This window comes from Leptodactylus fuscus, chromosome 1 (genome assembly GCF_031893055.1).
Source record: "Leptodactylus fuscus isolate aLepFus1 chromosome 1, aLepFus1.hap2, whole genome shotgun sequence".
Classification (NCBI taxonomy): Eukaryota; Metazoa; Chordata; class Amphibia; order Anura; family Leptodactylidae; genus Leptodactylus; species Leptodactylus fuscus.
This window is the reverse complement of record NC_134265.1, coordinates 181,604,405-181,676,493: the sequence shown is the minus strand read 5'-3', so window position 1 is coordinate 181,676,493 and position 72,089 is coordinate 181,604,405. Positions and strand designations below refer to the sequence as shown.

Here is a 72,089-nt window from a genome sequence, read left to right as displayed (position 1 = left end):
ATATAGCCTGTGGACTACAATGTGTCAGGGGCAAATAGGGTGGTGCAACCAGAAAGATGTAGTGACATCCTTATGCTGCCTGTACAAACCCACTACAATGAATATAAGCCAAGTGCTCTACTTGAAAATAGGGATAGATGAATATTATTATTTTTGGGTACACAAAGGAGTATTAGTACGTGTGTTCATTTTTTACTGAGTAGGGGTATGAAGGTGGATCTATCATGATGTGGGGAAACGTTATTACCATTGGGAAAAATGAGAGCAATTTTACAGTAGGGCAAAAAGGGAATGAATGGGTCTAGATAAAGAAGATAAAGGAACATTAATGACTACAATTAAAGTGTAACTAAACATTCAGACAACTTTTAATTTCTGGCAGTATTTGTGTCATTAATAAAGTTTGTAATATACTTTACTAACAAATTTTGTCTCCTTTCTAATAGAAATATCAAAATATATTGTATATATTATAAAGCTGAATATAAATATTTCATAGAAAGTTTCTATGAAATATTTATATTCAGCTTTATAATATATACAATATATTTTGATATTTATATGCAGCTACTTAATATACAGTCCTATGAAAAAGTTTGGGCACCCCTATTAATCTTAATCATTTTTTGTTCTAAATATTTTGGTGTTTGCAACAGCCATTTCAGTTTGATATATCTAATAACTGATGGACACAGTAATATTTCAGGATTGAAATGAGGTTTATTGTACTAACAGAAAATGTGCAATATGCATTAAACCAAAATTTGACCGGTGCAAAAGTATGGGCACCCTTATCATTTTATTGATTTGAATTCCCCTAACTACTTTTTACTGACTTACTGAAGCACAAAATTGGTTTTGTAACCTCAGTGAGCTTTGAACTTCATAGCCAGATGTATCCAATCATAAGAAAAGGTATTTAAGGTGGCCAATTGCAAGTTGATCTCCTATTTGAATCTCCTCTGAAGAGTGGCATCATGGGCTACTCAAAACAACTCTCAAATGATCTGAAAACAAAGATTGTTCAACATAGTTGTTCAGGGGAAGGATACAAAAAGTTGTCTCAGAGATTTAACCTGTCAGTTTCCACTGTGAGGAACATAGTAAGGAAATGGAAGACCACAGGGACAGTTCTTGTTAAGCCCAGAAGTGGCAGGCCAAGAAAAATATCAGAAAGGCAGAGAAGAAGAATGGTGAGAACAGTCAAGGACAATCCACAGACCACCTCCAAAGAGCTGCAGCATCATCTTGCTGCAGATGGTGTCACTGTGCATCGGTCAACTATACAGCGCACTTTGCACAAATAGAAGCTGTATGGGAGAGTGATGAGAAAGAAGCCGTTTCTGCACGTACGCCACAAATAGAGTTGCCTGAGGTATGAAAAAGCACATTTGGACAAGGCAGCTTCATTTTGGAAACAAAAATTGAGTTGTTTGGTTATAAAAAAAGGCGTTATGCATGGCGTCCAAAAAGAAACAGCATTCCAAGAAAAACACATGCTACCCACTGTAAAATTTGGTGGAGGTTCCATCATGCTTTGGGGCTGTGTGGCCAATGCCGGCATCGGGAATCTTGTTAAAGTTGAGGGTCGCATGGATTCCACTCAGTATCAGCAGATTCTTGAGAATAATGTTCAAGAATCAGTGACGAAGTTGAAGTTACGCCGGGGATGGATATTTCAGCAAGACAATGATCCAAAACACCGCTCCAAATCCTCAGGCATTCATGCAGAGGAACAATTACAATGTTCTGGAATGGCCATCCCAGTCCCCAGACCTGAATATCATTGAACATCTGTGGGATGATTTGAAGCGGGCTGTCCATGCTCGGCGACCATCTAACTTAACTGAACTTGAATTGTTTGTCCAAAATACCTTTATCCAGGATCCAGGAACTGATTAAAAGCTACAGGAAGCGACTAGAGGCTGTTATCTTTGCAAAAGGAGGATGTACTAAATATTAATGTCACTTTTCTGTTGAGGTGCCCATACTTTTGCACCGGTCAAATTTTGGTTTAATGCATATTGCGCATTTTCTGTTAGTACAATAAACCTCATTTCAATCCTGAAATATTACTGTGTCCATCAGTTATTAGATATATCAAACTGAAATGGCTGTTGCAAATACCAAAATATTTAGAACAAAAAATGATTAAGATTAATAGGGGTGCCCAAACTTTTTCATAGGACTGTATATGATATAAAAATCCCAATCCTGAATGTGTTTTCAATCAGTTATATCTCTGAAAATAATTTAGATAGCACAGCAGCCTTATTACACGAAAGAAGAGAATCTCCTCTTTCATATGACACATGACACAAAAAACAAGTTTGTACCAGTGGCGTAAGAACCAGGATAGCAGTCATAGTGGCTGCAACAGGGCCCAGGACCTTAAGGGGCCTGGCAGGCCCCTAATGATATATTTTTTTAAATAGGTCATTACTTCAGCAGGTAACGGGCCCTGTTTACTTGCCGATCCTCGCTCCTGCTCACAGCTGCCTTAGTTTCTCTTTCTGCATCCCATATCATGTCACAGGGGCTCCTTGGAGGGCAGAAGGGGAAGCGAATGCAGCTCTGAGCAGAAGTGGGGAATGATAAGTGAGGCTTCGGGCCCGCAACAGGAGTATTTGTTGGATGAACCCCAACAAATACTTCTATTATACTCTATGGTCTTTTCAGACTCTGGAGTATAATGATCAGAGGCCCAGAGGAGGTGAGAAAACATAAAAACTAGTGTTACTCACCTCTCCTGCACTACAGTGTGACTACCTGTGATCTTCGGGCCTCTTTAGTGGCATCCTAGATGTCAAATGGCCCAGGCTGGCGTTTTTATGCGTTGTGATGCCAGGCCTGGCCCATGTGACATCTGAAAAGACCCTAGAGTATAATAATAGTTCGTGGTTGGTCCTCTATGGAGCATAACACTGTGTGGAGGAACCACTATGGAATATTATTCTGTGTGCAGGGGCCACTGTGTATCATAATACTGTGAGCCACTGTGAGACTTAATACTGTGTGGAGGAACCACTATGGAATATTATTCTGTGTGCAGGGGCCACTGTGGATCATAATACTGTGAGCCACTGTGAGACTTAATACTGTGTGGAGGGAACACCATGGGATATTATACTGTCTGGAGGAGCCACTGTGGGACATAATACTGTGGGCCACTGTGAGACTTAATACTGTGTGGAGGGAACACTATGGGATATTATACTGTCTGGAGGAGCCACTGTGGGACATGATACTGTTTGGAAAGGACACTATGGGACATAATACTGTGTGGAGGGGCCACTATGAGACATTATACTATATAGAGGGGCTCATTGGATGTAACTCTATTTTCCATTGTTCAGAAATGGAAACTAACCTTTTTCTTGGGCTTAAATAATGATGACATAACCTTGGGGTGGGTCATTGATATCCGATTGGTGAGGGTCTTACATTCGGAAACTTCACCAATCAGCTATTCAAAGTTGCAGAACCACATGGGTGAACTCTTCCCTTTCCTAAAGTAAGCCAGTGATATGTTTATTTGTCACATGACCTATTCAACTGAATCAGGCTGAGCTGTAAGAACAAGCACAGTAGCTGTACAATGTTGTGCTTGGTAAGCAGTGAAGAGGGTCTTTAAGCGACTTGTCATGGTGCCAGGTGTGGGGCTCATCCTTATCCGATATTGATGATTTATCCTAAGAATAGGTCATCAACATTACAATCATCTGCCTTTTGGTCTTATGAATGTACCGTGTGCTATTTTATAAAGAGATGTTGATGTTTTTTCTGCAGTGCTCTGAGGATCTGGTTATACAGAACTGTATACACATTAAGCAGTATTTATCTGACAGCTGAATGTTATCTTGTGTTCTCTGTATGCAGCACAAGCACTGCGTTGGTAAAGCTGATTCTCTTCCCTTACTGGCTTATGCACATAAAGAGGAGGAGGGAAATGAATAAGATCCCCTCCCTCATATAACGTTTACTAGAATAACCAGCGAAATGAGACAAGCGATGTAAGGACTTATTGAAAGCATTCATCTGTCACTGAACTTTTGCATGGTGAGTATTCTTTTGTATTACTACAGGATATTTCTATTGCTATTACTCCAATTTCTGAAGACACAGGAACTCATAGCAAGCTAACAACACATTTCCAGAGCCGCAGGAAGCAACATTTCTCATTGGCCTTACAGTGATGTGCCATGCTATTATGTGCACAGACGGCAGTAATGTTTTATGGAGCAGTGAGTTATATAGCCGTCATTGTGTCAAGTCACCATTTTTATCACAGCTGCAGTCAGCACATCATGGATGGAACAAATATTATTTTGGAGTCACACAGGACAAAATAGATCGCCTTCCAAGAATACCACTGAAAAATGAATTGAATAACAAGCTTACATATATCCATATTGGTAGGATGGATTTAAAACAGTTCAACACAGGGCACAAGGAGGTCTCAGGTTAGACAGATTGTCTTAGTGAAACATCCACCTGTGTTTGGCTCTGCTCCCTGCACGGTGCAAGCAAATCTCTACTTGTTCCTATATACGTATATATAACTCCAATTCAAGATGGTCTTCAGAAAGGTATCTTAAGAAATATATTCTTTTCTTAGATTTTTACTGATACTGTATATTGCCCTAGATCATGCTAGAGAGAGCATCACGCATGAAAGCATATGACTATGTATTTCTACAAAGTCTGGGTGATGCAGTGACTATATATTAGTCCCCTCACTGCTACAATGGCTACTGTGCTAGCTAAGGAATAAGGAAGTTGAAATAAGGATCATAATAGACTGCATGCAAAGAAAACACAGAGCACATTCATAAAACAGAGCTCCCTGCATAGTTCAGATTCTTTGCAATGCAGATAAATCACCATTAGGTCTTTAAAACAGGATTTCTGTCTTTATGCTGTTCTTGCTGTCAAAATAACATAAACATAGAACTCCAACCGACTCAATTAGAATTCAGTAGGGTCCATCGCTTACAATGTAAACACAGCATTTGGAAATATGTGGTTTAAATTAGCTCTATCATTGGGAAATGTCATTTTTAGCTAATCACATCCTTGCATAGCCTTTAGAAAGGCTATTTCACACCTACCTTTTGTATGTAAATTGCCTCAGTAGTGTTTGAAGAAGTCCATTTTTATTCATATGCTAATTAGCCTTCCCCGTGCACCGGAAGTGTCTGCCTCTGCTATTCTCTCTGTATGCTAACAGGTAGATGAGTCATCAGCACAGCTGTGCATACACATAGAGAATAGCAGAGAGGAGTGCACAGTTCCAGTGCATGAAGAAGCCTAAGTAACATATGAATAAAGACTGACTTATTCAAAGACTACTGAGGCAGTTTACATACAAAAGGTATGTGTGAAATAGCCTTTCTAAAGGCTATGCAAGAATGTGCTTATCTAAAAAAGACTTTTCCCAATGACAGAGCCATTTTAAAAAAGATGTTATTAATGCTGTGATACTGTATCAATAAATGTATTGGGATCCCACTAATTACAGGTTCCACTATGAATCAGCAGTGGTACAGAGAGAGTTCATTGTAACCTCGCAGACATGTATGGGATTGTGCTTGAATACCAAACACTGTAGTGTAGTGTAGTGCAGTGAGAGGATTATATAAGCATTAGAGATGAGCGAACAGTGAAATGTTCGAAGTTCAATTCGAGTAGCCACTCAATACACAACTGTTCGATCGAACATCGAACCCCATTATAGTCTATGGGGAATAAATACTCGTTTAGGGGGAAACCACTATTCGACTCAGGAGGGTCACCAAGTCCACTATGACACCCCAGGAAATGATGCCAACACCCTGGAATGCAACTGGGACAGCAGGGGAAGCATGCCTGGGGGCATCTAACATGCCCAAGTCACTGTATTACGTCGGGATCCCTGTCAGCTTGCGATATGTGCAAGCTGACTTTTTCTCATTGGAATGCATTGACCAGCGTTGATTGGCCGAATGCCATACAGAGTACAGCATTCAGCCAATCAACGCTGGTTCTGCCAGAAGCTTGTCTGTGAGGAGGCGGAGTCTAAAATCGGACCAGAATGGGGACTGCTGTGGACCGATCTTAGATTCCGCCTCCTCCAGCAGAACCAGCATTGATTGGCCGAATGCTGTACTCTGTATGGCATTCAGCCAATCAACGCTGGTCAATGCATTCCTATGCTGAGATTTAGCAGTGCTGGCCATGCGCTCAGCTCGGCTACATCGGAGATGCAGTCGAGCTGAGCACATGGCCAGCACTGCTACACCGGAGATGTGAACCCTGCTGCACACTCAGCTCTGCTGCATCAGAGATGCACTGAACCCTGCTGCACACTCAGCTCTGCTGCATCAGAGATGTAGCAGAGCTGAGTGTGTGCTGAAACCTGCTGCACACTCAGCTCTGCTGCATCTCAGCAGAGCTGAGTGTGAAGCAGGGTTCCGCGCACACTCAGCTCTGCTTCATCTCCGGTGTAGCAGTGCTGAGCGCACGGCCAACACTCCTAAATCTCGGCATAGGAATACATTGACCTGCATTGATTGGCTGAATGCCATACAGAGTACAGCATTTGGCCAATCAAAGCTGGTTCTGCCGGAGGAGGCGGAGTCTAAGGTCCGTCCACAGCAGTCTCCATTCTGGTCTGATTTAGACTCCGCCTCCTCACATACGAGCCTCCGGCAGAACCAGAGTTGATTGGCCGAATGCTGTACTCTGTATGGCATTTGGTCAATCAACGCTGGACAATGCATTCCTATGGGAAAAAGGTCACCTCGCGCATATCGCAAGCTGACAGGGATCCCGACCAGATAGAGCCCCAAAGAACTGGGTGAGTGACATCCCCACCTAAATAAAGGTAGTCCCTAGCTAACCCTGCCTGTACATCTATCCCTGTCTCACAGTCACATAGTTCACAGTCTCATATGAACCGGATATTAAATCCACTATTCGTATAAATTGGAGGTCACCTGATTTATCCAGCCAATTACTTTTTCCGATTTTTTTTCAATGCCTCCATTGTTGTAGTTCCTGTCCCACCTCCCCTGCGCAGTTATTGGTGCAAAAAAAGCTCCAGGGAAGGTGGGAGGGGAATCTAAATTTTTAGTGAGTTTGCCACCTGGTGTTCGACTCGAATAGAACATCTCGAACAGCCTGATAGCCGATCGAACATGTACTCGATCGAACACTGTTCGCTCATCTCTAATGAGGATGTCTATATTCAGCTTTGACACTAAACTAAATTTTCAGCAAAATTTATGACTAATCTTTTTGATTATGACTAATCTACTAATCTTTTTGATTATGTAAGCTGTATTTAATAATGTATTTCTTTTCTAGTGAAGCCATGCTCCGTTTCCAGACCAGCTGTTACAGATCATATTTTCGTTATTTTGTATCTCATTATTCTGTAACAAAAGTAGAGAAGCCTTTGGAAAAAGTCTATTACACTAAACTGTTCATAAACAATGAATGGCATAATGCAGTCAGTGGGAAGACATTTCCAACCCTGGACCCATCTACTGGAACTATCATAACTGAGGTTGCAGAAGCAGACAAGGTTGATGTGGATCTTGCAGTTGGTGCTGCAAAGTGCGCCTTTAAGCTGGGGTCTCCCTGGCGCTGTATGGATGCGTCACAAAGAGGCCAGCTTTTAAATTGTCTTGCAGATCTTATAGAAAGAGATAAAGTATACCTGGCCTCCTTGGAAACACTGGATAATGGTAAGCCTTTTTCAATGGCTTATCATATGGATGTCGGAGAAACCATGAAGATTTATAGGTACTTTGCAGGATTTGCAGACAAATGGCATGGGAAGACTATTCCTATGGATGGAAACTACTTTTGCTATACCAGACATGAACCAGTTGGTGTTTGTGGCCAAATTATTCCATGGAATTTTCCATTGGTAATGCAAAGCTGGAAACTTGCACCAGCTCTAGCTACTGGAAACACAGTTGTTATGAAAGTTGCTGAGCAGACACCACTGTCTGCATTATACGTAGCCTCCTTAATAAAGGAAGCTGGATTTCCTCCTGGCGTGGTGAACATCTTAACTGGCTATGGCCCTACGGCAGGGGCAGCAATAGCAAGACACATGGACATTGACAAAGTTGCATTCACAGGATCGACCAAAGTTGGCCACTTAATTCAACAAGCAGCTGGTGAATCAAATCTCAAAAGAGTAACACTGGAGCTTGGTGGGAAAAGCCCATGTATAGTCCTGGCAGATGCAGACCTGGGCCAAGCAGTAAAGCAATGTCATGAGGCTCTGTTTTTTAATATGGGTCAGTGTTGCTCAGCAGGCTCCAGAACCTATGTTGAAGAATCTATTTATAATGAATTTTTAGAATGGACCATTGAGAAAGCCAAAACAAGGAGAGTTGGTGACCCCTTTGAATTAGACACAGAACATGGTCCACAAATAGATAAGGAACAATTTGACAAAATTTTGGACTATATTAAAATTGGCAAAAAGGAAGGAGCTAAATTAATGTGTGGTGGAGAGCGCCATGGAGATAAAGGCTTTTTTATCAAGCCAACTGTTTTTGCTGATGTCCAGGATAACATGAGGATTGCAAAAGAAGAAATATTTGGCCCTGTACAAACGGTATTAAAATTTCGAAAGTTAGAAGAAGTTATTGCAAGAGCAAATCACTCAAAATATGGATTGGCAGCAGGTATATTTACTAAAGATTTGGACAAGGCAATGCACTTGACTCAAGCACTACAAGCCGGTACAGTGTGGGTCAATACATATAACGCGATGAGTTGTCAGACACCATTTGGTGGCTATAAAGAATCAGGAAATGGAAAAGAACTTGGAGAGGATGGACTTTAAGCTTATATGGAAGTGAAATGTGTCACAATAAAAATCCCACAAAAGAATTCTTAACAATTAAGAAAGAATATGGAGAAATGCAAAATATGAAGAAACAATATCTTAAAAATGATATTTAAGAGACTAAATAGATGTAAAAATTGTAAAAGTAACTCTACTTCCACTTAAAATATATTATTTATATTTATTATCAGCATTATACATTCTACTTTGTAAGTACTGTAGTAAGGATCCCCAATATGACGAGACAAATTTGGTCTAGGTCCATACTGTATTTCTCATTTTATAGATGGGAAACAAGGGATTTTTCTCATTAATTTATATAGAATCAGTGAAAAAAAATTGTAGGGTGTTCTAATATATAATAATTATGGAACCAAATTAAATAATGCTAAGGGCTCGTTCACATCCGCGCCCAGGTGTCCGTACTTGAGGTTTCCGTTTCCTGCCTAAAACAGAGGCAGGAGACGGAAACCTGCAGGAGTCTCTCTCATCCATTCATTTGAATGGGTGAGAGAGATGTCCGGCCGTGCGCGGCGGTGAGCGTTTTGCGGGGTAAAACGGGGTTTTATAATCCAGACACAGAGTCGGACATGCAGTACTCTGTGTCCGGATAAAAAAATCCGGTATCGCGGCGGAGAGCCTAAAACGCTCACCGCCGCGCACGGCCGGACCCGATCTGTGGTTTCCGTCTTCTGGCATGCAGAAGACGGAAACCATAGAACGGAGACCGTGAACGCAGGTGTGAACCTAGCGTCAGACAGTCTTCTTAAAACTTGTATTATGTCAATACTATTTTATTCCTACTTATCAAACTGTAATACTGCCCAATAATGTATTGGGTTTTGTTTTCTTCTCTTTTCAGAAAATATTTTTATTCACCTTAGGCTTTTCCCCAGATGGCTAATATGGCCACCAGCACAGACAGTGTTATATCCATATGTTACTGCATGAGCTGCAGAGGATAATATCGTGCAGTGTTCAATGTGGCCGAGAGAATGGCAATGAAAGAAGTCCATAGCTCCTTGCACTACCACAGGTTTCAACTATGTTTAGCAATTGACTCAATTAAATGTAGGATTCCTAATGGAGACAAAATTTAGCTGTTTCAAGACCTCTCGTGGGTCACTCTACAAAAGCAATGCCATCTCTGCCCCCTACTCTACTGAGAGACCAGCAGCTTCCTTACAGATGGAGCTTACCTTTTGTCTTGACTGCCCGGAGTAGGCAGCTCAGCCATGCTGTATACTTTTTCTGACCTACAGTCCTTCTATGAGACAATGGTGATTCTCCACCCAGAGTTAACCGACTGGGAGCTGGGCTCCGCCACTGCCGCCAACCAAGGTGTGGCAACTGTAGAAACCGAAACAATGAGAATTGTTGTCTCCGATGCTGTCTACTTGGAACCCTTGCCTGGAAGGATCCCCCAAGTGAACTCTTGCCTTTCCCATGGCAAGCCCTTTGCATAGCAATAACTTTAAATGCTATAGTTTTGCTGCTTCATTAGCAAATTATGCAGGTCCCCATGTTTTTGCTTTCATATTAGATTATTACAGTGTGAGTTATATCCCACCTCTATTTCCCACATCCCTTCATAACAGTGCCAGGCCTTGCCTATACTCAGTCTCTACCTTAGACCATTATTCTACTATAAGGCTCCCTTCTAGTTTTGTTTCCCACTTGAGGATTCATTTGGTTTATTTGTTTTTGCTACCTATAGCTATTATTGATTAGCCCCTGGCAGGAGATTTAGTGCTGCCCACAATTTGTTACTAAATTGCTTGCATGTTATGTTCTCCCTGTTGGTGTCTTTTCCCTCCCCTAACTCCTCCCCTTCCACCCACCATTATTACAAGATGGGTTGTCACAGAGAGCCCCCCTCACTGACTGATGTGAGAAATTAATCTGCCTACTATGATGAGTGAGATCACCTCCTACATTTGCGGTTTCTCTTCCTCCTAGCTATCCATAGTTAGATGTGTCTCTTTGAACATGAAGGGCCTGGGCTCTAACACCAAGCGCCACATAATTTTGTGTGAGCTCTATTCCCTCCAGGCAGATGTAGCGTTTCTTCAGAATACACACTATGACCACACTGTTACATTTTACTTTTTTTTCCAGCCCTCCATCTTCTCTCCTGGTCAGATCATCTAAGAATGTTTTCTGTAACCTTGTCTTCTACTCCATTTCCAACTTGATGTTGTCACTGGCACCTTAATGAGGTCTTCCTTAAAATTCCCACATCCCAGGTACCCTGTGAAAGCACCTAGCAAATCATTTTCATGCTAATCTAGAATCGGTGTCTACAAGTATAGTCCTATGGAAAGCTCATAAGGTAGCTACTTGCAGGCACTGTATTGCGTTCACATACTAGCTTAAAAAGTACCGACAAGGTAGGGCGCAGGCACCGATAACCTGAATCTGTGCTCTCACTGACACTGGTCTTCCCTGACTGTCTAGCATGTTTAAGAGAATACCTGGCAGGTTGTCACTCACCCACATTCCTGCTGGAATCACTGTCCTCCTTCAAAGCTCCTATCAAAGATGAAGAGCCATCAGGAGTTCTGAAAGGTCTCGCTAATAGTAAAGCCCCTGGCCCAGATGGATTCAGGTATATTCATGTATATGACTTTCAATAGCTAGACAGTACTCTTTCTGGTACATGGAGATTTAGCTCACACCAACCTATAACACCAATCTATATTCTGCAACTATCCACAGCTATTTCGGGAACTTAGAGCACTCTTAAAGAGGACCTTTCACCTTCTGGGTCACATACGGTTTTATACACCGCTAGAAAGCCAACAGTTTCCTGTTCTGTGCCCCGTGTGAAGAGCTATCAGTGCCGGTACCATAGCTCTTCACTGTCAGAAGGGCTTCTGGACGGAGGTGCACTTTTTTTCATTTTATTTTACAGGGGGCATCATTAGACATCTTTTTTGAACTTTTCCTCCAAACACTTGAAGATGGCCAGGTTGTTCCTTTCTCTGTGTACAGCGGCCAAAATCCTTATTGCTATACTTGAATATGTTAGGTGCTGATCTCCTGGCCAGTACAAAATACCTTTGTAACCTGGAATACATACAGGGGTGAACCTACCCCTTTCGCCGCCCGAGGCGAACGACAGAAAGCCACTCTCCCCCCCCCCCCCCCGGAGGAGGGGGCGGAGCAGAGGGGGCGTGGCAGAGCGAGGGGGCGGAGAGAAGCAAAGGGGCGGGCTTAGCGGTGTTCGCAGGCAGGGAGAGGACCTGCTCTCTGCCTGAGCATGAGGGGAGGCAGCTGGAGCAGCGCTGCTTCAGCGGCCCCCCCAATCCACCGCTCAGTGCTAAGCCAGTCCAGGACAGCTTGTCCTGGACTGGCTTAGGTAAGCAAAAATGCTGCCTTCCCTGGGGCCCTGACATGGGAGGTGCGGCGCTGATTATACATAGAGATGTTTTAATCTATTTCGACCCCATGGGATGCCTACTACATAAATGAACGGCTTCTGACCATACCTCCCCCAGGGAATTAGACCTGTATAGGGCTTTCTCTCCTCCATTTATCCTCCCTTCTGTTTTGCTTCTCCCCCTTGTCTCTTGCCCATATGTGTCTTAAATACCTCTGCTTGTATTTGTTACCTTTTCAACAGAATTTGGAAATGTTTTGCGATTATGTTGTATTCCTCATGGAGAGTTCAATAAACTTACAATAAAAAAAAAAAAAGTGGGGTGCCAGGTCAGCACCTTGCATATCAAAACTATGCATGATGTAAATGGTTCTCAATCCTACTAATATTATATCCTTCCTACTAATATTATAAATGTGAACGTTTGGATGTTTGTTATTCATAGATAGATTGGAACCTCGATTAACACATAGGCTACTTTTTATCACAGTAAATATTTCCAACAAACACTGTATGGGCCACTGTTGGACATTATACCATGTGAAGGGGTCACTATGGGACATTATACCGTGTGGAGGGGCGACTGTGGGAAATTATGGGTTGTGTAAAAGGGGATTATACCATGTGGGGTCCAAAACAGGGGCTGCTCTGCCGTGTGGAGGTGGATGGGCCCTCCAAGTTAAAAGTTTGCTTTGGGGCCCAGTCTTGGCTAGATACGCCCCTTGCTGCAAGGTATAGCGTGTTCTCAGACACTGTCACTATATAAGTCTTTCCAAATGTGTGATATCGGTTCAAACGTCTGTCTTTACAAGGTGGCTAGGTAGGTCTATTTAAGTGGCCAGGTCACACCATTGCTGAATAACACTGTGAGTTCCATCTATTAGCACACTCTGTGCAGTTCTCTTATTCTGGCTTACACTTCCAGTCATAATTCCATATAGTTTTATTCTTTGTTGATTTTTTCTTTGTATATGCAGATGCCCACTGTATCTTCTCTTTTTCTATAGTACAAAAGAAGAATATTCAAATACATGTGGCAGAGATAGAGTATTAACACGAAGTTAAGATATGTGAGGTGTCTGGCATGGCCCCCAAGCTCGCCACCCTGCAAAATAGTAATTCTATAAATAATAACAATGATCTATAGTTTTATGCAATTCTAACTGACTTTGTAGGGCCATATTAGTTGCAGAGCATGGATCTCAAGAGTGCCCTTCATTTCCTGGAACATAGAATTATTTAGTTTTCGCGAAGCCACAATATTGTGCAACACTGAACCTTAGATTACAGTATAAGGAAAGTATTGGTAAAATGAAACATAAATCAGACAGTATAAAAGTTGTTTTTCGCAGGTTATGAAAAGAGTTGTCTCTTTCATCTCAGTGAGGCTCGTGGATATACCCTTAGGATATTCTTTGGTTAGGCCCAGTTTATCTTCAGTTCTTTCTTCGTGACACCAATGGTTTTAAGTATGAAATTTTATTAATCTCATTATTTTACTATTTTAAAAATAGTACAAAAACATCATAATAACTATATAAAACTATTTCTACATGTCTTATACATAATCCAGCAATCAATATGTAGCAAAACCCCAGATGCTCCTCAATCCTGCAGAGAAAGAAGAACATAAAATTAGTGAAAACTCAAAATAGGATCTGCTTCAATGATACATTTACTTTAATTTAACAGAAGCCCAGTGAGATGTGTGTTTCAAACAAAATGTAAGGCGCTCACCACTGCACGTCAATAAAAATAACTCCAGCAGCATCATACTAACACTAATATACAATACAAATAACACTAACATACAATGGCTAGTGGAGTAAGTTTAGACTAGGTTCACATCTGCACTGAGGACTTTTCTCTCCACCAGTTTCAATATAAAAATGGCAGAAACCCAACAGATACCGGGTGGAACCCATTATAGTCTATGGGGTACATGAATGTCCACTCTTTTAGCAAAGGTGGACCCGAACGATGGAAAGCCTAGCAGAAGTGAGAACTTAGTCTCATCCAGGGCTCACTATTCATTATTTGCATAAAGCTAAATATACTGTATACATATAGAAATGCAGTGGTGGGTGCCATATGTGATTCAATTTGGAATAAAGTGTACACTCATGTTCCTCTACATTGACATTCCATCATTTTATAGACCAGTCTTTCTCAAAGTGGGCGATAACGCCCCCTTGTGGGCGCTGGAGGCCTATAGGGGGGCAGTAAAGGGCACAGAGAAGATTGGGGGGCGTTGAAGAGGTTTAGGGGGGCGATGGCTAATTTAAAGGGGTGGTATCATAATAATGATTCTATCTATACAGCTTGTTAATGTGGATTTAAGACTTTTCCTAAATACATTGCTTCAGAAAAACTGCTTTGTTTGTCCACTATCTTACTTTATTCACTTCATTTTGGACACTATCACCTGGCCTCCTGCTCATTGCTGAGGGAGCCACATGACGTAGCTCCCTGCTGTGTGTGTGTGGGGGGGGGGCTGAGTGTACGAGCCAGCCTGTGTCTGCACCACACATGTCTGCACACATACACATCACCTAGCTCCCTGCTATGAGATAGAGGGGGGTGTGTGGAATAAGTGCTGCTTTCTTATATAAAGCAGTCTAAATCCTACTGGGCTAAGGGCCCTGGTCTCTCTGTTCACTAGGATAAAGCTTTATTATATAGAGCAGGCTGCTAGTGGGCAGAGGAGCCAGGTCCTTTAGGAAACTCCGTACAAGGTAAATCCAAGTCTACAGGACCTTTTGATGACATCACAGGCCCTGCAGTCATCCCATAGGATCACGCTATGTGGTGGGCAGAGCTACACGCTAATTTGGGGGTGGGGCTAATTGACGCGAGCAAACAGGAAGAAAGAAGATTTTTAGGCAGCTTAGAAGGCAGATCAAGCTTCATGAGGCTAACCCTTTAAAATTGTTTTTTTGCTTTTAACACAAACTTTACCGCTCCTTTACGCTTAACGCGCGTTTCCTCGTGTAACGCCATCTAGGGGACTAGACAGTAACTATTTCCTGTCCAAAAGTTGTCAAACTGTACCATAGATGGCGGTAAGCTCCAATGCGAAGCGAGAAGTTTCTAGTCCATTCTCGAAAGTACTAGGCCCGCCCGCTGCCTCATATAAAAGCGCATGCGCCATCATGTCACAGCCAGTCATGTCATTCGACGATATTACGAAAACAAGTGAATTTAGCCGCTAAAAAAATTGGGGGGGGGGATGCTAGAAAATAATTAATTCTTGAAGTGGGCGGTAGACAAAATAAGTTTGTGAACCTCTGTTATAGACAATCATCTTGGCTATTTCTTACATAAATTTGACTTGTAACTATTTAGCATATGATTAGTTATGTTGATTCTTGTCATTGTTACTGTTTTGCTCCTGGTGGTGTAAAAATATTTTGCTTCTTGTATACTATAAACTACATCCTGTTCTCACATTCCCTAATAGCTCAGTGTGTTATTGGGTTGATTCCCAATTGAAAAGTCTTGAAAGGATCAGCAATGAAGTTTTAAGTATTTTCTATCACAGCTCCACAAGATATGCTATCAAGCTTTTCCAAAACCCTGAAATGCAAATCAAACAAGCTTTGGCATGATTTGGGAGTAACAGGGGGGATTTATTGAGGTATATTTAGCATTCAGCCTTCCCTCCTACTGCATTTCTTGGTATATTACCCAGCTATTCCATAATCCTTAAAGGTTAATCCTGGAATTCTATGCTATGATTATAGTTCAGGAAGGTAGATTTATCCATTCACTTCAACAGGAGAGCTGGAGGTAGTCAAACTAAAGCACTTGGTTATCTGCAGCACTCCCGTTCACTTTTCTGCAACGTCTTTTTTCCCCACAACGTGTAGTTAGGATTAACCAGAATCTCATTCACTTTGCTAGTATTTAAAAATGCAGAGTAATGCAAATGTGTTTTTTTCTATAACCAGCAATCTCTCACCATTAATGTCAGAATATCTCAAAACAAGATCAATACTAAGAGAATCTAGCATCAATGTACATTGTGATATGGTACAATACAGGAGACAACCAGAAGATAAACATTACTTTGAATATGTTTGAGATGCGAGAGCAGGAGATTCACTTGTTGCACATGTTATAAATATGTTTAACTTATGTAATGGATTGATAGATATTCTGTTAAACTAAATGTTTATTGATATCTAACCCAAGATATAATAAAAAGACAATCACATTCTATAATGACTGAACACCAGCTTTATTCCAGCTTCCTAAACAGTGGCGGATCCAGGGTTTGCGGGGCCCTGGGCAATTGACTTTGGCGGGGCCCTACTTACTGGGGGTCTCGCACTTCTAACCTGTACTTCCCAACTGTTGAAGACTAGAAAGAGGGAACAAAACGTGCGGCGCGCGCCGCAGCAAATTAGGCCCCGCCCACTTTTATGTTGACTCCACCCATTCTCATTCAATTTTCATGTGATTCCACACAGTATAATCCTCCTACAGTCACCCGTAAATTATATCTCCCCCCCATTTTCATATACACCCTTCATCTACCCCTAGTTTCATGTCCCCCCCTCTATCTCTGTCCCCAGTTTCATGCCATTCTCCCCCTTTATCTGCCCAGTTTCATTTCCCCCCCTGTCTCTGCCCCAGTGTCATGCCGTTCTCCCCCCTTCATCTGCCCCAATGTCATGCTGTTCTCTCCCCCTCTATCTGCCCCAGTGTCATGCCATTCTCCCCCCTCCATCTGCCCCAGTGTCATGCCGTTCCCCCCCTTCATCTGCCCCAGTGCCATGCCATTCCCCCCCCCTTCATCTGCCCTAGTGTCATGCCGTTCTCCCCCTCCATCTGCCCCAGTGTCATGCTGTTCTTCCCCCCTTCATCTGCCCCAGTGCCATGCCATTCTCCCCCCTCCATCTGCCCCAGTGTCATGCCATTCTCCCCCCTCCATCTGCCCCAGTGTCATGCCATTCTCCCCCCTTCATCTGCCCTAGTGTCATGCTGTTCTTCCCCCTCCATCTGCCCCAGTGCCATGCCATTCTCCCCCCTTCATCTGCCCCAGTGTCATGCCGTTCTCCCTCCTCCATCTGCCCCATTGCCATGCCGTTCTCCCTCCTCCATCTGCCCCAGTGTCATGCCGTTCTCACTCACACACACTCACACACTCACCATTCCTCGTTCCCTCGCAGCTCTCTCCCTCAGACACATATTGTAGCCGCGATGTGATGACGTCATCACATCGCGGCTACAAATGCCGGAGGCCGGAGCTCAGCGTTAAAGCCGGAGCTGAGCTGTGACAGCTCCGGCTTTAAACACCTATGTATTTCATCTCATCGGCGTCCTACCGCCGATGAGATGAAATACATAGGCGTTTAAAGCAGGAGCTGTGAGCTCAGCTCCTGCTTTAACGCTGAGCTCTGTTGGAGTCGGGACAGGCCGACCGGGACCATTTTGTTAGGTCCCGGCCGCGCCGCGGGGCCCCGCTAAGCGCGGGGCCCCGGGCGGTTGCCCGGCTCGCCCGGCCCTGGATCCGCCCCTGTTCCTAAATGATCACTTCCTTCCATCTAAGTTTTACTTTGCTACACATATGATTTCATAACTTAGGTTCTGTTGCTATAGTCATGGTAGTATGTAGCACAGTATGGCAGAACATATCTTAACACTGCCATCAAGGTCCTATGCTTCTGACTCTTCTCCCCTTACCCTTCTCAGGAAGCTCCAAGTTCCCATAATAGTATCCTTCCCCAAAGCTGCTAAAAATAGTACTTCCGATCCTCTGCTAATCTGTGGTATGTCCATCCAGCTGACAGTGCCTATGGAGGATCTTATCACACCAGAGGAGGTGACAGCCATTGCACTTGCTCAGCATTTCCTCTGATGAACACACATCTTGGACACAGACTTGGACTTCCTGCACACTGGTGATGAGACTTGAGTGTAGAGAAGGCAAAGAAATGGAGCTTGTGTGTCCAAACAGATGAAATAAAAGTGATTTATCTAAATTAAAGGTGGCGCTATACCAAGCTGATTATTTCTACAACTTATGACACAGGATAAGACATAAACACCTGATTGATGATACTCAGTTCAGTTGATGTTCAACCACCACTCCATTCAAGCCTATGGGATTGCTGAAGCGTGGTGTCTCTGCTGATGTTCAGTAGAAGTAAATGAAGCAATAGACATACATGTAAACCACCACTCCATTCACATGGAGTATACAGGGGAACTTTTGGTCCCGTGTTCTTAAGATTGCTGGGAGTCCGAGCAATCAGACATTTATCCCATTAACTTTGCATAGGGGATAAATGCCATTAACCAGAAAACCCCATTTAACTAGCAATCTAAATTCATGAATTTATGGTAACCTTGAACGAAACCCAAGCAGCCTTTGATAAATTCTGTAAGGTGATAGTCAGGGGTGAACTTGCCCCTTTCGCCGCCCGAGGCGAACTACAGAAAGCCGCCCCCCTCCCCTGGGAGGAGGGGGCGTGGTGGAACGTGAGGGGTTGGGGCGAATCAAAGGGGCATGGCTTAGCGGCGTTCGCAGGCAGAGAGCGGGCACGGAGAAGACCTGCTCTCTGCCTGAGTGTGAGGGGAGGCTGCTGGAGCAGCGCTGCTTCATTGGCCTCCCCAATCCAGCGCTCAGTGCTAAGCCAGTCCAGGACAGCTTGTCCTGGACTGGCTTATGTAATCAAAAATGCCGCCCTCCCTGGGGCCCTGACATAGCGCCGCCTGAAGCAGTCGCTTCAGGTCGCCTCATGGGAGGTGCGGCTCTGGTGATAGTTAGTAGGAGTTGAAAAACTTCAGTTAACTTAACATATATACTTTAAAATGTTTGTATCATACTAGCAAGTGTTATAATTGGATATTCACATAACTACTATTTCATGTAAATATAATAGTATACAATTACCTGACTAAACAACGACCTCAGAGCTAGAATGATGATTCTTCTTCATCCTGCGCATGCTGTGTTCGGAAACTTTGATAGACCCTTCAGCAAATGCATCTCCAACCATATTAGTTGCATGACATTGGTATGTTCCTTCATCTTCTTTTGTCAATGGCTTTATCTAAAGAGAACACCAGATTAATGTTAATGTTAATATGATTATTACTGTGGTAATGAACAAGTCTTCATGTACATATCATTTCGCACTGAACTCACCATAACCCAACTAGAACTTTCATGACGGGAAGGCCCTCCACGAACTTGAACAGCAACATTGACCCTGTCTCCAGGAAGCTCTTCAAACAGTCGTATTCCCTTAGGGGACTCAGTAACCTCCATAAAAAGGAAATATGTATTAAACATCAAAACACAATGAACCAAAAAAGGGAAGACACTGTAAAAATAATAGATTCATAGATCTAGATCATAGATCTTTACACAATCTTGCATTCTATATGCAAGATTTAGGCTGGGTGTAAAGATAAACTATTGTTAGTGGGTTTGATTTCTCTTATTTCATAAAGATGCCCTAACCATCTCAAGGTTGTGCCTGGTAGCAGCTTATCACCTGGCCCTCTTTAAATAACCTTGTAAGTATAGCCAACTAAAACTTACAAGTGTATAGAAGAAAATGTCAGGATTGCCACATGCCAAACAATGAACAAACAGTATTAGCTACATTAAGGTTACAGTATGGTGTAGCTGTAAAGTCACGTGAAATTTCAGATTTTCTGTTTGAATTCTGAACAACTTTTATTAGTATATTTTATAGTATAGCTGAGAAACAATGAATACTTAACCTTTAATCAAACCTTACATAAGCCAATAGTACAGAGTATGTAGAAAGGCAATAACATTATTTATGACCGTTATATAAAGGGTTTTCTACAATTTTAGCAGTTTCACCTCTGCAGACTCTGTGTTGTTTGTAGTTATTCCTGAGATGGTAGATGGGGAATATCTGTCACATTAAAGGATCTGCTCTGCAACTGTCTCTTTTACTCAGAAACAGCTTCAGTAATGCCATAAATCCCGGGGTAGCAGCGGTAATGGCTGCCACAGTGCCCGGGACCTTAGGAGGCCCAGCGAGTCCCTGTTGTGTGTTTTTTTTTTTTAAGAGGCCTTACCTGCTAGAGTTTCCTCAGCAGGTAAGGGGCTCTATTTACTTACCGATCCTCGCTCCTGATCCACCTCTGCTGTGATCAGAAGTAGGGATCAGTAAGTGATACCGTAGGCCCGCAAACCCGAACAAACATTGCTATCAGTGGCGTAACTACCGCCATAGCAGCAGAGGCAGCTGCCACAGGGCCCGGGACATTAGGAGCCCGGTGACAGCCGCTACTGCTGCTATCATTATACTCGGGGGTCTTTTCAGACCCCCGAGTATAATGATTGGCGGACCGGGGAGAGCTAAGAAACATAAAAAACACTGTTACTTACCTCTCCACGATCCTGACAGGCCTCCTTCCTACTTGTTTGGCCTGCGTCCCGGGTCATGTGATGTCCAACGTCATAGAAGAAGGACGGCAGCAGAGAAGACAGCGTAGGAACCAGGTAAGAAACTGTGTTTTTTTTATGTTTTTATTCCCCCGGGTCTCCAATTATTATACTCTGGGGTCTGAAAAGACCCCAGAGTATAATAATTGTTTATGGGTGTCCACTATGGGCTATAATACTGTGTGCAGGGGCCACTATGGGGGATAATACTGTGTGCAGGGGCCATTATTGGGTATAATACTGTGTGAAGGGGCCACTATGGGGGATAATACTATGTGAAGGGGCCACTATGGGGTATAATACTGTGTGCAGGGGCCACTATGGGGGATAATACTGTGTGCAGGGGCCACTATGGGGGATAATACTGTGTGCAGGGGCCACTATGGGGGATAATACTGTGTGCAGGGGCCACTATCGGGGATAATACTGTGTGCAGGGGCCACTATGGGGGATAATACTGTGTGCAGGGGCCACTATGGGGGATAATACTGTGTGCAAGGGCCACTATGGGGGATAATACTGTGTGCAGGGGCCACTATGGGGGATAATACTATGTGCAGGGGCCACTATGGGGGATAATACTGTGTGAAGGGGCCATTATGGTGCATAATAGAATGCGCAGGAATGCGTAGGAGGGAGTGGGTCGAGGTCTTCGGCGTCAGTGGCGGTCGGGGGGGGGGAGCCCAAGTCAAAAGTTCGCCACGGGGCCCCGCCATTCCTAGTTACGCCACTGATTGCTATCATTATACTCCAGGGTCTTTTCAGACCCAGAGTATAATAATCGGAGGGCCAGGGGAGTTGAGGGAACATAAAAAACAGTGTTACTTATCTCTTCTGTGCTTCTGCATCCTCTAGGCCTATTTGGTGACGTCACAGATGTCACGTGGGCCTGGCCAGCGTCATTATGCATTATGTCATTATTAAAGTTTGTATCGAGGGCCTTGGGCCTCCGATCATTATGCTCTGGAAAGACCACAGAGTATAATAACTGTTAATGGGCGATACACTATGGGGCATAATACTGTGTGCAGGAGCCACTGTGGCACATAATATTGTGAGCAAGGGCCACGGTGGGACATTATACTGTTTGGAGGGCCCACTATGAGATATTACACTATTTGGAGGGACATTATACTGTCTGTAAGCCACTTTGGGACATTATAGTTTGTGTAAATGGCGCGTTATATTGTGTGGGGCAAAGAAAGTTTGCACTATGCCTGGGGGCCCAAGTCAAAAGTTTTCTGGGGGGCTCAGTTTTTGCTAGTTACGCCACTGAGCTCCCAGGATCATGCAAGGTATATACATAGAGAAGTACTGACATGTACGAATGTGAGTAAAGTGCTTTGGTTGTGATAAGCTCCTATTTAGCTTCACCATAGCAATAAACCTGTGTTTCTGCTACTATCTCTCTTTGTGTGCTCTCCTCACCATTGTTTCCCTATAAAGACATGTGTAGTCTGTGTGACCTGCAGTGTGTTGTAAGACAGTTATAGCAGAATTTTCAGAGTGTATAAAGTAAGTTTAGCAGAAGGTACAGAGAAACAGCCTGATAAGAACAAACATAATATATAATAAGACAGAATCCTCAAGAATAGAGATAAGCGAACACTGTTCTGATCAGCCGTTCCGAACAGCACGCTCCCATAGAAATGAATGGAAGCACCTGGCACGTACACTTTGCCGGCGGCCGATCGCCGTGCCAGGTGCTTCCATACACTCCGAACAGTGTTCGCTCATCTCTACTCAAGAATTATTAATGTTATGACTGATAATATAAACTGTAACTTAAAGGGGTTGTCCCATGACAAGGATCCTATCTATACTGCTAGCTTATGTGGATATAAGACTTTTCTAAATACATTGCTTCATCAAAACTGCTTTGTTTGGCCGCTATCTTAATTTATTCACTTCATTGTTTACATGCGTTTCTATGACCACGGGGCCCGGACCATGGGCTTATCTGCTCAGTCCCCAAGTGACATAGCTGCCTGCTCTCAGGGGGAGGAGGGAAGGGCTGAGTGCTAGGAGCAGCTCTGAGCTGTGTATGTCTCTGCCACAGACAAGCAACGGAGCTCCTCAGATAGGGGAGGGGGGAGGTGAGTGCTTGGGTATTTCTGAGTTCTTATCTCCTTGCTCTTCCACTTATCAGTTGGTTTAATTGAATTTGGCTGATAAGGGCTGAGATAGGGAGTCCAGTACCTCTGTATGTATTACAAACTATTCAAATCCAGCTCTGCTACATCAGCCTCTACATCAGATTCATACTGTGGTAATTCATTTACAACCAATCCCTCATTACTGACTGCAAACATAGCAGATAGCAGAGCAAGTGAAACCCCACCCAATAATGTGCAGTGAAAACCACACAGCAAGCAGGTTGGTGAACAAGCGTGATGGGAATACCTCTTTAAGATCAATATGAGCCAAGTGATGACATGTACATGTATCTCCAAAGTTATTCACTTATAAATTATGATTACGTGTATAATATGACTACATGCTTTCACCAAGCACTGTGGTCCATTTTACCTTTCTCCAGGAGATGCTGGGAGTTGGAACTGCCTTTACTTCACAAGACAAATAAACCTGAGTTCCAGTAACATTGTGAATCTTTTTAGGTGCCACAGTAATCATAGGAGCTAAAAGAAAACAAGAGAATTACTGCGGTGTAGCCTATTGGATCACATACTGAATTCTAATCTACAGATCTACACATATCATGAGAAGTTGTTGCTTTAGTTATAACTTTACACTGCTGGCAAGAAGGGTTATAAAATATCAGATCAGTGGTGACAGGCAGCTCCAGTTGCCAAAGGTATTCATGTTCTTCATTCAACGGAAGTAATAAGTTATGTTATGTTATTTTAGGAACTGAAATTCCTCTATGTTTTTAACCGTTGACACCCTATGTATACAACTGCACAGCTGTGTATGTACAGTGGGACAACAAGATATTCCTTCTTCACCCTGTTAATAAAATACAAACTCAACACTCACGAGAAGTACTGTAGATGGATAGCAGCTATTAACTGGATAGGATTTCTGCAAGAAACAGCATATCACTAGTATAATCCACAGCTTACTGACCGGTATGGGTTCACGGTTTTCTTCAGTATGCAAATGAGTTCTCTCGCAGCACTTGGGGCAGTCCCCTGCGCTCAAACAGCACTGGGGGCATCCCCAATGCTGCAAGAGAACTCTCCAGAGACACCTCTATCTTCTTCTGGAACAGCCTCTTCACACGTCTTCTTCCGGCGCTGGGGTCGAACTTCTACGCATGCACAAGTTGGCTCTGCCGTCGGGCCTCGGGCAGAGAAGACTGTGCATGTCCGCCTGGTGTGTGGCCATTTTCAAACCTAACCATTGAGGAGTGATTATCAGTAATACAATTCTACATCTCCCTAATGTCACACTAATAGGGATCCAGGGCTCCCCTACACAGAAAAAAACAACACAGAACACAGTCCCGTCACTTTTCTGAGATTGGAAGAAAACCGGCTCAGCACTTGTTTGTTACCTTGTCAACCTGTATGTATTTAAAAAAGTGTGTGCAACACTATGAAATTCATGGGCAATCCTTAGAATCAGATCATGGATGTTCTACTCGGCACCGCCTCCGATCACTCATTGTTTGCAACACAGAGATACATACACTATGTGATCAAAAGTATCCAGACACCCCCAGTAGACATTAGACATCGTGAGAGAGCAGAATGGGGTGTTCCGCGGAACTCACGGACTTCGAACGTGGTCAGGTGATTGGGTGCCACACATCATGCAGGTCAACGCCAAACAACGCCTCCCTTGGTGTAAGGAGCGTAAACATTGGACGATTGAACAGATTGACGAATCACGGTACACAATCTGGCGATCCGATATCAGGGTGTGGGTATGGCGAATGCCCGTTGAACGTCATCTGCCAGCGTGTGTAGTGCCAACAGTAAAATTTGGAGGCGGTGGTGTTATGGTGTGGTGGAGTTTATCATGGAGGGGGCTTACACCCCTTGTTGTTTTGCATGGCACTATCACAACACAGGCCTACTTTGATGTTTTAAACACTTTCTTGCTTCCCATTGTTGAAGAGCAATTCGGGGATGGCGATTGCATCTTTCAACACGATTGAGCACCTGTTCATACTGCACGGACTGTGGCGGAGTGGTTACACAACAATAACATCTCTGTAATGGACTGGCCTGCACAGAGTCCTGACTTGAATCCTATAGAACACATTTGGGTTGTTTTGGAACGCCGACTTCGTGCCAGGCCTCACCGACCTACATCGATACCTCTCCACAGTGCAGCACTCAGTGACGAATGGGCTGCCATTCCCCAAGAGACCTTCCAGCATCAGATTGAACGTATGCCTGTGAGATTGGAAGCTGTTATCAAGGCTAAGGGTGGGCCAACACCATATTGAATTCCAGCATTACCGATCGAGGACGCCACGAACTTGTAAGTCATTTTCAGTCAGGTGTCCGGATACTTTTGATCACATAGTGTATTTTTAGTAGTATAGTATCTGTCCCTGGTATTGCAGATCAATTCCCTTCACAGTACAGTACAGAACTGTGCCTGATAAACAATGACATAGATCAGCACCGCACCTCTAATGAGGAGAGGTGAGGAAATAGCATCAGGCGGTGTAATGCCGGGGGCGGCATTTTGACTCACCTAAGCCAGTCCAGGACAGGCCGCTTTTAAAAAAAACAAGTTGCATGCGAATTGTCCTGGGCTGGCTTAGTGTTTTCCACAGGGGAGGAGAGAGATGGATTGGAGACATCCAGGGCCGGCGTTATTGGTGGTGGGTAGAAGGGGGGGGGGGTGCAGCTGCTTAACCTTTCCGGACACTATACAGCAGCACTTACACCTACCAGTTTATTAGATCCTGTCTGTGCAGCCCGGACTTCTCCCTCCCCCTCACAGCAGTGTCTGATCGTAGCGTGTGGGACAGGAAGAAGTCTGAAGCCATGAAACAGCTTCACTCCAGACAAATGTAAGTATATTTTTTTGGTAAAATATAATATTTATTATGTATATGTGTGTATATTTGCTTATAGTTTGTGTCTTGTATACTGTATGAGTACTGTATGCTTGTTATGTGTGACTATATATGGTATATGTTTGACTGTGTAGGTATATATGGTATATATATATATGATTGTGTCAGTATATATGGTATGATATGTGTGGTATGTGTGAGTATATACAGTATACTAGTTTTGGAAATTCCTTTTGATCGGCCACCTCAGGCAGCAGAGAGGCTAGGTTCACCACTGACGTAGACAGACACAGTGTTGGGACTGTGGACTCTTTAATCTGCTGGAGTGTCAAGAGAGGTACCTCTTGATTTGCTATTAATAATATAATATTAATCTCTTTAGACCTGAGAACCTCTTTAATTTTTTAAGCAGAAACAATAGTGCAGAGCCATGAAGTACATTGCCTTCAATAATTCTTGTTCTAAATGATTATTACTATTATTTGTACACATATCCTGGACTGATTTCCAGAGATATACCAGTACAGACAGAAAAAAAGATTTAGTAATAGAGATGAGCGAGTACTGTTGGCAGGGCCGCCGATAGGCCAGTACTACTGCTACTGGTGTCAGGGGCCCAGCCAAACTTAAAAATGGGGGGGGGGGCGGGCCCCCTGGTGCCGGCAGCAGTCATTGTATGTCCTGTTTGTTTCAACACATACGCGGCTGCGCGCCTCTCTCGCTGACACATATGCGGCTGAAGCGAGGAGCTGACCTGTGTCAGCTCCTCGCTTCGCCGCTGCCGCCAGCTACCCGGCAGTGTAGACGCGATGTGATGACTTTACATCGCATCTACAACTGTGCGCCAGTAAGAGAGAGAGGCGCGCAGAGAGCAGCGGGGGAACGAAGGAGAAGGTAAGTGTAATGTGGAACGTGAAACTGGGGGCAGATGAAGGAGAGGACGGCATGACACTGGGGGCAGAGATGGAGGGACATGAATCTAGGGGCAGAGATGGAGAAAACGGCATGACACTTGGGGCAGAGATGGAGGGACATGAATCTGGGGGCAGAGATGGAGGGGACATAAATCTGGGGGCAGAGATGGAGGGGACATAAATCTGGGGGCAGAGATGGAGGGGACATGAATCTGGGGGCAGAGATGGAGGGGACATGAATCTGGGGGCAGAGATGGAGGGGACATGAATCTGGGGGCAGAGATGGAGGGGACATGAATCTGGGGGCAGAGATGGAGGGGACATAAATCTGGGGGCAGAGATGGAGGGGACATAAATCTGGGGGCAGAGATGGAGGGGACATGAATCTGGGGGCAGAGATGGAGGGGACATGAATCTGGGGGCAGAGATGGAGGGGACATGAATCTGGGGGCAGAGATGGAGGGACATGAATCTGGGGGCAGAGATGGAGGGGACATGAATCTGGGGGCAGAGATGGAGGGGACATGAATCTGGGGGCAGAGATGGAGGGGACATGAATCTGGGGGCAGAGATGGGGGACATGAATCTGGGGGCAGAGATGGAGGGGACATGAATCTGGGGGCAGAGATGGAGGACATGAATCTGGGGGCAGAGTTGGAGGGGACATGAATCTGGGGGCAGAGATGGAGGGGACATGAATCTGGGGGCAGAGATGGAGGGGACATGAATCTGGGGGCAGAGATGGAGGGGACATGAATCTGGGGGCAGAGATGGAGGGGACATGAATCTGCGAGCAGAGATGGGGGGACATGAATCTGGGGGCAGAGATGGGGGGACATGAATCTGGGGGCAGAGATGGAGGGGACATGAATCTGCGAGCAGAGATGGGGGGACATGAATCTGGGGGCAGATGAAGGGTGTATATGAAGCTGGGGGAGAGACGGAGGGGGGACATATAATTTATGGGTGACTGTAGGAGGATTATACAGTGTGCGGGCACATGAAAAATTAATGAGTGGGCGGAGTCAACATAACAGTGGGTGGGGCTAAATTTCCCGTGGCGCGCAAAGGGACATTTTGTCCCTCCTTTGGTTCTTCAAAAGTTGGGAGGTATGGGTAAAGGGGGCAATGGAAAGATGTTAGAGGGTGGACGGGGGGGGGGATTGTTGGGACATCGGGTGTGCGGCACTGCGGAGAGGGAGCTGGGGCAATAATATATAATATATAAGTTATTAGCTGGAGAATAATAATGATTTAGGCTATGCTACTAGCATAGAAGCCTGTTTGGAGGTGGGACTTTCACTTTAAAGGAGTGTTCACATTGCGTTTTTGGCCTCCCTTGCTGGGATATGTTGGTAACCAGCCACAATCAGCTCCCCACTTATCCCTGCACGGCAGGGGTGAACCTACCCCTTTTGCTGCCCGAGGTGAACTACAGAAAGCCGCCCCCCCCCCCCCCCCCCGGAGGAGGGGGCGTAGCGAAGGGGCGTGGCCGAGGGAAGGGGCGTGGTGGAGCAAAGGGGGGGGGCTTAGCGCCGTTCGCAGGCAGAGAGCAGGCACGGAGATGACCTGACTCTGCCTGAGGGGAGGCTGCTGGAACAGCGCTGCTCCAGTGGCCTCCCCAAACCACCGCTCGGTGCTAAGCCAGTCCAGGACAGCTTGTCCTGGACTGGCTTAGGTAATCAAAAATGCCGCTTAGGCTGTATGGGGCCCCAAAATTCCTGATGGCGGCCCTGACTGTTGGGATCAGCCGATCTGAACAGCACGCTCCATAGAAATGAATGGATGCACCTGGTACTTCCGCTTTGACGGCGGCCGGCCGCTTAACCCCCCGCGTGCCGGCTACGTCCATTCATTTCTATGCGAGCGAGCTGTTCAGATCAGCTGATCCGAACAGTACTCGCTCATCTCTATTTAGTAATAGTACCAAATGGAACAAAAATATTCATTATTCTTCAGAGAAGTTCACAATTAAAAGTCATTAAAGCACCATAATGACACAAAATAAACTTTATTAATCCTCTCATGTTTAGCAACATACTATTCTCTCACATTGACCCTTGGGTTAGTAGGATAACATAATGTACAGCATTGACGAAGCAGACACAAGATGTGCCTATGCCATTTCTACTGGTGGCATTATAGTGATCACAGTTTCAATGCCGATCACTATATCTAAGTGATTAGAAATGTGGGACTCCCACCTCCTAAATCCCCCTCTTGATAGTCTGGCTACTTATTATCAGTTACAAGCCCATGTGCCAGTATGGAAATCTATGCCAGCCAGGAACTGCTGTAGATTTCTTGTATAGCTCATGCTGGAAGACTGGTGCGAGTAATAAGAAATATGTTGGCCTAAGGTGTCCCCAACCTGCTCTGCTCACGTTCAAAAAAATGTCAAATGAAGTGCAGAATGAAGGATGTGGTGCAAATTTGGCAGAAGAAAAGGCTTTGCGCCAAATGTGCAAGAGAGATGGGTTTTGAAATCCAGAAACCTAAGGCTGAGGCCCCACGCGGGAGAAACGTTGTTGTAAAAACGCAGCGTCTTACACTCATCCTGCACAGAGGACCTTTTTCTCAGCCGCTTTCAGTTTCAAAACAACGGACACCCGATGGATCCTATTTCATTCAATAGGGTCGGCAGAGCTCTGAGTTTTAATGGCCTGCCTCTCTGGACTCATTGATGAAAAGCAAGCGCTAGTGTGAATCTAGCATCACAAAATTTCAGATTTTGAGCCCTAAAGCCCAAAATAGGCTTCTCACCAAAGCAGTTTTTAATTGCATTTAATAATGGAATTATTTAAAAAACATGGGCACCCTTGGAACATGGAAGCCAAACTATCATTTCTTTTTGTAACTTTAATAAATCACCTTTTTAAACCATATATATGATATATGATATATGTTTAGATACCCTATCACACAACATACCCACCAAGCCAGCCCACAGTAGGACGCTTACTATAAGGTCTACACACTGCCGCTGTTGAAAGGAGATGGTGACATGAGGAATATTTATTAGCGAATCCTCTCCTATGTGAAGTAGTAGGCAGAGGACCTTAACAGTTTAATTAATTAATTACTTAAATTAATTGAGAGAGGGTTGAAATCTAAGGGTCTGTTCACAATTCGCCTGCAAAAAAGGTTCTCATTCATTTGAATGGAAGCCGTTCGCGCTTTTTTTTCCACTAACGATTTTTTTCTGCTAGCGGGAAAAAGAAGCGACATGCCCCTTCTTCCCGAGGATTCCACAGCTGAAACAGTCGCGGCGTCCACAGTGCGAGACTCACACTCGATTAGGCCCATTCATTGAGGCCTAAACAGGAGCGGGATTTTGCGATGGGATGTCGGTGCACTGCATCACAAAACGTTTCTGCTGTCTGAACATACCCCAAGAGAGGCTCGGAGGTCTTTTTCTACCTGGGGACACCAAGACTGTGTGAGAGACACATGTGAACAAAAGGTTGCTGGATGTTGTTGTACTAAGAGCGGTCAGGAAGCTCTCCAGCTGCTAGCTAAGGTTGTTTAATGTTCTGTGAGTGCTGTATAGGATTTTCTTTAGTTTTGTTTTATTTTCTATAAAAATACAACCTTATTGATAAAACCAGTGTCAACTTAAAACTATCTGCTGCTATTTGGTCTGGTTTGGATGAGGCAGTCACATGTCCTTTGGCCCCAGCAAATGCGATCCCAATCATAATCTCACTATATTTATATACAATCTCTAAAAAGATATATCTATATCTATCTTTATATACACACAAAATACACATATATGTAATGTGTATACAAAGGATCCGAATAACATTCTCAACATAGTTTACACAACATGGAAAAAGGATCGTGTAGGGGACATAATATCCGGACTGAATTCGGCTGGGTGGGTAGTATTAGGTCAGTTCATTACTGTAGCGATCAGGGAATCCAGGGCTTACTGCATCATAACTGACTATGATGCAGTGATTCATATATACACACAGCAGAGTTCAGTCCGGACACTACAGCCCACACACAATCCATTTTCCATGGACATCCAGTATTAGAAGTGTCAAAATGTCAGCACTGGTGGACGATGTCCTGCTTTTTGTCACGCAGCACTTACAACTATCCATTCTCTACTTTGTGAGATTATTTATTTATTAATTATTAATCAGTTATTATAGTAACTAAAAAAATTTATTTGTCAAAAAGCCCAGCCATCAATATTTCCCTACCTGCTCTTACTCTGTAATCTTTGTTCATTCTTCCCGTTCACTTGGTCCCCAAAAGTGATTAAATATTTGGGTGTACAGATCCCTAGTAACTTATCTCACACATTTTTGATAAATTTTCTCCTGATTCTGCACACTCTCCAGACGGACCTCTCTGATTGGGTTACCAAAGGATTCTTTTTGGCTAGGCCGCATTAATCTCCTGAAAATGAATATACTCTGCAAGTTGCTCTATCTTTTCCAGACCATACCTATAACACTACCCAAGCATTTTTTTTGCTACGGTCCAGAAGGCTAAGTTTATCCGGGCGTCGAGGCCACCAAGAATTGCGAGGAGTACTCTAATCAGGCCTAAGAGAGTTGGGGGGTTTGGCGGTCCCGGATTGCTCTAGTTACTTCCTTGCCAAAGTGACTGCATGTATTTTTGACTGGCACCTCTCTGCTCACTTGCCCTGGAGGGATCTCTGAGCCCACTCCCTCTCACTGCCCTCCCATGGCTTCACAAACGCTATGGGGTTGACAGTATGATTCATGTACTTCCATAAGTCACAAGTCAGGTTCTATGTTCCTACAGACTCTATGGTGCTGTATGCAAGCTGTTCATCAATGATGGGCTCATGACTCCTATCTCAGGCAATCCAGACTTTCCCGCTACACTACACTCCCCTTTCTCTCCCATACCATAGACCAGCCTGTCCTCAGGTTCTGTCAGGTGACCTCATTCTCATTCTTTCTCCCCCACTCAGCATTAATTGCTCGTTTCAGACCCTGAATCCACTACCTCCTGCTGGCAGCATGCCTGACTTTCTCAATTCTACGCTACGCTTAAGAGGTCTCATAATTTCCATAGGGCACTGTTACCTTTTGAGTGTCTATGCCTTTCACCTGGTCCCCAATCCCATGCTGACTTATATATGAAATGCTAATGGAGGACCCAGGTACCTGCTTGCGTGTGTGAGAGGTTGGAAGAGGGAATTGGGGGTCTTGTTCTTACCAGATGTTTGGTCTTTGGCTTTCCAGACATGCCAAGGCACAAGAAACAAATCATAGTACCCTCTGTCTTCCATGAGACAGAGGAGACTTCTCCTTTCTATCTTCCCACGAAAATTCAAAAAACATACCCGTAGACTGTTAGAATTCCTATTAACAGCAGCAAAGACCATTATTCCTCGACTGTGGAAATCCACGACGCCCTCCTTCCTGTTGTCTTGACTTCAGGAGGTCTTGTGCATTCATAGCGTGGAAAACTTGCTCGAGGAATTGAAGCAGGATGATGGTGCCCACCAACAAACGTGCTCCTGTGGAATCACTTCTAATACTCTGCTGAGTTTCAGTCTGCCTTACCCTCTACTTCTTCATAACCTTCCCTTTGTTTTTATCTTTCCTCAATCCAGTTTTGCTCTTATTGTTCTCACATGTATCTGTCTTTGCTTTTTACTATTGGTTTTTAGTGTTTGACTCTGCTGCGACAGAATCCTTGTTATTGCCCTTTCCCCCCCAGATCCTCCCTGTTACCCATCTGATGTGTCGTATTGTCCCCTCCCCACCCTCTCCGCTACACTCCCTAGCCCAAACCATCATCTTAACCCTTTTTGTATATACCTTTGTTGTTATTGTTGCTACTTGTTTACTGTTATACAAAAAACATCAATACAAACTCTAATGTAAAAAAAAAAAAAAACTTTAAAAAATTAGTTTTTTGAGCATGTTGTGTAGTGCAAGATATAGTTATCATTCACACCATTTTGGGGAATGTGTGATCTTTAGAACATTTTGTATTCTACTTTACTCAAAAGGTGAAATTGAAAATAAAAAGGCCACTTTGTGAATTTCAATTTCTTTTTTCTCCCTGTTATAGCATTAACTGCATGATATGAATAATTTAAAATCTAGGAGTTGTAACATGGGTATGCTAATCCCTCAACAACAAAGGCAAGATTGGTAGTGATCCCGGCAGAGACAGTGGAGTCTAATGAAGGTGCTATTTGTGTCCGTATGGTTGACAAAAAAAAAACCTATTTGTGCTTTTCAATGAGTCAAACGATCCTCTTTACTGGTGGTCTGTCTCGGCCATTCAGAGCCTGTTACCCATTTGTGCCTTCATGTAACCATGGCTCCCAAGAGTCTGCTAAGAATGGCCTTGATGGCGGGCAATTTGTTGAAATGATCATCCTGCTTCTCTCAGTCTAATGATGCACCCTTTGTCTCTGAAGTCTGTGAACTGAGCAAAAAGTCTTTGAGCATGTCAGAGGCATATCTAGCAATCACTGATCTATCACCAAGATGCACACTACCCAAAGGTATCCTCTGAGCCTTTACATAGAGAAGCAGGGGGCATTCTTGTGGCCAGAGCCAGTGTCAGACCCTACCTGTAACTTACAAATCTGCCTGAAACAAAACTGTATGCTGATTTTTGCAGCAATGTGACAAGAGTGCATCCACACAGAGTTTTGTGGCACTGTTTTTGTCACAATAACTCGAGTAAAGTATCAGCAATGAAAAACAGACCCCCATGTGGAACACAATGAAATCAATGGGTAAAAAAGCCTCCCATTGATTTCAATGTGTACTGCACGGAAAACAGAACCCATTGAACTGAATGGGAGTCTGTTTTTCAGCGCTGATACTTTACTCGAGTTATTGTGGCAAAAACAGCAAAACAAAATGCTGTGTGAATGCACTCTAAGGGCTAGTTCACACGGAGGCAAGGAGGCAGATTTTGACAGTGGATTTCACCTCAAAATCCTCCTCCATACAATGGTTGTCTATGGAGATCACTAGCGTTCTTTTTTCCGCTAGCGGCATGTTGCCAATAGTGGAAAAAAGAAACGAACTGCCCTTTCTTCCAGCGGATTCCACGGCTCGTTGAGCCGCGGTTTCCGCCTGGCGGCAGCAACCTCTGGAGTTGGCCCATTTGTTTGAGCCGACTCCGGAGGGGGAAGCTGCGACCGCGACGGTCGTGGCAGGCGGGTTTTGACTCGAGAGTGACACGGCTCCCCGCATCACTCTCAGTGCCAAAATCCGCCCCACTTCCCCTGTGTTAACGATCCCTAATACTGGATGCATTATTTTTTGATATTGTTTGTCTATAAATTGTTTTTTAAAAAGGGTTATAAATACAAATAGAAAACATGATAGCCTGTGTAAATGATAGGGTTAATTTTTGTTAATATACTGAAAATTGCACTAGTGGGAAGGGATTAGAAAGGCTATCCATCCCTTTAAATGGATGCTCCAAACACAGATAGGCTTCAGTATATCCGTTGCGGAAACGCAGCTTTTTTTTGTTGTACATTTTGTTGTGTTTTTTGAACCAAAGCCAAGAATGGCGACAAAAGGAATCAGAAATATATAGGAAGCTCTTATACTTCTCTCTTCTGCTCAATCCACTCCTGGCTTTGGCTCAAAAAAGCGCAACAAAATCTCCAACAGAAAAAGCTGTGTTTGCACAACACGGGGCCTCAACCTAACATAGACATTTTACAACTGCAGGCAATCATTAGCTGAAGCAGTCACATGTCAGTGTCAAAATGTCCTCTCTGGAGGCTAGTCTACAGAAATTCGGCAGGAACCCTCGACGTGTCGACTAAGGGGGCGTTCACACTACTGTCAGTATCCGACAGGTAGTGTCCTCTCCTAGTGTCCATTCAAAATCTCTCACGGACATTAGGAGCGGACACTAGCTGTGTCCGTGACACCTGTCATTTATTTAAATAGCGATCGGGTGCGTTCTTTTGCACTCCGTGCCCTTCCTTCACTGTCCGCATGTAAAGATGTCCGACTTTTCAAGCGGACAGAAAAACCCTACATGTCGGGTTTTTTTGTCCCCTTGAAAAGTCGGACAACTTTACATGCGACAGTGAAGGAAGGGCACGGAGTGCAAAAGAACGCACCCGATCGCTATTTAAATAAATGACAGATGTCACGGACACAGCTAGTGTCCGCTCCTAATGTCCGTGAGAGATTTTGAACGGACACTAGGAGTGGACACTACCTGTCGGACACTGACGGTAGTGTGAACGCTCCCTAAGGAGTGTATGGGGATTAGTAAGGAAATTATGAATCCGTTTGTTATTCTATACTATATTAAGCATTTGGTAAAAAAGCATTTCAAGGGACTAGAAACATCTTTAATACAACCAAAATTGTGTTTGGCCTTGCTTATATTTCCATGTGAAATGCATAAAACGCACATTACCAAATGCTTCAAAAATAGGAACCCATGACTTAGTTGCAAAATGTGTAATGAAGGTCGGGAGAGAACACCTGCTTATTTGTTACTAGATTATTATACATTAATATCATGTTATTAATATTTATAATATATTTTTCATCAAAAATGTCAAATAAAACCACTAAATCAAGATTATACAAAATGTAATGAAATGAAGTTACAAAAACAGTCAAACATTTACAAATAACAATAAAGACAACGTAGGATTTGCCAAAAACCAACATCTAAATAAAAGAGCACCATTAAATAATTATGGCATGATAAGAGAGCCACCCCTGGTGCTTTTCTATTATACTGGGGAATGACAGTGGTGCAGTATGGCATATTCTGTTGGCATACTGTATGCTCATAGAATAATGAGCAATCCGCCAGGAGCCAGGACTCCCACAGCTATATTGGCAGCTGCAAGAGGTCACATCATTTCTCCAAAAAGGATTTGAGGGAAAGAAGGACCATCTGTTAGAAGACATGTCTTCTGCAAATTTACCATTGTAACAAGTATATCTGCATGTGTAAGTGCCTAATTGACTGTGCTGGAAGATGATGCAGCTCTCACAAAATCCCCAAATTATTCCCCTTGAGACCAGGCATTAATACCTGCCAAGTGCCTGCTGGCCTCCTTTGTTATCTCTGAGATGGTCTTAAACCTACAGCATATCGGAGATCTCTCTGAACCAAATGTAGTAGATAGAAATGAGAGACAGCTAAAAACAAGAGAGAGTCAGACTACATATCATCCTAGCTTTACGGTATTGTTTCGTGTTTAAGAAAAAAATAAACATGTAACTCAAGTATACATACAAGCATACAGTATGTTGTTTTTAGCAATATGGATTTTCCGTGTTTCGACAAAATTGTGAGCTTGAGACAGTAGTGCTTCAGCCATTTGGGAGCTCAATGTATCATCACACACTTGATGCAATGAGATCAATTCATACTGCAGAGTTCAGAAATATGCAGAAATATGGCCCGCACATGGACATTTCACTACACTAGAACAATATATTTTTAAATGTAGAATGTGAGCCCCACATCAGTATGTCTTTGGAATATGGGATGGAAATCCATGCAAACACGGGGAGAACATACAAACTCCTTGCAGATGTTTTTTTGCCCTTGGCAGTACTAACCACTGAGCCACCGTGCGGCACCACCAAAATAATATTTGAGGTGCATGCAGTGACTAGCACCACCTCTGCACTATAGTGTAGAACAATACTTCTCTGTTGGTTATCAGCATCATCACACCTTATTATGTCCATTAGTGGCCCCTGCACACAGTATTATCCCCCATAGTGGCCTCTGCACACAGTATTATCCCCCATAGTGGCCCCTGCACACAGCATTATAGCCCATACTGGCCCCTGCACACAGTATCATCCCCAATAGTTGCCCCTGCACACAGTATTATGTCCCACTGTGGCCACCCATAAACAATTATTATACTCTGGGGTCTTTTCAGACTCCAGAGTATAATAATCGGAGACCCGGGGGAATAAAAACATAAAAAATTACTGTTTCTTACCTGTCTCCCTGCTCCTACGCTGTCTTCTCTGCTGCCGTCCTTCTGCAATGACGTCAGACATCACATGACCCGGGACACAGGCCGGGTTCATGTGACGTCAGACAAGTAGGAAGGAGGCCCGGCAGCTGGCAGGATTGTGGAGAGGTAAGTAACAGTGTTTGTTATGTTCCCTTACCTCTCCCGGGCCTCCAATCATTATACTCGGGGGTCTGCCCAGCCAGGATCGGCAAGTGAATAGGGCCCATAACGTCCTATTAAAAAAAAAAAAAAAAAACGCAGCGGTAGCAGCTGTCACCAGGCCCCCTAATGACCCGGGCCCTGTGGCAGCCGCCTCCGCTGCCTCTACGGTAGTTACGCCACCGGTGAGAGCAGCTCCATATTATTTTTTGAGTGCACAATGTATGCTTTTCAGGACCCTGAAAAGTTCCTGTGATCATCATAGCGTCAATCAGTTCTGATTTTAATGTGGAATTTGTTATGTCTATATTACATATCTACTGATGTTTCTTTATCTCCATGTTTTTATATTTTTGGTGAAACGTTGGGGTGCTCACAACCAAATACTAGTTTTCCATAGAGTTTTATTATTAAATTCCAGTGATTTCAACATAGAATGGACCCCTGTAACTTGAAAAAGACTCATCACACAATGCTTGGTTGGAGGTTCTAACAAATCAGCACGGTCATATCACTGGTAAAACTATTTTCTTAGGGAAGTGCATACACTGACTGGCTCTCTAGTACACTCACTACAGTATAGTACATAACTACATGAGATTGTGGTGAACATTTGGCGCAAAGCCCTTCTTATGCCAACCATGCTCCACAACCTCAGTTCTATAACCTCACATGAAACATTGTGCAAATGTGAGCAGGGCAGGCCAAGACAGGGATGCCTCAAACTAACAAATTCATTACAACTCATGCCAGTTTTATAGTAAGAGTTACAGTGGCACTGTATGCCTATTTCTAACTGCCATATACCGCCATCATGGTGCATGGGACTCTGTGTCTGATTTATGAAGACACAAGATCAGTCAGGGCCTTTCTTAAGGCTGTAAAGACTGGCATATAAAACACGAGTCGTAATAAATCTGCCCTATGTGTTCTGAATTGGGAGAGGGAAGTAATAGGGAGGCGCCATACACACCAGGTAGAGCTGCTTTTATTGTTTATGGACAACTTAAAAGATAACCTGCTTTAAGCAATGTATGGCGGGGATATTGATTCTAGCTGATATGTTTTTCCTCTACGGTAATATAGGACATCACACTGTGAATAGACAGAGAGTTCCCTCACTCTGCTTGTACACAAATGTTGTTGCTTTTGTGTTCTTTGTAGCTAGTTGGCAAATTGGATATATCCACTCAGCCTCAGTGCTTAGCATAGAGGGGTGGTCAAGGAATTAGACAAACTCCAGGGAAAGGGGGACCCTGGGCAGGAGTAACTCCAGTGTCTGTTGCCAAAGCCCACTTGGTCTCCAAAAGCTATGCGCCACATGTGACCACTGAAGCCAATCAGTAGCCTCAGCAGTCACACGATGTGCAGGGTTTCTGGGGAGTGAGGCAAGGCGCGCAACGAATGGGCTGCGGTAGCAAACACAGCGCCAGTGACAAGTATGTATTTTATTTTTTTTGTTGCCCCAACCCCTTTAAAGTTTATCCAATTCCTGCAAAACCCCATTAAGAATAATGTACAGGGGCCACACAATGGCTCAGTGGTTAGCACTGCAGCCTAGCAGCGCTGGGATCCTGGTGTTCAAATCCCACCAAGGGCAAAAATCCATCTGCAAGGAGTTTGTATGTTCTCCGCGTGTTTGCATGGATTTCTATCCTATATTCCAAAAACTGACATACTGATAGGGAAAAATCTACATTGTGAGCTCTATGTGGGCTGACAATCTACAGTACATAAAAAAAGAATAATGTACAATACAGCACACAATATAATGTCCCATTTTGGCCTTAATACAGTATAATGTCCTATATTGGCCCCTCTACACAGTATAGTATCTGATAGTGGCATATATGAATTTTAGTGGTTTGCCACTCACGAGCTATTATTATGCTCTAGGGTCATTTCAGAACACAGAGTATAATAAAGAATAGATCCAAGTGATATGATCAAACACAACAAACAATTGGACCTCAGGGGTCACGTTGGCATCATGACACAAAATGATGCTGGTGTAATCCAGCCTTACCAGTGCCAAAGAGAACAGGGAGCTGCACCGGAGTCCTGGGAGGTGAGGAAGATAGATTGTTGTGTTTAACCATCTCCCTTGGGCCTCCGCTTATTATATTCTAGGCTATGAAAAGACCTCAGAGTAGAATAATAGCAGTGTCATTTTGAATGTGTTTGCTTCAAATGAAACCCTGGGCACCCAACAAATACTGTCACTGTCGCCCCCTGAGGGATTCAGCAATCTGCTGCCTGAGGCAAGATACTATTCCTGCCCTATAGCAGATGTGGCCCTGACAACAACATCACCACTGTTAAACTATAAAGCATTCACCAACCCAAAGGGTGAACAACACAAGTAAACCAAATAGCACGGCTAGTACTAGTCTATTCAACCAAGTGGCAAAGCTGTTCAGACTGGAATATACTATACCTGGCCATTATACATGTTAGGTATTTCATAATATTGGCTTAAAGTATACAAATATCTATATTTTTTATTAATAGTATCAGAATATATTCACTGGGGTATTTGTACGTAAGGAAAGGAGGCATTACGCATTCATTTGTAACTGTGTAGATCCCATTACTCTTGGGTGTATTCTTCCTTCAATGTCACTCATTTTAGTACAAACCTTGAGAAAAATGAACATACGGGATGTTTCAATGCTCTGCCACATTTTAATGATCTCCAATTACTTGTGGCTTCTCCTCACACTTTGATAATTGGAATTCAACTAGCATTTCATAAAGCTAATTTCTTGTTCATCTAATCGTCAGTAGTGCAGAGGTTTAATTACAAGGAAACAGTCAGGGGTCACCCATTTTCTTGGCAGGAAAGCCTCACTCATTGTTCTCTCACTAGGCTAGTGAAACTAAGCTCTGCTTAATAAGATCTGTTCAATATCAGAATAGCAGCAGAAACCTTTTTCTGTTTCTTATTAATAGCCTTCCAGTTACAAGTGAATATATAGAATAGGGAGAAAGTGAAAATTATTGATATTGGGTTTCCCAGCCACTCTTTTTTTTTTTAATAGAAACTTACATTTAAATGAAGTGAATGGCGAAATTTAAAAAAAAAAAAATCTAAAATATAGATTTTTCAGCATATTGTTTAGATTTCAGATAAATTGCACGTACGATTATGTAAAACCTTGCAAAGTCTGAACTGCAATCACATTTCAGCCCATTCTGCTAGAATGCTAGATTTGTGTTTGGAGTTATTTATTGGTATCAATTGTCTGGGAATATTTATTGTACAATTCATTTGTAGGTTTTGGCTTCCTGGGTAATTTAAGCAATTATATTATATTATATTATATTATATTATATTATGAGACTGGATATCCTTTTTGCTGGTAATTAGGCTTGAAGTAGAGCTTTTATTGAGTTTATTTGATTAATTGAACATTACAAGAAGTATGATAATTTTTATCAGAATCGTGAAAATTATGTTAGCTGGTCCCAGAGCCTGGTGTATTCTATGCAGGGTTTCTCGTCCCAATGCAAGCTACAATCGACAGTTTCTTCACTGTAGTGTATAGCTGGGTGGTATATCCAATTTTTTCCAACTGTTATGTGCTTATGTAACATACCACTGCAAAATGGCAGACGGAGCATGCGCAGTCAGCTGTGCCCGAACCTGAACTAACAGAGCCGACTGGACGTATTTGGGGTTTCAACCGCGTATAGCGTAGGGTTGGATGCTTATGCAAGAAAGAAGATCAGGAGGAGATGGGGAAAGGGGGGCATTAAGAGAATGAACTAAGGTGGCAGTGAGAGGCGATGATGCGGGTGTGCTTGGAGCACAGGGGGAACGCACCATTTTTTTTTTACCGTACACAAAGTCGCACATGCAGGACTTTGTGTCCGGTTGAAAAAAAACGGTTTTGCTGTGGAGAGGCACAAGATTCTCACAGGCGGACACTTTGCAAACCCATTCAAGTGAATGGATATGAAAATTGACTGCTGGGTTTCTGTCTCTTGTCCAGTTTCTCGGGCAGAACAGAAACACGCAAAGTGGAGACCGGGTGCTGGTGTGAAACTGCACTTTTTGGTTGGGGGCTGTAAAGTACTGTGTCAAAGTACAGACAATCAGAACCAGAACTTTTGGACTATTAGATGTGAGAATAAAATCATTTTACTGTAATTACTATTAAAACATTGTACCATTAGTTATACATAGATAAACTATTTCCACACATTTCCGTTGTATTCATGTAATTATCTGCAACAAAATAATTAAAAAAACCTGCTAAAAGGACAAACAGAACGAGACCCAGGTGCAAAGTGTAACCAGTGTATTTGCAAATTGTTGTGCTGGGCACTGTCAGGTTGAATTACACTTCAAAGACACAGGCACTTGCTATTCAGCAGTGGATCAGCTTTGAATAATAGATCTCAATGAAGCACAGGCCACAGACCAGACCAAAGCTTTTCCTAATCCCGACTGATCTATGTGAGCTTTAGGAATAAAATGACTATGAAAGCCCTTGGTGCGGATGGCAAGAAATAAATATTCAAGAGGAGTAATGCAATACGAAGGCACAAGCTTTGTCTATTAACAGCCAGGATCAGTAGCAGTGAACCTCTCAGAGGAGAATATTACAAGAGGCCCCATTCCCTGTGTGCAGGGGGTTAATCAAATCATACATCCTGTCAGGCGGCAGAACAAGATGAACCTGCCAAATATGTATGCAGAGGACACAAAATTAAATACTTCAATAGCACATTTAGCGTTCCATTCTTCAATTATTTTATATTGGAATGGTTTCCGTAGGATTTCTTATGGCACATTAATCATATATGCTTTTGTAATCTCTACACTAATTTAGACTCAAGAATTTCCTAGGCAAGCACATTCCTTATATTGCTAAATAACTAGTAATATGCCGGAAGGGTTATTATAAAGATTCCACCCCACCATCATATGATAGGACTTCACAATGTGCTTTATATCATTGGAAATAAATACGATGATATCTAGCTACATAATAAAATGAAACTAAAAAGGACAGTTCTTATCAACTTGGACATGGCTGGATATGAGGCCTCTATGACGGTGAGGATACAATTGCATAAAGAGTGATTGCTTTTAACCTTTTGGCATTAACTAAAGTCTTGTGGGCCCAGATGCAAATCTTTGAGTGAGGGCCCCCTTCCACTTCTCTACAGTATATTCTTATTAGTGCTGCAGCAGTATTCCAGAAACTTGAAAGGCATAATATAGGGAAATACGATGAGTGAGCAGCACAGTGCCTGGCATGTAAACAATACTGGGAGCTGTGTTCTCATCTTAATGATAGGCCCTCAATTTTTAGGCTGCATTCACACTGAGTAACGCTGGCGTTTTTTGTGCTTATTTTTGCACATAGCGCCGCGTTAGCGCCGCGTATGTGCAAAAATAAGCACAAGAAACGCCAGCGTTACTCAGTGTGAATGCAGCCTTAAAAGGATTATCCCAGTTCCTTTGTATTGATGATCTATCCTCAGGATGGGTCATCAATAAGAGATCATTGGGGGTCCAAACACCCAGGACCCTGCTGATTAGTTATTTAAAGGGACCATGATGCTTGTGTGAGCACCATGACTCCTTTACTGTTTACCTTGCATGCTGTTTTATAGCAAATAATTATAGCCTGTTGCACGGCCACTATAAACTGATGATGTGTGATGCAAACAGTGAAGGGGTCATGGCTCGTACAGGTGCCTCAGACATTTCAACCAGATGATCAACAGGTGACCCAGGTGTATTTGAGGATAGATAATCTATTACAGACAACCTGAATAACCCTTTAGAGGGGGCTGTCCCCACCCCAACTTCATGACAGCAGTCAGGGAAAGCCTAATTTCCTAACCGCTGTCTCCTATGTAAGCATAATACGCCTCAGGCACCAGAGATAGGCACTGTACATGTTGGATTTTTTTAAGGTCTTGGCACAATTACAGAGTGCACCATTATCACACTATAAAAAATAATTTATCTTATATAGGATTCTCTACTTGTTAGTGTATACATGACATTATCTGAATAAGGAGTACTAGTTGTCTACATCCCGTATATCCAGATGTGCCCCATAGCTCAGAAACTTATTTACAAAGTATGTCCAATATGTTTATGTAAACCGTTCATAGCTTACACTGTTACATCACATGTAGACACAAAAATCTATTGCATAAATACAGGAATATTACCATCCATTAAGATGAAACATCATAAACACTATTTTTCTCTCAATGGGCTCAATTGGTGTAGAAGCCCTGGTATGGTTTTTCCTATGTATCACAGAGTATATGCTGGGCAAATATTACAGCAGCAGCGGATCAGAACTAGGTACAGTATTCAAGGATAACTGTCATTATAGATGCCTGGTCAGTATTTGAGGGCTACAATTTCTTAAGAATTTCTTAAGTTTCTTAAGTGTTATGATTGAATATAAAGAGCAAATATCAGTAAAAGCAGAATCTGGATGCTAATGCAGAGCAGTAGAACAAGCATTTAAATCCAGTACTGCAGTGCAATGATAGGCCCATCCGTCAAAATGCATTCACCAGCGCCAGCCACAATGCTAAAAGGCTTTTGCTGAATTTGGGGGTCCAAGTTATCACCACCAGAAACAGTACAGGAAATAAATGCTCCCCTAACTGAAGTCTAAACCAGAACCCACAATTAACTTACAGGACAGAACTGAAACGTGCGAATACATGTCCAGGCAAATGGTCAATATCAGGAGATGTTGCCAGATGCAGAGTCGAGATAAAATGGACATCCAATACAAAGGCAAAGTTCTGTTGCAAATAGGTATGTCATAGGCAGACTCAGCAGACAAATGAATAACCAGAAACAAGCAGAGATTCAGAATAAGGCAAATCCAATTGTTCTGTGGTTCTGTGTGTATATATTATATATATATATATATATATATATATATATATATATATATATATATATATATATATATATATATATAAAAAAAAAAATTTTTAACGACAGAACCTCTAGTCTGCAGAATACTGCAGCGAGGTCCACAGGCCCAGTGGGCGGCTGTATGTCTGAACTCAATGTGAACAGGGTGCAACAAACACTGGCCAAGGTGCAGCGTGGTACTCACTGTGAACAGAGTGCAACAAACACGGCCAGTGGTGCGGTACTCAATGTGAACAGGGTGCAACTAAACCCTGCCAATTAAGCTCACTGGCCAGGTGCACCAGTACTGCTTAAACAAACAAGGCTGCCAAGGGTTAACTCACCCCAGTCAGCAAACACACATGCTCCTGCAACAACTAGGAGTCACCATGGAAGTTTGCATGCTCCTGCAACAGCTAGGAGTTCTCCTGCAACAGCTAGGAGTTCTCCTGCAACAGCTAGGAGTTCTCCTGCAACAGCTAGGAGTTACCAAGTAAGTTTGACAGACTAAATAAGGCTATCTCAGAGACCAAACCTGCTGCAGCTCCACAGGCTGGAACAGTCTCTACTGCTCGTAGCCCTGGTGCAGAGTTGACAGTTCAGGGTTTACAGGTCCTAACTAACAGCACCCAGAATGAAGCAGAGGAACCCCACACAGAGGCCCTAGTCAGTGGCGTAACTAGGAATGGCGGGGCCCCGTGGCGAACCTTTGACATGTTTCCCCCCCCCCCAGCTGACATCGAAAACCCTGACCAACGCCGAAAACCCTGCACGACCCCACCCCCCGCATTCCTACGCACACTATTACGCTCCATAGTGGCCCCTGCACACATTATTATACCCCATAGTGGCCCCTGCACACATTATTATACCCCATAGTGGCCCCTGCACACAGTATTATACCCCATAGTGGCCCCTGCACACAGTATTATACCCCATAGTGGCCCCTGCACACATTATTATACCCCATAGTGGCCCCTGCACACATTATTATACCCCATAGTGGCCCCTGCACACAGTATTATACCCCATAGTGGCCCCTGCACACAGTATTATACCCCATAGTGGCCCCTGCACACAGTATTATACCCCATAGTGGCCCCTGCACACATTATTATACCCCATAGTGGCCCCTGCACACATTATTATACCCCATAGTGGCCCCTGCACACATTATTATACCCCATAGTGGCCCCTGCACACATTATTATACCCCATAGTGGCCCCTGCACACATTATTATACCCCATAGTGGCCCCTGCACACAGTATTATACCCCATAGTGGCCCCTGCACACAGTATTATACCCCATAGTGGCCCCTGCACACATTATTATACCCCATAGTGGCCCCTGCACACATTATTATACCCCATAGTGGCCCCTGCACACAGTATTATGTCCCTTAGTGGCCCCTGCACACAGTATTATACCCCATAGTGGCCCCTGCACACAGTATTATACCCCATAGTGGCCCCTGCACACATTATTATACCCCATAGTGGCCCCTGCACACATTATTATACCCCATAGTGGCCCCTGCACACATTATTATACCCCATAGTGGCCCCTGCACACATTATTATACCCCATAGTGGCCCCTGCACACATTATTATACCCCATAGTGGCCCCTGCACACACTATTATGCACCATAGTGGCCCCTGCACACAGTATTATCCCCCATAGTGGCCCTACACACAGTATTATCCCCCATTGTGGCCCCTTCACCCACTATTATGCCCCGTTGTGGACACCCATTAACAATTATTATACTCTGGGGTCTTTTCAGACCCCAGAGTATAATAATCGGAGACCCGGGGGCAGAACAACATTAAAAAAAAAACAAAACACTGTAACTTACCTGTCTCCCCGCTGGCGTCGCGACGCATAAGGACACAGGCCCCGATCATGTGACGTCTGAGATGTCACACAAGTAGGCCGAAGCCTGCGCGGAGCCTGGAGAGGTAGGTAACACAGTTTTTTATGTTCAGTTACCTCTCCTGCACTTCCGATCATTATACTCGGGGGTCCGAAAAGACCCCCGAGTATAATAGTGCTTGTGGGGCCCGCAGTGTCACTTACCGATCCCGGCCCCTGCCAGGATCGGTAAGTATATAGGGCCCGTTAGCGGCTGGAGTAACTCCAGCCGGTAACGGCCTATTAAAAAAAAAAAAAAAAGCAGCGGTAGCGGCTGCCACCGGGCCCCTAATGTCCCGGGCCCTGTGGCAGCTGCTACTGCTGCTACCACGGTAGTTACGCCACTGGGCCTAGTCTGGCAACCTGCCTGAATATTGCAGCCTATCCCTGAAACTACTGTCATTAACAACTTCCGTGGACTTTCAGTCAAAATTACAATCAAAGTGTGAGCACCCGGCAGGCGTCAGCTCAGACTATTTAAAGGGAACACCCCGCCCAATAGTGGCGGTGGTCATGACCTCACCGCTCATGCTCAGTAGGGGAGAAATGACACTTAGCTTATGAGCGGCTCCAAAAGTCTGAGCATGCTCAGTAAGGTGAAAGCTGGACTTACACTGACCCGCAGGTGGCGCTGTGCGCCGGGAGAGCAACCTGCAGGACCCACTCCTAACACCAATACACTTGATCTAAGAGCCAAACTAGAGAATGAAATAAGCCCCTGTTTCAGGAGGGCGGGAATTAAATATGACCCTCTGCTACTAATTGGATAAACCCAGTGAAATTCTGAAACTACAGAAGCGTCTCAGGTTGACACGGTAACCTTAAAGCAATAGCAGCTGAATTGAGAATCCTGACAGTTAGCAATAAAGCCCCTATTAAAATAGCACCATACAGATTTCCCAGCTCCTAACAGACATGATGTTCAGTTGCACAAGTCTGCCACATGTGAACATTACCATATCATGCAAATCCCAAGATACTCGCTTAAATTAGAAGTGATGTTCTAGAGAAGATTGACATCACCTGCAAATAAACTAAAAATAGGATATATACAATGTAAAAATAAAAGATAAAAAAAAGTAAAAGATCCTTATCTCACTATTACGATGACAGGGTAAAGAATATTGTGCCAGCTCATTTTCTCTGTCAACATCCATATAACAGATGGTTAGCTGGCCCAGTGGGCAATCTGACTGACAGGTAAAAATTCATAATACAGAATGTTACTGACAGGTGAATCCCACTAATTACAGTTTTCTTGAGCTGTGTTCACATGTACCATTTGTACAGCAAAAGTGGTGTCTGTAAACACAGTGTGAGCTAAAATGAAATACCGCAGAACTACAGTACAAATATGGAGTTTATTTTTTGTATGATAAATGACAAAAGCAGTTAAGGCTCTATTCAGATCATGTTTTTTAAATCTGTGTGGGGCCGTATCTGCAGCACTAAAGTGCTGGGGGAAGAACCGCTGCGTGAACGCATTGCGGTTCTTTCCGCAGCGCTTTTAAGAGAAAGTTCACAGAGTTTTCCTCTGTGGACTTTCTCTTAACATTATATCTATGGGAAAGCCGCTGGCATTTCCGTAGATATAATTGACATTCTGCAATTTACAAAGCCGCAACGACTTTGCAAATCGCTGCGTGTCTGCGCTGCAATCTTTTCCGCAAAGTGGGTATGGGATTTGCATGAATCCCATCCAGTTTGCAAGCACTGTACAACACCGCAATTTTTCCTGCAGCGTCTCCGCTGTGGGCAAATCGCGGCGTTTCCGGCCCATGGGGCCCCGGCCTAAAGAATACAATGGATGCAATCTTATGGTCCTCCGTTTACATAGACATCAATGTTAAAAAAAAAACAAAACATATCCGTTTCTGTCCATTTTTTTGGAAGGACACAAAAGTATGGTATGCTATGTTTGTGTCCTTCAAAAAAACAGATTTTTTTTTATTTATTTATTTTTTTTAACATTTATGTCTTTGTAAAAAGATGACCATCAGTTTCCCCCATTCTTTTTGCACCCGTTGTTTTGCATCCCTTAAACAGATGTAAAACAAAGATGTTAAAACCGTGATCTGAATAGAACCCTAGACTGTTTACAGAATGTGTCCTCTGCAAGACGATCTTTGCTGATAGCACTGGAAGCAGGGAACGTAAACACTGCGATTTGCCCGTAGTGGAAACGCTGCGGGAAAAATTGTGGCGTTTTACATTGCAAGCAAAGGGGACGGGATTCATACGAATTCCATCCCCACTTTGCGGACCACACCAGAGAACATTCTTCCAAAACGTTTTTGGCTTTCTCAGTTGAGTTTTGACAAACTCCAGCCTGGCTTTTTTATGTCTCTGGGTAAGAAGTGGGGTCTTCCTGGGTATCTTACCATACAGTCCCTTTTCATTCAGACGCTGACGGATAGTACGGGTTGACACTGTTGTACCCTCGGACTGCAGGGCAGCTTGAACTTGTTTGGATGTTAGTCGAGGTTCTTTATCCACCATCCGCACAATCTTGCATTGAAATCTCTCGTCAATTTTTCTTTTGCGTCCACATCTAGGGAGATTAGCCAAAGTGCCATAGGCTTTAAACTTCTTGATGACACTGCGCACGGTAGACACAAGAACATTCAGGTCTTTGGAGATGGACTTGTAGCCTTGAGCTTGCTCATGCTTCCTCACAATTTTGCTTCTCAAGTCCTCAGACAGTTCTTTGGTCTTCTTTCTTTTTTCCATACTCAATGTGGTACACACAAGGACACAGGACAGAGGTTGAGTCAACTTTAATCCATTTCAGCTGGCTGCAAGTGTGATTTAGTTATTGTCACCACCTGTTAGGTGCCTCAGATAAGTAACAGGTGCTGTTAATTACACAAATTAGAGAAGCATCACATGATTTTTCAAACAGTGCCAATACTTTTGTCCACCCCCTTTTTTATGTTTGGTGTTGAATTATATCCAATTTGGCTTTTTGACAATTCTTTTTGTGGTTTTCCATTGAAGACAAATTAAATGAAGATAATAATACCAAAGAATTTGTGATTGTAATCATTTTCTGGAAGAAAATGAGTATTATCTGACAGAATTGCAGGGGTGCCAATACTTTTGGCCAACACTGTATATATAATCACTCACCACTGCATTGACTACACTGCGTTCCAAATTATTATGGAAATTATATTTTCCTCTAATCTTCCTAAATGGTTGATGCAAATGACAGTCAGCATACTGTTCAAATCTTTAACTGTTACAATGTGAATCAAATTTTATTGGACAAACCACCCAAAAAAAAAAAAAAATCTTTCCACAAATTAAAAAAAAAACAAAATCCACATTTTAAAATTATTATGCACAACAGAGTTTCTAAACATTTTATAAGTTGTAAAGAACTGAAAATAGTCAGCATTTGCAGCATTAAGTGGTCAGATTTACTGAAATCAAAAGCTAATTAAATCAAAAATATTTTAACAGGCCAAGTTACAAGTTAACATAGGAGCCCTTCTTTGATATCACCTTCATAATTCTTGCATCCTTTAAACTGGCAAGTTTTTGGATAGTTTTTACTTGAATTTCTTTGCAGGATGTCAAAATACCCTCCCAGAGCTGCTGTTTTAATGTGAACTGCCTCCTATCGTCATAGATATTTGGTTGAGGATACTCCAAAGGTTCTTAATGGAGCTGAGGTCAGGGAAGGTTGGTGGCCACACCATGAGTTTCTCTCCTTTTATGCCCATAATAGCCAATGATTCAGTAGTATTCTTTTCTGCATGAAAGTGGTCAGTCACAAACTCTATTTACTTTGCAGAGGTCATTTTCACACCTTCAAAGACCCTATGATTCTGCCCCAAAATATGACTCTGTCACCTCCTTGCTGACATCACAGCCTTGTTGGGACATAGTGGCCATCCACTACTCCATTCATCTGGACCATCCAGCGTTGCATGGCCCTCATCAGTAAATAATATGGTTTCAAAATTAGTCATGTGTGTCTTGGCTGGTATTTTATCAGCTTCTCTCAAATCGATGAATTTGGCAGAAACCTTCCTCATGATGCCTTTATCTGCACAAACCCATCTGTGCTATGAATCAGCCACACATCTCTTCACAGTACAATGATCACGCTTAAGTTTTTGTGAAATATCTAATGATTTCAATTTCATACCTTGCCTAAAGCATTGCACTATTTGTATAATATTTTGGAATATGGTGTGAAGGACCAACAAGGTCTCTTGGAATGGGAGATCTACCGCATACCCACACCTATCCTCCTGTATGCTATAATGAGAGTTGTGCCTTGGCTACATAACTTACACAGGTGAGCATTTTACCTGCAATATTCCTCCAGCTTTACCATCTCAAAGCCATAGCACAAAAAGTAGCTCTCTTTTTACTTCTTATTGTTTTTACAAATTATCGTATGTACAGGAGAGAAGAGGAAACACATGAAGGAAAGACGAAGAAATCTTAAATATCCTCATATTGATTTAAAAGAAATCAAAGCTTAGAAATGCCATTATACCAAACAGATTTACCCGACAAATTCATTTTGCTTTTCTGGCACTTTTAAACCCAAAATGGCATAAAAATTAGGCACTCAAAGTCATGTCTGACAACAGACTAGTAGCAAGTGCACTATTAAATCTCTTCTCTTGGGAAGTCGAGTCATTTATAGACAATCAATCAAATGGGAGTGCCAGGGGAGAAGATCATTGTTTCTGCAGACATTAATAAGTTGGCAGATGGCACGTTACATAACCCCATGTTCACTGTGTTTTGACCACAGCTCCCTAGGGGTGCTTGCAAAATTAGTACACTCATTAAATTAGCATACATAAGCACTTCTTTGTCTCTGACTGCTGATGGTCATCATACTGATAAAAGCTCTAAGCCCTCTATTTTCAGCGTCACTGTTTCACAAAATTGAAACACACTGGTGTGAATGAATGAATGGTGCTATGGCTATATTGTGTTATATTTTATTTTTGGATATAATACTCTAACGCAAGAAAAGCTATAGGATGAGGTTTGTATATATGAAAAATGCCATTTAATAGATTATAGCCCAGTCATAATCTGCTGACAAAGGATCTCGCCTACAATGCAAAGGGTCATTGTGTTGTCAGTGATGACAAAAGCAGCTTCTTCCATTGTGCTCTTCTTGTATTCAGCTTTCATTGTATTGCATACCACTCGCTGGAATCCAGAACTCATGCCATTTGCAAGATGATGTCAAACTGTAGTCTTTGTATCAAGCAGCCATTAGAGAAGGCTCAGAAGAAGATTGACAGAGGAAAGAAAGTGTGACGCAAAATCAAAACTTTATACTCTTCAGCCAGTGAATGCTTAGAATTCACAGCACAAAGAATTTCCGTTTTCTACAAGCATGTCTGTGTCCTATAGAGGGTGTGATGTAGCAATAAGAAAGAGTTAAAGACTAATTACTAAGAATGACACTGTGAATGGGTCTATTCACAATACACGGCAGACTGGCAGACAAATGGCACACATACATTGGAAAAGATGGTTTTACCTCAAATCTTGGGGCAGATTTATTAATAAGCTCTGTATACTTTAATGGTCAGGACCTTGCAATATTGCATCATAAACTGTATATTAACCAGTTATTTGCACAAATAACAGTACAGGTGCTGTATGTCAATCTAGAATTGTTGTAGAGGCAATATTTTTTATTAGCTTAGAAATGATCCATAAAACATTGTGCGTACACCTTTTCATGGTACAAATATGAACATATCGCTCTGTATAGGTTTACGTCCAATGACACAATCTGCAGTGACTGTAGATGTACAAATAGATTACCATTGTTATTTTGCCATTATATAGACGATTACATGTATGTGAGAGTGGAATTTTTCCACTGCAAAGTCGCAACCTCAAATCTAGCAATGAATCCGCTGAAAAATCCTCATGTGTCATGTAGGTTTACCAAAGATTTCATCCCTTCTACATCAATTGAGGTCCACTTTGAAATGTTTACAGAGAGTTATACTGCAGTGAACCAGTCCACAGAAAAAAAATAAAATGGCTGCTTTTTGGGATCGGTATAATGCCTGTGGTTCGAGAGGTTTTCAAACTTTGCATTGCATAGGTTGAAAGCGCAACAGAATCCACAGCAAGAATTGACATACTGTAGGATCCAAGTCTTCATTGCAAAACACTTATAAGTATTACAGTAGCAGTGAATTGGATGGATTTACACAATTCCTATCTACACACTGCAAAGAAAACCCACAGCACAATGTGTAGCCCTGGTGTAAAGGGGGTAAAATTCATGACATAAATTGACATGTTGCATAATTTGAAATCTGAACAATAGATTTTTGTAACATCTCATGTGCAATTCCAAGTAAAACCCAGATCAATTCTGTTTTGTGTGGACTTACCATAAACCCAACATTCGTGATCTCAGATATGGCAAAATATTATATGCAGTCAAATAATTGCAGAAAAATTGCGTAGCTTTTGAAGAAAATTTGTCACGGAGTGGTTTGCTGCAATAATCATTCTCCTCTTCCCAACATGTACAATGGCCATTTTTCAGTTTAGATTAAGGCTAGGGCCCCACGTTGGCATTATTTTGATTGTGGCCGGAAATGCTGTGACAAAAAAACACTGTGTTTTACATTATCAGCAAATCGAATTTACATACTGATAACCTATCCTCAGAATAAGTCATTGTTATGTGATCTGTCATGGTCCGACACCAGATCCTTCTATAGATCATCTGATCTGCCCATCTCAGGGCCGGAAGTTGTCATTGGACGGGCGTCGCGCGCTGCACTGCTCCTATCCAGAGCCAGTGGTTCTGCTAAATTGCAACACCTTTCCTATTACAGTCCTGCCTGTGGATAGGTCATCAGTATGAAAATTTGATTTGGGGCTGGAAACCCTTCAGGCTAAAGCCCCACGTTGCAGAATGCTGCGGAAAAAAAGAGTAGATGAAATCATGCATCATGCCTTTTGCGCAGCATTTTCATGGCATTTTTGCTGAGTTTTTCTCTGTGGATTTTCTTCCCTTATTAAATCTATAGGGAAAAAGGCAGACATGCTACATTTTTCAAAAATGCAGCTTTCCCACAGCGATTTTTTTCTGCAATGTGTGCATGGGATTAGTCAGAATTTCATTCACTTTGCTGTTACTGTAAAATGCTACATTTTTTTGTACTGCATTTCTGCAGGAAAAAAAAATCATTCTGGATTTCCGCAACATGGGGTTTCCCGGTATACAAATGATGGCACCATTGTAAATGTGCCATCTGACCTGTCATTGTGTAACAGCAACTATTACGATGGTTTAGACATTTGTATACAGGATATGAAAATGTCCAGCACTTAAAGCTGCAGACATGGGCCACAAAGGCGGATACTGCACTTTCTCCATCATCTAGAACAATGTTTTCTTTGTCACTCAAACAACTGTGTACATGGCGGTTGCAATGCTCCATACAACTATGCGTTGTCCACGTGCTGCCAAACAAGTTCCATAAAATGCCATACATATTGATATACTGTATTATCTTCTAGAACTAATGAAATCTGAGACAAAGATACAATAGAACCTAAACACTTGTGCTGAGTCCTTAGGCAAAGTAAATAAAAAGCAGTACAGACAACATAGAAACAGAACCATGAAATACATAATCATGTGAATTTACGGAATGCTAGCTTTGCATTATGATTGAGTAGTAAACCAACAATAACCTAACCTATATACACTCTAAATAGTTCTTGACTGACACCAACATTTCTAAAAGAGCTTCTTGACACCATGCCACCCTCTTAGTAGTTCTGGGAACTCGTAGTCTGGTCATTACCGTATACTGACTGCTATTCCTCTTTACAATTCCGCTTTCCACAGTACAACTTAAGCAAAAACTAAAGTTTACCACAAGACCACAACTACACGTATAAAGACCCTAAGCAAATAAACCTATAGCTTAAAAGTTAACTTTTAGTTGTTGTAGATGGTGGGTCAGCATAAAAACTTTGAGGGTGTCCCCATTTGAAATGGATTGTGAACATACGGTATATAAACATAATGTACAAACCTTATAGATGTAATCGTTCTGTGGTTTCGGAACAAAAGCATATGATGTATTATTAAGATTCAGCACATAATGTACTCTCTGAAATAAGTCTTACTTAATCTGTCACAGAGAACTTCCTTACGTCACTTCTATTAGTAGGACTGGATTCACACATGCTGTTTTGGATGTAGTTTTTAGAAAGAAAAAGTATCTCCTCTATACTTTTATCTTTATTATTCACTCCTCAATAAAAAATAGTAATTGTAATAAATTTAGAAAGATCTTACCAAATGTACACTCTCCATCGTGGACCTTGTGCACAGAACCTATGCCTTGGCTTTGTGTCTTCCAGCTGTGCAGACGAAGGGCACAGACACTTGAATGGGTCTTTCCATCAGAGCCACATACAGCGCCATCCTCTTCACACAAACAGAACCCGGTTCCATCAGAAAAAGTGGAAGATCCACTTCCAAAACTGGATCGGCTTACACAGACCATGCCAGGAGCACAACGGGCTCTGGTTTCATCTCGTCCACCACATTCCTCTCCCTCTATGCTGAGGCAAAGGTCGCAGCAGTCACAATCATCTTTGCTGAGCAGCTCAGGAGCTGCACAGGTGACAGCTCTACAGGCATCCCTGACACAAGGGCCACATCCAACTGCACCTACTCTGTGTATCTGGAACAAACACAAAGATACTGGGAGCAAAAACAAGAGGTGCTGCATGTCTCTGGCACGTTACTACTGACTGTGCTCAGTGACTGCCTGTGACTGTTATCCCAAACTAACTGAGTGCTAATGGGCTCTGACAGTAAGACCATGGACAGCTGGGGCTTAGAAGCCACTCCCCTGGATCACTCATGTGCCAAAGAAGTTTGGAAAAGGACAGTTCTTTCTATCATTCATGTACAGATAAACCCAGCAAATTAGATACAGTGATGTTCTAGGAAAGGCTTCTCTGGGTTCTATTTTCTTCCTCGCCTTGTAGCCAAGTTGCTATAATACCACTTTCACTAGAAGCTTCTCGTGAGAAAGAAAGCCCCTTCCAAGCTGACTGGTTTCATTGAATAGCCGCAGAGATAGACAATGGAGCTTATAAAGGATGTGGAGCCACAACAGTACTGCTTAGACGCACAGTTATCAAACAATTAGCCAGTTAAACACTCTTTAATACAAACAGTATAAATCATTCCTATCAAGCATGTACGAAATACACAAACACAATAGAATCTATGATATGATAATGTAAACCTTGCCATTTACATTTCTTCCTTCTTTTTGTTCCGTTTAGCATTGATAAGCCACAGAGAGAAAAAAAAACCAATAAGGAAACAGTATATAAATCAAAAAACAGTCCCATAATCCAAATTTGCTGTTTGGCTTTTTTGTCAAAATGAACTACTGTATCTTAACCCTGTATTTAATAGGCAGTATAGCTTGTGGGAACCTTTTTTGGTGTAAAGCAACCATAGCACAAGTCCTGCCAAGGTCCCACTTGCCTATGTCCCTGGATATTATATTATCAACATAATATTAGAAGCAGCATATATTGTTGGTAGACCTTTCAAAAATCTAATTTTCATAGCTGTAAACAAGGAGAAACTAGAAAGGGAATAGACATATATATCAGACTTCTCTACTCTCCAGATGCACCTGCCATATACCCTACCACAGATCATCACCATCATTGCACTACTATCTTTATTGTTCAGAACTACTAGCAGGAAAAGGGACCCAATGAAGTCAATGGGAGGCTTTTTTTTCAGCGCTGAATCTGACGTGGATTCCACATCAAATTCAGCACCATTTTCCTCTGTGTGAATGCACCCTTACACGAATGGGAGCTGGAATTTCTGTAGCCGATTCTACTGCAAAAATTCTGCCACTTTAACCCAGGCCTAAGGGAATGTTACATGGCAGAAAATAAGATAAGATAAGATAATCCTTTAATAGTCCCACAGTGGGGAAATTTCAAATGAAGAGGAATTTGAGGCGAACATTAATTTTTCAACCCCCAGCTCCCCATGGCAGAATGGTTGTGCAGAACATTGGCATTACATTGTGGCTTGACAACTGCTGATTAAGCCCAAATGATTGAGCCTAGTCAGCAAGGAGACTTGAGCTGCAGAATCCGCAGCAAGACTGAGCTGGATGCTTATTTTCAGCACCCTGCACTGATCTCTTTCTCCCACTGAGAACAATAAGAGACAGAACCAGGGGCGAATCTGCCCCTGAATGCAGTGAAACATTTATTGTTTATTGCATACTTCAAGTTACTGGTCATGAGGTTTTGAGGGTTACCGTATAGCCAATGTTACACAGTGTTCAGTGAAATCAGTGGTGGCTCAGACTCATGTGCACTGTGTAGCAGCACTGGAAAACTATTTTAGCAATTTACCACTTTCATAATTATTGTTGTTTGAAAAGCCAATTCCCCCCCCCCCCCAAGATTTCTTTCTCCAGCTTCCACCTAACAATAAAGTACAGTACCTACCTTCCACCTACAAGAATTAGTTTCTACACAGCAGATTTACTTCTGTTGAGGGCTAGAAATCAGTTTATCCAGGTAAAATGTGTATATGTACATTTAGGTGCCGTGTGTATTAAGCCGGATTCAGACGGGGGGGTTTTGGACCGGATTTTGAGGCAGAGGCCACCTCAGACCACCGTGGATGTCAGCGGCTGAATCAGCTGTGGAATCCGCCTGAAGAAAGGGCATGTCGCTTCTTTTTTCCGCAAGCGGGAATAAACCGCTCGTGGAAAAAAGAACCCATTGTTTTCAATAGGAGGCAGTTTTTTGAGCCGGATTCTGATGCGGATTCTGCGTCAAAATCTGGCCAAAAAAACGGCTTTATAGTGTCAGTTGTGAAATCCACACTGAAACTCCTCAACAACATACAGATATAAGGGAGCCTGCACACAGAGTTATGCTCCGCTCATTTTGAACGTAAAATTCGTTCAAAAGGAGCGCGTGAAAACCAGATCCCATTGATTTCCATGGGTGCCGGCATACATGCGCTCCCCATTGAAATCAATGGGAGGCTTTTTTCCCCTATTGCTTTCAATGTGATACGTGCGTATGCCGGCACCCATAGAAATTAATGGGATCTGGTTTTTACGCGCTCATTCTGAACGAATTTTATGATCAGAATGAGTGGAGCGTAACTCCGTGTGCAGGCTCCCTAAGAGGAGAAAGTTTTAGTTATGGCCACAAGGGCTAAAAATTCTAAATATATCATTGCTGTGACTCCCGTGATCACTAAAATGGGGATTCCAAGCCTCCATTCTGTAGGTATATGAATGGAACAATGGTCACACATGAGTGACATCTCTCTATTCAAAGTCTATAGCACTGACAGAAATAGGCAGGGACATCACCAAGTGCATAGGTGACCACTACTCCATTCAAATGCCTTCAAAAGCATGGTTCATGCCCCCATTCTAGTAATCCTGTGGTCAGACCACTTAACCCTTCAGTGGGCACACATTTATCATTTATCCTGTGCATGTGTGATGTATATTTGTCTTTGGATTAACCTTTTAAACTCTTTGGCACAGATTTATTAAAATTGTCTAATGGTATAACAACCAATGAAAAGCCTGACTTTGGTTGGGGTCACACACTGTGGGTTAGCTGTCAAAATCTACAGTAGGCAGCACTATGGATGGGATTTATGCAGATCTCACCCATATGCTGTGAACCTGTAACTAAAACCCAGAGCATGTCAATCATTGTTGGATTTCACTTCTTTCAATTCTTTACAATGTAAGATTGAAGTCTGTGCGGACATGCAGAGAAACTGATTTTAAGACATAGCAAAAAGTATCACGATTTTGTTTTTGCTTTTTTCTTTGCTGCTGTGCCTCGCAGCAGAACATTCAGAAGCATTTAGGCTAGATTCACAAAACACTGAATACTGGACATGTGATGTCACATGGCAGCATTAATTTAACTGTGAAGGTAAGTTCAGACGGAGATTTTTGGTCCGGAACCTGAGGTGGAGGCCACCTCAGGTTCCGGGCCAAAAGCTGGGTAGCCGTAACTGAAAGCCGGTGCACTGAACCAGCATCCAGCCACGCACTCCACTCCAGATTAGGCCCAATGAATGAGCATCTTGCTTTTTTTCCCCAGGAGCCGGAATAAACAGCTCCCGGAAAAAACTCCTGAGCAGCTCCCATTGGGAGCTGTCTTTTTGATCAGGATTTTGAGGTGGATACGGCCTCAAAATCCTGACCAAAAATCTCTGTGTGAACTTACCCTCACTAAATGAGGGCTAGTCACATGACTTGTATCATGGACTGTCAGACTATAGGTCATGTCCTATTTTTGGCCGTTTTCACATATCCCACCCCACACAAATAATATATATTCTAAATATCAAATATATAAATCAATAAATATATTTATTTGTTTCTGGGAAAGTTGGATGCCAGCCAAATTTCTGCTGTATTAAAGGCTGTATCTATGCACAAAGCTCTCTTTGTGATAAAAATACATTTATTTTGTTAAGTTTGTAAAAAATTTTATTGAAATACATGGATAAAATTTGTGTTGGACGTGTGTAATAGATACATTTAAAAATGGTTTGTGGTGGTGTCGGTATCACTATTAATACTCTTTGCCTAGGTATTTACATACCTAGACCTACGTTACTAATAGTAGTCCTGCCACAAATATAGAATATAAAATAAATAAAACAATTATAACCCTATCTAGCAACACCCCAAACACATTAATTATACACAATACCCCAATAAATCTATAACAAATACACATTAACACCTCTAAAAACATTTAAAAATGAGCCCACAACTAGATCTACCTAAACCTAAATAAAACAATTTTAACCCTATCTAGACACACCCCAAACCAATATTAAATTAAAGAGGTTGTCCCATCTCAAGGATCCTATCTGTACTGGTAGCTTATGTTAATCGAAGACATTTCCTAAATATATTACTTTAGAAATTCTGCTTTGTTTGCCTGGTATGTGAATTTATTTCCCCCATTGTTTACACTGAGTTGCTATAACCATGGACCTGGGAGATAGGACAGGTGAGTGCCAGCAGGACAATAGTTCAGATAATTGCAGTTTGCTGATAAAGCGGAGTGTGTTATCTCTCTATGTAAACACACAGATAACACTAAGTCCATTCTCTACAAGCATGTGCATAATATCTGATCTGCAGAAGGATTGTGTGTCCAGTTCAGAAGGAGGGGGGAGGAAGAGAAATACAGGAAGTGAGATGCAGACACTGCATCCAGCTTGGTTGAAAGACTGAGATGGGAGAACCCCTTTAACCTAAAGTCAATAAAAATAAAATTACAAACCCCTAAATACATTTAAGAATGAACCCCCAACTACTACTATACTATTCCACCCTTAACCCCTTAACGCTCTGGTCAGTAATAGTACGTCCTGGCAAGTAGCACGTTAGCGCTCAGGTCTGTACTATTACTGACCAGTAATGGCGCCGGCACAGAAGCTGTTCCTGCGCCATTACACCTGGCACTCGGCTGCATTACACAGCCGAGGGCCTGGACGAGCTGCCCCAGTGAATTGCTGGTCAGAGCTCCACTCCGATCGGCAGTATTAACCCTCCCGATGCCGCGGACGCATGTCCGCGACATCGGGAGTGTTTTCGGTCACATCACCCCCCCCTGGGCACCCCCCGAGGCGAGATCGGAGGGTGCCCTGATGAATTTTATGTAGCCCGGGGTCTGGTTAGTGACCCCGGGCTGCTAGGACCCCTGCTTACCTGCTGGATCCTTGCTGTCGTGCCGTCCTGCCCGGAAGTGTGTCTCTGCGTCTGCAGAGACACACTTCCTATATAGCCTGCAATACACGTGTATTGCAGGCTATAGTACTGGACCAGCAATCAGAGTATTGCTGGTTCAAGTACACTAATAGGAGAAATAAAAAATGTGAAAAAAGTTTAATAAATAAATAAATAAAAAGTGTGTGAAATAAATAAATTAATTAATAAAGCCCCAAAATTCCCTTTTTCTATAGCAAATGAGTTATTAAAAAAAAACACCTAAAAAATAATAAAAACAATGCATATTTGGTATCGCCGCGTCCGTAACAACCTGTACCATAAAACTAAAACATTATTTCACCTATATGGTAAATGTTGGGGAAAAAAACGGAAAAAAAACGCCGGAAATAATGTTTTTTTGCCATCTCACCTTAAAAAATATGCTATAAAAAGTAATCAAAAAGTCCTATGTACACCAAAATAGTACCAATGAAAAGCACAGGTTGTCTCGCAAAAAATAAGCCCTCAACCAACTCTGTCAATTGAAAAATAAAAATGTTACGCATCTCAGAAGATGGCGATACAAAAAACATTGATTTATGTCCCCAAATGGATTTTTGTTCGGCAAAATTACTAATGCAGAAAAAAAACCTATAAATGAGGTATCGCCATAACCGTACCGACCCGCAGAATAAAGCACATGATACTTATGCTGTACACCATGTGGAAAAACATTTAAAAAGTAAAATGCAATGCCAGAATTGATTGATTTCTTTTTACCCAGCAAAAAAAGAGTTAATAAAAAATAGCCAATAAGCTATAGGCACCCAAAAATGGTGTCATTACAAAATGCATCATATCCCAGAAAAATAAAAGCACTCATATGGCCACATCAACACAAAATAAAAAAAATATAGCTTGAATAATGTGAAGACAAAAAAAACCCAAAATCGCCAAATGCGTCAGAAGGGGAATATATAAGCAGTGCGACCGTATATCAGGGTACAGACCAGTTTTGCAGCTTACAAGAAAAAAACAATAGAAGAGACTCCCAAAGTGACCCCCCAATCATAGGAGCTACTGGGACATAGTAGGGAATTTGGTGCTTCCAATGTCCTCCACACCGCATACATATTACCTCTTCACCATCCGCTGTGCATTCACGTTTGGGATACTAATACTCACTACACCCCCTGATAAATTCTTTGAGGGGTGCAGTTTCCAAAATGGGGTCACTTTTGGAGGTTTCCCACTATTGTGGTACTTCTAGGGCTCTGTAAATGCAACATGGTATCTAAAATCCATCCTAATGAAATTGCTGCCCGAAATCCCTAAAGGTGCTCTTTGATTTTGAGGACACGTATTGAGTCACGTTGCACAGTAGGGCCACATATGGGATATTTCTACAAACTGCAGAATCACAGAAATAAATATTATGGTATGTTTTGCTGTTAACCCCTTCATTGTTACGGAAAAATGTGGTTTGAAATGGAAAATGTGCATAAAAAAGTGACTTTTGGAAATTTCACCTTCATTTTGAATTAATTCCTGTGGAACACCTAAAGGGTTAATAAAGTTCCTATATACAATTTTGAATAGTTTGAAGACTACCGTTTCAAAAATGGGGTCATTTATGGGTCTTTTCTATTATATAGGCCCCTCAAAGTCACTTCACAACTAAATAGGTCCCTAGAATACAAAATCTTGACATTTTCTTGAAAATCTGACAATTTGCTATTAAAGTTACAAGCCTTCTAACTTCCTAGAAAAGTAAAAAGACATTGAAGAAACAATGCCAATATAAAGTAGACATATGGGAAATGTTAATTAGGAAGAATTTTGTGTGTTATGACTGTCTGTGTTTTCACGAGAATAACAGAAACTTTCAAAATTGATAATTTTATGAAATTTTCAGTACAATGTCCGTTTTTTAACAAACAAACGCAAAGTATAATGACCAAAATTTACCACCAACATAAACTACAATGTGTCACGAAAAAACAATCTTGGAATCACCTGGATAGGTAAATGCATTATGAAGCTATTCTCACGTAAAGTAAAAGATGTCATATTTGAAAAACAGGGTCTGAGCCTTAAGGCCCAAAGTACCCTGCGTCCTTAAGGGGTTAAAATACTAAGCTTATGGAGCCCAACTACTTTCCATCTGGTATCCTTATTTTTTGTACAAAGCAAAAGTCATGCAAGTCTGACTTTTTTTTTCTCCGCCCAAAAAACTGGATACTAGACAGAAATGGTTCAAACATATAAATGTGGAATGGTTTACAACCCATTGAAATGGATGGGTTTTCAAACAGACCCTTCAAAATCAGTTTTTGAGGATTTTTAGTTCATGCAGAGAGCCAAACGCAGATGTGAACACAAAAATAAATAAATTCCTAATTACTCCTAATAGTTTAGTGTAGACAGTAGAGATGAGCGAGTAGTATTTGATCGAGTAGGTATTCGATAGAATACTACGGTATTCGAAATACTCGTACTCGTTCAAATACTACTCCTATTCACAGTAAAGATTCGATTCAGAACCAGCATTGATTGGCCGAATCAAATCAACGCTGGTTCTGCAGAAGGCTCATCCTTGCTAGTTGGGAGAGCTGGCAGCTTTCGGTTATGCGGGAGCTGACTTTTTCTCATAGGAATGCATTGACCAGCATTGATTGGCCAAATGCTATACAGTGTACAGCATTCGGCCAATCAACACTGGTTCTGCCGGAGGCTCGTCTGTGACAAGGCGGAGTCTAAGATCAGACCACAATGGAGACTGCTGTGGTCCGATCTTAGACTCTGCCTCCTCACAGACGAGCCTCCGGCAGAACCAACGTTCATTGGCTGAATGCTGTACACCCTATAGTATTTGGCCAATCAACGCTGGTCAATGCATTCCTATTAGAAAAAGTCAGCTCCAGCATAACCGAAAGCTGCCAACTAGCAAAGAAGAGCCTGCTGCAGAACCAACATTGATTTACCGAATGCTATACAGTGTATAGCATTCAGCCAATCAATGCTGATTCTGCCGGACGAGTAAGTTTACATTAGCGCAGGAGGACCCCCCGAATGGAATATCAGCACAACTGCAAGCGCTGTGCATTTAAAGCGCACGGACCCGTTATAGTCTAAGGCAGGGGTGCCCAATACGTCGATCACGATCTACTGGTAGATCACAAAGGACGTATGGGTCGATCGCGGGATGCAGGGATTCCCGGTGTCTGCTTGTTCACAGCGCAGGCTGAGAGTCATCTCCGGACACTGGCAGGCGAGGCTGCCGCAGCCCCAGCCTGCCAGTGTCCAGAGATAACTCTCAGTCTGCGCTGTGAACAAACAGACACCGGGGATCCCTGGGCGGCCACAGAACCCCGCTTTCTCCTGCTCTCACGATCCACCCCGCCCACAGAGACGCCCGCCCCGCCCACAATCCCGCCCAGTTCCGCCCATAGACCCATCTGGCCCCCGCCCACAGGCCCGCCCTAGTAGATCTTTTGTCTTGGTCAGCTAATAAACTAGCTCACACGCTGAAAAAGTGTGAGCACTCCTGGTCTAAGGGGTCCGTGTGTTTTAACTGCACAGCGCTCCTCCTACACACTCTCCTCCTGCTACTCGTGGACTTGGTGACTCTCCTTTGTCGAATAGTGGTCTCCCCTGAAACGAGCATTTTTTCCCATAGACTGTAATGGGATTCGATATTTGATCAAGTAGACGAATATTGAGGCTCTACTCGAAACGAATATCGAATCTCGAATATTTCACTACTTGCTCATGCGACCACCCCGGGAGAACCGTGCAGGAGGCTGGACTGTCACGGTGACCTTATAGGCACCAGAACTCCCAGGAGAGGTGCACAGGGAAATAGGCAGAGTCAGTTAAATGTGACGCCAGTTGGAGTATTGAGACACCCGCTGGTCCCTGGGCTGGAGATGGTGATGTGGGTGCCAGTGCTCTACTCCAACAAAGAGCTTTAGCCCAGGGCTTAGCTGCAAGGAAGGCAATGTCCAGGCCAGGATCAGTTGAAGTACTCACTGCTTTATTGTAACAGGCATCTGCTGGTCACTTGTCCTGTAGCAGTGAGCTGTGGCACAGTGGCTTGTAGCTGGATGACACCTTCCCATGTATTAGCAGAGATTCTAAGATGTCTGCAGATCCAGCTTCTGGTCTACTGCAGGGGTTCGGTTACCTTGTAGAGGTAGGTGCAGGCTGCCAGGGTTATAGCTCTGCTTAGCCTGATGTAATCCTGTCCTCTTACTGATGGTGATGCAGGGCGCTGTCACACAGCTACTCTGTCCTGCTACTGCTGTGGCAATCCTCAAAACACAGTGTCTGAAACACAAGATGGCCACTGCCACACTTCTCCTTGCTTCTCCTTCCCTGGCTGCTTACAGAATACTACTTCCTCTCCCTGCTATGACTATTTCCTGTTCCAGCTACAGATCCACTCACCATAGTGTGTGTTGCTATGGAGACCACAGCTCACTAGGACAAGTGAAACCAGAGAACAACAGCTTAACAACATTACACAAATGAACACAAAATGAACATGGCAACACATACAAACTATCATAACATGTAAGGCACTTATATGGCCAAATAACCATTAGTAACTCCAGTGAGGGGGTTACATCCCTCCCTTCTTGAATGTAGCACGTCCTCGGGCTACCAATAACACAGAAAACAGTCAATGGCTTAAATATCCCATAGTCCAAAGTAAATGGAATAAACGTTAAATAGGTTAGGAACAAATAATAAACATAGAGGTAGAACTTTGGGCAGTCCAAGCATGGTGTCGCCACTATGGCACCAGGTATATGGCTTATTTGTTGAAGTGAAGATAAACAAAAGTTTCCAAGGCAGATGATCAGCTGAAATGCACAGTCTACTATGGCTGATCTTGGCATGCTCCTTTAAGGGCTGTAGCGAACTGAGGGTTTACCCTTGTTTACCCTTTGGGATCTCCTTTGAGAAATTGTTTCAGGCTCTGAGGCCTCCTCTCTGTCAACAGGGAGTACCTGAGTATCCGGAGTTTCTGATACAAAGTCCTCTAAGGAAATGGAGTCACTTGTTTCCCTTGACACAGAAGGAGTCTCTCTTTGTAATGGTGTAACCGTAGGTCTCACAAAGAAGTATAAGTTAGGGGAAGCCAGAGCAAGTCCTAATTCTGTACCATGTTGGCCAGGAATGGGTGTACAGGGTAATGTCCGTCTTGGTTGTGACAGAGCGTGTGGAGTAGCCGGTAACCGACGGGTCACTCTTGGACTTGTATAAGAGGAGGGACAGAGTTTGAGATCATCTCGAGACACTAACTGGGATGGACCTTCTCCATCCTCTGGAACAATTTTACACACTTTAGGGTTATCATGTGGTGCCTCTTGGACAACATAGGCTTTGTCTTCCCAACGATCCTCTAACTTATGATGCCTAACATGTCGCCTTTTTAGGACTTTATCTCCAGGTTGCAAGGGTTGAGCATTTGCTCCTTTGTCATACTGGAGAGCCTGTTTGTGTCTAGCCTGGTCCAGAGATTTACACACAAGTTCCTGAAGTTCTCTATTAACCCTTAGTCTTTCTGCTACCCAAGTGTCATTTGGTAAAAGTGGGGACCTAACCTCTGTAATCACTCCCATTTGGTGATCAGCGGGGAGCTGTCCTAACTGACCTCTAAGGAGGTATGCAGGAGTGTACCCTGTGGAATCCTGTCTGGTGTTATTATAGATCTCAGTGATCTCTGGCAATAGCTCTGGCCACTCAGATCGTTTTTCACGGGCAACTGTTCTCAGCATGTTGATAATGATTTGATTGGCTTTTTCACAAAGCCCATTACCCTGGGGATGGTAGGCTGTAGTGCGGATCTTTTGACACCCATAGAGGTTGCAGAACTCTTGAAAAAGCTCTGACTCAAATGCAGGACCTTGATCAGTAAGGATCTTTTCAGGATAACCGTAGGGTCGCCCAAAATGTCTTTGGAATTCCCGAGCTGCTGTTTTACCAGTGAGATCTTTTACTGGGACTACAACCATGAATTTTGAAAAATGATCAATCATTGTTAGTGCATAAGTGTAACCTGACCGACTTGGAGTCAACTTGACGTGGTCAAGTGCTATCAACTCTAGTGGTATGACTGTGACAATGCCCTGTAGAGGGGCCCGTTGGTTAGATCCTCTCCGCAAAGCACATTGTGCACAATCCCGGCACCACTGTTCAATTTGAGGGCGCATTCCCACCCAGTAGAAACGATCCTTAATGGTTTGTTCTGTCTTTTGGGCATTGAAATGTCCTGACTGATTATGATACGCATCCAAGATCAAAGGATCGTCTTGTCTTGGTATCACAATCTGAAACACTCGCTCATGGGTACGATGATTTACATAACGGCGGACCAGTTTTCCCTGCAGATAGGTTAAACGACCGCGCTCTCGCCAAAGATTTTGAAGTTCAGAGCTTGCATTGTTATCTGGACCTATTGAATTAGAATCTTTTAAAAGGTCTTTTAATCTTTGCAATGTTGGATCTTGTTTTTGGACTTGTTCCCAATCCATATGATGGAGGGACTCAACTCGCACGGTCTGAAGGTTACAATATTTGGTCCGGACATTTTGATTAACACGTTGAGTGACTTTGTTGTAGAAGTCAGGGAGTTCAATTTCTTCCCATATGTCAGGGTCATCTAGGTCATTAGTTGACTCTTGGGGTAACCGAGATAAAATGTCAGCATTAACATTCTCCCTCCCTGCACGGAATTTTAAGGTAAACTGATAATTGGCAAGACGTGAAGCCCAATGCTGCTCAATTGCTCCCAATTTGGCAGTGCTAAGATGGGTCAGAGGATTATTATCTGTGTATGCAACAAAAGGAGTGGCGGTGAGATAATGATGGAATTTTTCAGTAACCGCCCAAACCAAGGCCAGAAACTCCAACTTAAAGGAGCTATAGTTAGAGTCATTACGTTCAGTCGCCCGAAGTGAACGACTGGCAAATGCAATGGGTCTAACCAAACCTTCTTGTTTCTGGGAAAGGACAGCACCAAGTCCAGTTTTACTTGCGTCTGTTTGCAGAATGAACGGTTTACTGTAATCAGGGTAAGCAAGGACATTTGGACCGACTAAGGCCGCTTTTAACTCATCAAATGCTTTTTGCATTTCAGGGGTCCATTGGATAGTTGGACTCTTACCAGATCGGGTGGTAGACTGACCTACCAGTACAGCCTGTAAGGGTGCAGCAATCCGGGCAAAGTTTTTTACAAATCGGCGGTAATAACCGGCGAACCCAAGGAATCTACGGATGTCTTTTACCGTTTCAGGAGTTGGCCAGTCGTGTATCCGTTCAGTGTACTGAGGATCTGGCGACACCCCATCAGCGCTCACAATGTGTCCCAGGTATTGGATTTCAGATTTTAGGAGATGGCATTTGGAAGGCTTGAGTTTCAGACCATAGCGATCCAAAGACTCAAACACTCTCGCAAGGTGATCCAAATGCTCTGCATATGTCCTGGAGTAAACAATTATATCTTCCAGATATAACAGGACAGACTCAAAGTTTAGATGACCTAAACAGAACTCCATGAGCCGTTGGAATGTGGCAGGCGCATTGCACAACCCAAATGGCATCCGGTCAAATTCAAACAGACCCATTGGTGTTAAGAAGGCAGTTTTTTCAGCATCAGCTGGGGACATAGGGACCTGCCAGTATCCACTGGTAAGGTCCAGGACAGAGAAGTAGGCTGCAGACTGAAGAGCTGCAAGGGACTCCTCTATCCGGGGCAGCGGATACGCATCCTTGTGGGTGATATCATTCAATTTGTGGTAATCCACGCAAAGGCGAATAGTACCGTCCTTCTTTTTGACGAGTACTAAGGGAGCAGCCCAAGGGCTTCGGCTGTCCCTTATGACACCGGAATCCTTCATGTTTTGGAGTAAGCCTTTTACTTGTTGGTATTGTGCTGGGGGAATGGGCCTATGTCTTTCCTTGATGGGAGGATGATCACCAGTTTGAATTGTGTGTTCTACTGCAGTGACATGCCCAAAGTCCATAGGGGACTTGCTGAAAATGTGTTCGAATTCGTGAACTACCCGCAATACCCCTTCCAGCTGAGATGAAGGCGTCTCAGGGGTTCCAAGGTGAATCTCCTGCCACCATTCTTTTTGCTCCCCAGTGGGGTTACATGTGGGTTGTGAATTGGTGGTCTGAGCTTCACAATGGACTCTCTGGAGGCAATCAGCATCCTGAACTCTGGATAATTTGGCAACCACTGTATACCGAGGTAGTGTACCTTCAGAATCCCCAAAATTCAACAATTGTATAGGGACTCGTCCATGGGTCACCTTAGCCAAACTACGGGCATCAATAACTGTACGATCCGTAGGCATTGACTCGATGAGCATGGAGTAATCCCTGCCTTTGACACCAAACCTGGCCCGGCACCAGACCATCATCACATGACCAGGTGGTAAGATGATGGGTCTAGCGTCAGTCACCCTAGCTTTTCCGATCTCACCTTGGGAAAGTTGGACCTGTTGTTGTTGGACCAAAACCTTAATGGCCTTATGGTAGATGTGTCTCTCTTTTGGAGCGGCTATTTGAAGAGTGTCAGACAAGGCAGCAATGGCTTCATCAAAACAATTAACTAGGACATTGGTCCCAATGATGATGGAGGGAGTGTCTCTGTCTTTGGCAACGTCCACAATGACAATCCCTTGATCCTTCAGTTCGGTTTTGCCAATCTTAAGGGTGGCTAGGAAGTATCCCACCTGTTTAAGTTCTTGTCCATTGCTGGCAATTAGAGTCACATGCTCATGAGGATTGCATGGTTGTAGCTGATCTCGAGACCAATATTTTTCAAACTGGGCAAGGGGCATGGTAGTCATCTGTGATCCCGTATCCAAGAGAGCAGTCAGTGGGATGTTGTTCATATTGATGGAAAGGATAGGGCGGTCTCCAATGAAACGTCGACCCCATTCAGGTGATAGTGGACCATGGTGGTGGTTGTCTCCTGGGGGTAGGTCCTCTGCCCCAGGACGGCCTAGTTTAAAGACTGGCATTCTCATTCAACGTGTCCTGGTAAATGACAACTTCAACAGATGGGCCTTCCGGATGAATCAAACTAGTCCGTGACCCTGCGACCGGGTCGGAATAACGGTCTGCGTGAATACTGACGTGGCGAAGGTCGCTGCCAGTGCCGGGATGAGGGAGACCTCGGTGGTGTCAGCTGAAGGTCATCCATTTTTTTGCAAAGCTTAATTAGATTCTTTGAAAGTTCAGCGATTTGTCCTTGGAGTTCAATGTTGGAGTCAGAAGGTTGGATCTGTGCGCACTGAGCAATGGGTTGTTGGATTACACAGGGCGGAGGTGCTGTAGAAGCTGAGGGCACATTATGCTGCTCCTCTGGCATTGTGTCCACTTTAAGGATTTGGATGGCTGTCTCTTTAAATAGGTTGAAGGGTCGGTCAGGGTCTTGAGAGTTAAGCATACGTAGTTGCATTTTAACTGCATCAGGTGTAGCACCCTCGATGAATTGCTCCTTTAGCGTGCAATCATAATTGTGAAGCTCATGAGGATCTAGTTGCGCAACCTGGCGGAGAGCTTCATCCAAGCTCAGAGCATAGTCTCTAAGACTTTCACCTGCGTTCTGCTTGCAGCTAAAGAACCGAGCTTTTAGTTCTGACAGAGTCTTAGTTTCAAATATGGCGCGCAGTTTATCAAATATTTGCTTAACAGTTTGTTTCTCCTTAACATCCCAGGACTTAACTTCACGGAGGGCTGCTCCTCCCATCTGACCCATTAAGATAGCAACCTTCTGCTCAGCAGTGAGGGGATAAACTTTGAAAGTTGCTTGCATCTTTTCTTTAAAGTCCTTTAGGGTATTTGGCTCGCCTACATAGAGTGGCAGCCATGGCACGCCTGGGTAATAAGGTATTGTGATTGGCATTACTGCAGCTGTGGGGGCTGAAACATTACACCCCTCTTCCTCATCCTCACTACTGGACCCTTGGTGTTTAAAACTGACAAAATCCCTTTTTTCTTTGTTCCTAAACATAATGGAGGTACGTGGCTCACCTGCTTTTGCCTGTGCTGTAGATTCAGGTATAGCGTGCGATGCAGGGCCAAGATGGCGATATTGCACAGTGTCGCAGTCACAGATCCTTTTTCCTGCCAGCAGCTCAAGTGCCTCCCTTCTTTTTCAATCCTGTTCGTGACGCCAACTGCGACCACCCACGCCTTAACATGTAAGGCACTTATATGGCCAAATAACCATTAGTAACTCCTGTGAGGGGGTTACACTCATCTCTAGTAGACAGGCATTCTTAGATCATCTAATCTTAGTTTAGATAAGCAGTTTAGATATAGTTTGTTCACTGTGTTAACCCTTTAGCATTTTCACAAGAATTAAAGCAAACTTTCAAAATAGTCTTAGGTTGGGGCCCTAGGTAGCGTAAATTCCGAAATTTCCACTAATACCATCTTCACATTGCAGAAAAATATCCGCAGCAGACATTCTGTGATTTCAAACACTTACACATTTTTATAAATCGCACCATGTCAATTATACCTACGGAAATGCCGGCGGTTTCACTATAAGGGCCCCTTCACATGGCGTAAGCGCGCCGAACATTTAGAAATGTATACACGTGTCTGAGCACTTCAAAACAGAGCCCATTGATTTCAATGGGAAGCGCGCGTATATGCCGATATACACACGCTTCCCATTGAAATCAATGGGCTCTGTTTTGAAGCGCCGCACTCGGACACGTGTATGCGTGTCTAAATGAGCGGCGCGCTTACGCCGTGTGAAGGGGCCCATAAAGTTTCTTGCTTTGTCCTCTAGTAATCCATAGATTTTGAAATAAGTAACATTCATATGTGACACCTTGTAGCACCAAAAACCTCAATACCACTCTTATTACATACACCTCCATAGCAGCTGTGCCCACAGCTATATCATACCATAAAATGAAACGTAATGAAACACACAATGATACAGGAAGAAATAAAAATCTAATAAGGCTCAAGACGAGACCAGATTATCTCAAAAGAATAACATTATGCCCCGGGCAGCTAAAAAAGAATAGAATAACATGTGTGCGCTTCTCATATTGTATGCAGAATCGCTCAGCAATGTAGTAAATCAAAGAAAACAGATGATGCCTTCTCCAGATGACCACCGCCACATGAATAATAGAATAACACGATATTCTATAATAATGTCATATATTTAATATACTGCCTACAGCCTGCCTATAACCTTTATGAATTATCAATCAAAATGCTATCTAAAAAAAAAAAAAGTACTAAGTAGCAATCTGTGAAGTGGGGGCCAGCAACTTCAGTTTGATCTAAGGTTATCCATACTCTAAATATGTGAAAAGCTGCAGCAAAAATCCAGTGAAAACAAGTAAAGGTTTATTATCTATCTTCAATTATATTCACATACAGAAGTATTCGATTTAACCTGAACTTCTGGAGTTTGTTAAATAGCTGCAGTGTGAAATCTTATCACAGAAGGGAAAAAAAAAAAAAAGAAAAGTCATTGAAACATTTTTTAAATTACTTTTCTTTTTTTTTTTTGTCTTCTGTAATAAGGTATCACACTGCAGCAGTTTATCTACTTGCTATATCTGTATATCATCTGCAGCTGCTCTTGAGAAAGGTTCCTGTGAGGACCGATATGTGCTATACTGCTTTTCCAATAAAAGGACATTTTCCATCTATACAAGTTGCTGGAAACTGGATTGTTTTTTTGTATTGGGAACCTTTTTGCCTGGAGAGGGGTTTCTGCCATGCAATTTATGGGATGATGCCAAGATTTGCTGGTGCTGCTACAGTTGTTTATTTTTAAATCTATCTATCTATCTATCTATCTATCTATCTATCTATCTATCTATCTATCTATCTATCTGTCTGTCTGTCTGTCTGTCTGTCTGTCTGTCTGTCTGTCTGTCTGTCTATCTATCTATCACAAACTACATGAATATCTTGTGTTATGTTGTAACATAGCTATAATGGAATTGTTGTTTAACTCCTTCCCGACATCCGCCATGCTAGTAATCGTACAGCTGGTGAAACAGGGAGCCGGCTGTAACTTCAGCCAGAGCTTTCAGAGAGAAGTCAGGGAAGGTGTATTACCTTCCCTGCCTTCTCGATCGCTGTGTAGACAGCGCTCAGTGAGTGCTGTCTACACAGCTATGGGCGCTGTCATGATGCGGCTGCCCTCTGACCTGGCGTGATCCGCCGGGATCAGCGTCTTGTAAGAGCTGCTGGGTCCTACAAAACCCAGATCGGCTCTATTAGGCTAAGGCTCCACAGGCCGGAAACGTTGCGCTAAAGCGCTGCGGGAACAACTACAGCGGGAACGCATTGCGGTTCTTCTCGCAGTGCTTTGAACAGAAAGTTCACGGAGGTTTCCTCTACGGACTTTCTGTTACCGTTATATCTACGGGAAAGCCACCGCCATTTCCGTAGATATAATTAACATGCTGCAATTTCCAAAATCGCGACAGTTTTGGAAATCGCGTGTTCGTGCTACTGATTTTAACGCAAAGTGGGCATGAGATTCGCATGAATCCCATCCACTTTGCTGTTATTGTATAAAGCCGCAATTTTTCCTGCGGCGTTTCAGGCTTGTCAGCCTTACTCTTAAAACAGTGTGCAGTAGGCTGTATTCCTTCTGCAACTGGGGCTAAATGTACCAGCCCCAGTTGAAGGGGAAATCAGTCTCCAATACAAAAAAAAAA

The 72,089-nt window shown here is 43.0% G+C and overlaps 2 protein-coding genes across 2 annotated transcripts; one reads left to right on the top strand and one right to left on the bottom strand.

The window, feature by feature from the left end:
* The first annotated feature begins 3,964 nt into the window (after positions 1 to 3,964).
* On the top strand, positions 3,965 to 8,952 carry ALDH1B1 (aldehyde dehydrogenase 1 family member B1). Its single transcript, XM_075263881.1, has 2 exons — positions 3,965 to 4,059; positions 7,348 to 8,952. The coding sequence occupies exon 2, from the start codon at positions 7,355 to 7,357 to the stop codon at positions 8,846 to 8,848; it is 1,494 nt and encodes a 497-aa protein (XP_075119982.1). The 5' UTR covers positions 3,965 to 4,059; positions 7,348 to 7,354; the 3' UTR covers positions 8,849 to 8,952.
* Positions 8,953 to 13,696: 4,744 nt separating this feature from the next.
* On the bottom strand, positions 13,697 to 54,507 carry IGFBPL1 (insulin like growth factor binding protein like 1). The gene is made up of 5 exons (XM_075280350.1): positions 53,886 to 54,507; positions 23,200 to 23,309; positions 19,390 to 19,506; positions 19,135 to 19,294; positions 13,697 to 13,844 (listed from the first exon to the last, which is right to left on the bottom strand). The coding sequence occupies exons 1-4, from the start codon at positions 54,322 to 54,324 to the stop codon at positions 19,139 to 19,141; spliced, it is 822 nt and encodes a 273-aa protein (XP_075136451.1). The 5' UTR covers positions 54,325 to 54,507; the 3' UTR covers positions 13,697 to 13,844; positions 19,135 to 19,138.
* Between the last annotated feature and the right edge of the window lie 17,582 nt (positions 54,508 to 72,089).

Bases quoted from the DNA above. Each gene is read 5' to 3' on its own strand.
- IGFBPL1 (XM_075280350.1), bottom strand. From the start codon at position 54,324: ATGCAGCACCTCTTGTTTTTGCTCCCAGTATCTTTGTGTTTGTTCCAG. The intron at 19,507-23,199 runs GTAAAATGGACC...CTTTTTATGGAG, and splicing joins CCAGCATCTCCTGGAGAAAG to GTTACTGAGTCCCCTAAGGG. The intron at 19,295-19,389 runs GTGAGTTCAGTG...TGTTCTCTTTAG, and splicing joins AAAGTTCTAGTTGGGTTATG to ATAAAGCCATTGACAAAAGA.
- ALDH1B1 (XM_075263881.1), top strand. From the start codon at position 7,355: ATGCTCCGTTTCCAGACCAGCTGTTACAGATCATATTTTCGTTATTTT.